Here is a 72,089-nt window from a genome sequence, read left to right as displayed (position 1 = left end):
ATAACTGAATGGATACGTTAAGGCGTATCATGTACAAATAGTGTGATAAGCACCCGGGCTATTTAATATGCCGGAATCAAGAGGGGGCAGTGTACGGGTCCTGAGAAATAAGTAAAAATACCGTCAAGAAGAACGTATGGAGGTTACCCTACACACCTATGCTGCATGTCCCCTTTGTATGCCAATCCTTCGAAGGGGCCGGTGATCAGGCTTGCGGGAAAAGGAACCTGAAACAGAAAGAAAAAGGTGTATCCGGGGTCGGTCTAGCTGAACTGTAGATCCCGGTTGAGCTTGTGCCTCTGTCGATGTCCATGGAATTTCGAGTGCGTAATTATGTACGCGTCGTACGAATGCCACTACTTCATCCGGACTGGGACGGAGGCCGAATTGCTAGTCGAGCTCTTGACGAGCCATGCTGTCCTGCTGCAGTGTAGTTCGGAACCTCTTGATGGTGTCCAGGGGCTCTGCAGCCGCACTATGGTGCTGCTTGAGAAGGCCGCTCTGTACCTCTGCTGCTAGGGCGGCGGTGTGCTCCTCTGTTCGGAGGGAGCGTTCCGTGTTGCCATTAACTGTTATGACGCCGAGTGGACCGGGCATCTTGAGTTTGAGGTAAGCGTAGTGTGGGACTGCGTTGAATCTAGCAAACGATGTTCGTCCGAGGAATGCGTGGTAGCCGCTGCGGAAGGGGACGATGTCGAAGATTAACTCCTTGCTTCGGAAATTGTCCGGAGAGCCGAACACCACTTCCAGCGTGATTGAGCCCGTATAGCAGGCCTCGACGCCCGGAATGACTCCTTTGAAGGTAGTCTTTGTTGGTTTAATTCGGGAGGGGTCAATGCCCATCTTCCGCACTGTGTCTTGATAGAGCAGGTTGAGGCTGCTACCACCGTCCATTAAGACTCGTGTTAGGTGAAACCCGTCGATGATTGGGTCGAGGACCAATGCGGCCGAACCGCCATGATGGATACTGGTTGGGTGGTCTCGTCGATCAAAGGTGATCAGGAATGACGACCATGGATTGAATTTAGGGGCGACTGGCTCTACCGCGTAGACGTCCCTGAGTGCACGCTTGCGCTCCCTTTTGGGGATGTGTGTAGCGTATATCATGTTCACCGTTTTGACTTGGGGGGGGGGGGATTTCTTCTGCCCACCAGTGTTCGGCTGCCGGGGCTCTTCGTCCTCGTCCTCACTTTGTGATCCCTTTTCTTTATTTTCGGCATTTAACTTGCCGGCCTGCTTAAAAACCCAACAGTCCCTGTTGGTGTGATTGGCTTGCTTATCCGGGGTGCCGTGTATTTGGCACGAACGGTTGAGTATGTGGTCCAGGCTGGAAGGACCTTCATTGTTTCTTTTGTAGGGCTTCTTCCGTTGGCCGGACTTGGAGCCGCTGAATCCGGCGTTGACTGTGGTGTCATCGGTGTTGTTGTCATTGCTTCGGCGTTTGTGCCTGTTGCGTCGGAGCTTGCCAGTGCTATTTTTGGCCTTGGAGGGGCCTGTCTTGCTGGCTGTGTTGTTACTACGAGCCAGCCAACTATCCTCTCCCACGCAAAAGCGGGTCATGAGCGCCGTGAGGGCTGCCATGGATTTCGGCTTTTCTTGGCCGAGGTGGTGTGCTAGGCATTCATCATGGATGCTGTGTTTGAAGGCTGCTAAGGCCTCGGCATCCGGACAGTCAATGATCTGGTTCTTTTTGGTTAGGAACCTAGTCCAGAATTTTCTGGCTGATTCTCCGGGTTGTTGAACTATGTGGCTTAAGTCATCGGCGTCACGTGGCCGGACATAAGTTCCTTGGAAGTCGTCCAGGAAAGCTTCTTCCAAGTCCTCCCAGTTGCTGATAGAATTTTCAGGCAGGCTATTAAGCCAGTGCCGAGGTGGCCCTTTGAGCTTGAGTGGGAGGTATTTAATGGCATGGAGGTCATCTCCTCGAGCCATGTGGATGTGGAGGATGAAATCCTCGATCCATACTGCGGGATCGGTTGTGTCGTCGTATGATTCGATATTGACGGGCTTGAATCCCTCAGGGAATTCATGGTCCAATACTTCATCTGTGAAGCAGAGAGGGTGTGCGGCGCCTCTATATCGGGCCGAGTCGTGGCGTAGCTCTGATGGAGTCCGTCTGCGATATTCGGCCCGGGCGTGGTTAGATTTATCACGTCCGAATAGGTAGCCTTCTTCGTGCCTCGAGGCACGCCCTCGCGATCTGTAGATCGATCTTGTGTGTCCTATTTTATCGTCCAGGATTTTCCGGAGGTCGTATGTGTGACCCCGAACTCTTCCGTCTCTATTTTTACGAGGCGGTGGGGCAGGCTGCTGTTCGGCCTGAGTTGCCGCTTTGTCCCGGCCGCGGGGTGGCCGGTCAGCCGCCCTGTCTCGACCACGCGATGGTCGTCCCACATTACGCGAGGGAGATGTGTGCTCCGGTGCCTCCTCATCGAATTGAGGTAGCAGTCTGCATTTCGGGTGGCTCTTGGCTGGGCGCTTGAGGCCGTATTCTTCCGCTGTCAGGACGTCAGTCCATCTGTCGACGAGCAGATCTTGTTCAGCTTGAAGCTGCTGCTGTTTCTTTTTCAGGCTCCTTGCAGTGGCTATGAGCTATAGCTTGAAGCGCTCCTGCTCGAGAGGATCCTCAGGCACGATGAAATCATCGTTGCCGAGGCTTGTCTCCTCCTCGGATAGGGGTGGATGATAGCTATCCTCCTCCGGGTCATCTTCTATGGCCTGTTCATCAGGGTTACTCTGCTCGTTGCCGTTTTCCTCCTGTTCGGACGTAGCTCCGATATGGTCTTCGTTGTTTTCGGCGTCGCCCGGAGTGCTATTTTCTCCGGTGCCAGTGTTGCCATCCTTTGACGACGAGGCTTAGAACGGCGTTTGGGGCGCCGGCGCTTGGACTGCGTCTCCGAGGGTTTGTTTTTATCCGGCTCTTCTTTGTCGTCGCCAAATCCTTTAGGTGTATCAACCATGTACACATCGTACGAAGAGGTGGCCGTCCAACGTCCTGTAAATGGCAGGTCTTGGCCTTGCTCCTTGTCGGCATCGTCATCCATACCGTCGATGTCTTCGGAGCCATAGTCAAGCACGTCGGTTAAGTCATCGACGGTGGCTATGAAGTGGGTGGCGGGTGGGAAGCAAAATTCCTCGTCGTCCGCCTCTAGCTCGAACCGAACATAGTTCGGCTGTGAGTCTTCCTCCAAGGACAATTTCTTCAAAGAGCTTAGTACGCCACCCAAAGGAGAATGCTGGAAAATGTCTGCGGCGCTAAATTTGAAAATCGATAACCGATCCAGCTCGGAGTCCGCAGGCGCATCTGGTCCGGAATGTATGGCCGGATACGAGTACGGAGTTCCATTGACGCAAGCATAGCGGGATGTCGAGTCCGTGTGCGGCTTCAATGCCGTAGGCTTTGTGGCCTCAGAGGGCACGATCTGCTTCGGTTCTGAAGCCGTTGCAACAACAGGATCCATCTCCTGGACGTAGTCCGATAACAGATTTAAGTCATGTTCATCGCAGCACGGGGAAGCAACTGCCGCGGTCTCGAATCCATTGAAGATCAAGTCTCCACGGGTATCCGCGACGTAGTTTAGGCTTCCAAATCTGACCTGGTGGCCAGGGGCATAGCTTTCGATCTGCTGCAGACGGCCAAGCGAGTTGGCCCGCAGTACGAAGCCGCCGAACACAAAGATTTGTCCGGGGAGAAAGGTTTCTCCCTGGACGGCGTTATTACTGACGATCGAAGGGGCCATCGAGTCCTTTCGTCGACGGCACAGTGGAACTCTCAATGAAAGCACCAATGTCGGTGTCAAAACCGGCGGATCTCGGGTAGGGGGTCCCGAACTGTGCGTCTAAAATCGATGGTAACAGGAGACGGGGGACACGATGTTTACCCAGGTTCGGGCCCTCTCTATGGAGGTAATACCCTACTTCCTGCTTGATTGATCTTGATGAATATGAGTGTTACAAGAGTTGATCTACCACGAGATCGTAATGGCTAAACCCTAGAAGTCTAGCCTATGAGTATATGGTAATGAATCTGTCCTATCCGGACTATGCTCTCCGGTTTATATAGACACCGGATAGATCTAGGGTTACATGAGGTCGGTTACATAAGAGGGAATCTTCATAATTGGTCGCATAGCTTGCCTTCCACACCAAGTAGAGTCCAATCCGGACACGAGTATAGTCCTCGGTCTTCGTGTCTTCATAGCCCATCAGTCCGGCCCATGGATAACAGGCCGGACGCCCGAGGACCCCTTAGTCCAGGACTCCCTCAACAGGGGACACAATGTTTACCCAGGTTTGGGCCCTCTCTATGGAGGTAATACCCTGCTTCCTGCTTGATTGATCTTGATGAATATGAGTATTACAAGAGTTGATCTACCACAAGATCGTAATGGCTAAACCCTAGAAGCCTAGCCTGTATGACTATGGTAATGAGTCTCCCCTTTCCGGACTAAGTCCTCCGGTTTATATAGACACCGGTAGGATCTAGGGTTACACAAGGTCGGTTACAACGGAAAGGAATCTACATATTCGATCGCCAAGCTTGCCTCCCACGCCAAGGAGAGTCCCATCCGGACACGGGTGCAGTCTTTGTTCTTCATGTCTTCACAGCCCATCAGTCCGGCCCATGGCTAACATGTCGGACGCCCGAGGACCCCTTAGTCCTGGACTCCCTCATTCACCCTCGGGGCTGAGGGTATGTACCAGTAGCTATGTGTTTGATCTCTCTATCTCTCATGTTCTTGATTTGGCACGATCTTGATGCATCGCGAGCTTTGCTATTATAGTTGGATCTTATGATGTTCCCCCCCTCTACTCTCTTGTAATGGATTGAGTTTTCCCTTTTAAGTTATCTCATCGGATTGAGTCTTTAAGGATTTGAGAACACTTGATGTATGTCTTGCGTGGGATACCCGTGGTGACAATGGGGTATTCTATTGATTCACTTGATGTATGTTTTGGTGATCAACTTGCGGGTTCCGTGACCTTGGGAATCTATGCATAGGGGTTGGCACACATTTTCGTCTTGGCTCTCCGGTACAAACTTTGGGGCACTCTTTGAAGTTCTTTGTGTTGGTTGAATAGATGAATCTGAGATTGTGTGATGCATATCGTATAATCATACCCACGGATACTTGAGGTGCCATTGGAGTATCTAGGTGACATTAGGATTTTGGTTGATTTGTGTCTTAAGGTGTTATGCTAGTACGAACTCTAGGATAGATCGAACGGAAAAAATAGCTTCGTGTTATTTTACTACGGACTCTTTAATAGATCGATCAGAAAGGATAACTTTGAGGTGGTTTCGTACCCTACAATAATCTCTTCATTTGTTTTCCGCTATTAGTGACTTTGGAGTGACTCTTTGTTGCATGATGAGGGATAGTTATATGATCCAATTATGTTATTATTGTTGCGAGAACTTGCACTAGTGAAAGTATGAACCCTAGGCCTTGTTTCCTATCATTGCAATAACGTTTTCGCTCACTTTTATTACTTGTTACCATGCTGTTTTTATATTTTCAGATTACAAAAACCTATATCTACCATCCATATTGCACTTGTATCACCATCTCTTCGCCGAACTAGTGCACCTATACAATTTACCATTGTATTGGGTGTGTTGGGGACACAAGAGACTCTTTGTTATTTGGTTGCAGGATTGTTTGAGAGAGACCATCTTCATCCTACGCCTCCCACGGATTGATAAACCTTAGGTCATCCACTTGAGGGAAATTTGGTACTATCCTACAAACCTCTGCACTTGGAGGCCCAACAACGTCTACAAGAAGAAGCTTGTGTAGTAGACATCAAGAAATTTCTAGCGCCGTTGCCGGGGAGGTTAGTGCTTGAAGGTATATCTTTATATCTTGCAATCGAATCTTTTTGTTTCTTGTTTTATCACTAGTTTAGTCTATAAAAGAAAACTACAAAAAATGGAATTGAGGGTGCCTCATATGCTGCATATTTTTAATGTCTTTCGTGAAAACAAGGATTCCGATAATTGTGCTCAAGTGTTAGAAGAAGAATGCATTAAAATGTTTGGCACTAAATATTTGAATGATGAGCATGATTGCAATGTTGTTAGTATGAATTCCTTGTATATCCATGATGCTACTGATATGCAAAGCCACAAGCTTGGGGATGCTATGTTTGATGAAGATGATATTTTTAGTCCCCCAAGTTTTGATGTGCAAATTTATTATGATAAAAGCATGCCTCCTATCTATGATGATCATTGTGATGACACGTATGCTATAAAGAACAATGACAACCATGAAACTTGTCATCTTGATTTTAATTTTCAATCACATGATAGTTATTTTGTTGAGTTTGCTCCCACCACTATTCATGAGAATAAATTTGCTTATGTGGAGAGTAATAAATTTATATGCTTGTGCATCATGAGAATAATGCTTTATGTTATGGTTATATTGTTAAATTCATTCATGATGCTACTGAAAATTATTATGTGGGAGGAATATATGCTTGTAGCAATTGCAATAATATCAAGTTTCCTCTCTATGTGCTTAAAATCTTGAAGTTATGCTTGTTTTGCTTTCCTATGCTAGTTGATTCTTGTTCCCATAAGTTGTTTGCTCACAAAATCCCTATGCATAGGAAGTGCGTTAGACTTAAATATGCTAGTCATATTCTTCATGATGCTCTCTTTATGTTTCAATTCTTATCTTTTATGTGAGCATCATTGAAATCACCATGCCTAGCTAGAAAGGCATTAAAGAAAAGCGCTTGTCGGGAGACAAACCAATATTTACCCTTACTGTTTTTATGTGTTCACATGATTATGCTACTATAGTAATCATGTTTTATAGCTTTTGTTTCAATAAAGTGCCAAGTAGAATCTTTGGGAAGACTTGGGTGAAAGTTAATGTGATCTTGCTGTAAAAAACAGAAACTTTGCGCTCACGAGATTAGCTGTCATTTTTTTTACAGAAGAGTGATTTTAAGTTGATTCTTTTTTCAGAAGATTAATAGACAAATTCCTGACGTCCACCAATTTATTTCAGAATTTTTGGAGTTACAGAAGTATTCGAGAGTTACAGATTACTACAGACTGTTCTGTTTTTGACAGATTCTGTTTTCTATGTGTTGTTTCCTTATTTTGATGAATCTATGAGTTGTATCGGAGGGTATGAACCATAGAGAAGTTGGAATACAATAGATATACACCAATATGAATTTAGAATGAGTTCACAACAGTACCAAAAGTGGTGATTTATTTTCTTACACTAACGGAGCTTACAAGTTTTCTGTTAAGTTTTGTGTTGTGAAGTTTTCAAGTTTTGGGTAAAGATTCGATGGACTATGGAATATGGAGTGGCAAGAGCCTAAGCTTGGGGATTCCCAAGGCACCCCAAGGTAATATTCAAGGACAACCAAGAGCCTAAGCTCGGGGATGCCCCGGATGGCATCCCCTCTTTCGTCTTCGTTCATCGGTAACTTTACTTGGAGCTATATTTTTATTCACCACATGATATGTGTTTTGCTTGGAGCATCATTTTATTTTATTTTGTTTTGCTTGCTGTTTGAATAATATACCAAGATCTGAAATTCTTAAATATTAGAGAGTCTTCACATAGTTGCATAATAATTCGACTACTCATTGATCTTCACTTATATCTTTCAGAGTAGTTTGTCGTTTGCTCTAGTGCTTCACTTATCCTATATACCTAAGAGATTCATCCCCACTACCATATTTATCTTGACATGCAGCCCATCCACGTCATCAGTTCGCCACATCATCATTTTTTCTTCAATTAACACACCAAAGCGCAACCTTCTATCTCTAGAAATAAAAGTGAAAAATCTCTTTCCCTGGCACCATCCGAAGAATTATTACTCTAATCTCTTCGCCTCCCCGTCTCTTCACTCCAATCTCACCCTTCCCCTTCTCTAACCTCTCCGCTCGATCTCCTTTAAAACGAAGTTCCTCCCGTTTCCCATCGAATTTGTCCTCCCTGCACATGGCCAATTAGGATCGGAACAATTTCATCCTGGTTGTTCGCCGCCGTTCAACATCCAAGTAGCAACTATGGTGCTGGATCCAGCTCCTCCCACAGGTGCCGCCCCACCATCTACGTACCAGTACATCTCCTCCTCTTCCCTCCGCATGTCTCCCCGGATTCTCCTCTACCTCTTCACCCATTTGTACTGCTCCTACAGGCTACATGCTATATTCCAGCCTGATCTGTGCACCGCTACAAGAACCGATGAGGCACACACTTTGCATCTAGATCTGCAAGACGATGGAGGAAAACATGGCATCAAGGATTCGAGGAACACACAACTCACGAGCGGATGCTCCACCATGACCCCTCTCGCCGCTCATTTTGGCCACGAGGAACTCGCTCTACATGGTGAGACGGACAATGAAGACCTTTGTCTGCTGTGGATGTATCTCATCCTCAAATCTCTGAAGTAGTGTACTTTTCCTTTTTCTTGGTCCTGTGGATGTCAACAAAGGTATTAGCGTTAGATTCTTTTTAGATGCATTCATATTTAGATGTTGGATGATAGGAGCAGTCGTACTGCCACATTGATATAAAGTCTTTTGCTAGATATTCACTAGGATGTGGAGTTTCTGTATTCTTGGATGCATGTCAGTGGTGCGATGCAGCTACCAGTACATTGCTTGATTTTCTCTCCAACTGGATCAGGGATGCTTTGTGTCATCACGGCCTCACTTAAATTTGACAATGCACAAACCGTGGGCAGCGACAACAAAGCACCTTTTGAATAATGAATCCTTTACGAAGCGGTTCGGTTTTGCCATACAATTTCTCCTTTTCAGTTCTGGTTGAATGGTCAAAATATATATGCACATATTTAATTGTCCTTCTGAAAGAACTTTAAAATGTCTTAATGGTCTAGGGCCTTTCACGAAGTGATATTTTGATCACATTCATTTTAGTTTTTGCAGAATGGGTTCATAGGGACAATAACTCTTGCCATCTTATAATAGGTTTGTAGTTTTCACAAGTTACATATCTTTTCTATCCTCATATTTCGGTTATGCAATTTACATGTTTTTTGGAGGAGGCATGTATTTACTTTCAGGAAATGGTTTTGGTTCTCGCCATTCCTGCCTCCTTGCTATCTTTATCTTTTCCTTTGATTAAATCAAGATTCAACAAATGTTTGTATTTGCCAGATGTTGGAAGGAAGAATTAATAGAGAAATCAAATCACCCAATTTATGTGGTATGTGTTTTGTGATTGGATATTATGTTTTTTCAGATGTACATGTACATGAATGATCAATGAATCTTAACCTTCAGGTATGTTATACCTCAGTGTATAAGTATATATCAAAGTTGAGAAAAGCAATTCTGCTATAATCCGCCGGCGTCAACAACACTTTTTCGATCTGTTTGTGTACAAGTTCATTCAAGAATGTCACAAATAGGTTTGTTCTTAGTATCTATGTTGAGTTTCTCCTTAGCAATTATCACCTTGAGAGATTTGTTGTGTTTGTATTTTTTTAAACCTTGCTGCACACAAGCTCTTAGTGATATTACTCTGTTAGGTCTGGAAGTAAAATTAATTGGATCACTGTGTTGTATTAGGTATAAATGATACATCTATCCATGCGTTGTATCAACTCCCATTTTATGTTATTGTAGGATTCCGCTATTTTCCTACTACACATGTTTCTGTTTGTCCAAATGTAACTCATTATTTGTACTTAGTTATTTTTAACGAGCATAGCATACATCCCGCAGCTTCCAATAATACATTTTATTCATGCATACATCCCGCAGCAACGCGCGGGGTGTTATCTAGTATCTTTTTAGAGCACGACGGTGGTTTTGTTTTGAAGAAATAGATGAACTCTCATGCTTCCCTTATATTATTTTGAGAGTCTTAAACAGCATGGTAATTTGCTTTGGTTATGAATTTAGTCCTAATATGATGGGCTTCAAGATGGGTATAATAAAAACTGTCATATAGAGTGCATTAAAAACTATGAGAAGTTTGATACTTGATATGTTTTGAGATATAAAGATGGTGATATTAGAGTCGTGCTAGTTGAGTAATTGTGAAATTGAGAAATACTGGTGTTGAGGTTTGCAAGTCTTGTAGCATGCACGTATGGTAACCGTTGTGTGACAAATTTGAAGCGTGAGGTGTTGTTTGATTGCTTTCCTTATGAGTTGCGGTCGGGGACGAGTGATGGTCTTTTCCTACCAATCTATCCCCCTAGGAGCATGCGCGTAATGCTTGGTTTTGATGACTTGTAGATTTTTGCAATAAGTATGTGAGTTCTTTATGACTAATTTTGAGTCCATGGATTATACGCACTCTCACCCTTCCATCATTGCTAGCCTCTTCGGTACTATGCGTTGCCCTTTCTCACCTCGAGAGTTGGTGCAAACTTCGTCGGTGCATCCAAACCCCGTGATATGATACACTCTATCACACATAAGCCTCCTTTTACCTTCCTCAAAACAGCCACCATACCTACCTATTATGGCAATTACATAGCCATTCCGAGATATATTTCCATGGAACTTTCCACCATTCCGTTTATTATGACACAATTCATCATTGTCATATTGCCTTGCATGATCATGTAGTTGACATCGTATTTGTGGCAAGGCCACCATGCATAATTTTTCATATATGTCACTCTTGATTCATTGCCCATCCCGGTACACCGCCGGAGGCACTCATATAGAGTCATATTTTGTTCTAGTATCGAGTTGTAATCCTTGAGTTGTAAATAAATAGAAGTGTGATGATTATCATTATTAGAGCATCGTCACGTGTGAGGAAATAATAAATCATAAAAAAGGAAAGGCCAAAAAAAGAGAAAGGCCAAAAAAAAAGAGAAAGGCCAAAAAAAGAGAAGGCCCAAAAAAGAGAGAAAAAGAGAGAAGGGACAATGCTACTATCCCTTTTCCACACTTGTGCTTCAAAGTAGCACCATGATCTTCATGATAGAGAGTCTCTTATTTTGTCAGTTTCATATACTAGTGAGAATTTTTCATTATAGAACTTGGCTTGTATATTCCAACAATGGGCTTCCTCAAATGCCCTAGGTCTTCATGAGCAAGCAAGTTGGATGCACACCCACTTAGTTTCTTTTGTTGAGCTTTCATACATTTATAGCTCTAGTGCATCCGTTGCATGGCAATCCCTACTCCTTGCATTGACATCAATTTATGGGCATCTCCATAGCCCGTTGATTAGCCGGGTCAATGTGAGACTTTCTCCTTTTTTGTCTTCTCCACACAACCTCCATCATCATATTCTATTCCACCTATAGTGCTATATCCATGGCTCGCACTCATATATTGCGCGAAAGTTGAAAAAGTTTGAGAATACTAAAGTATGAAACAATTGCTTGGCTTGTCATCGGGGTTGTGCATGATGGAAGGATTTTGTGTGACGAAAATGAAGCATGGCCAAACTATATGATTTTGTGGGGATGAGCTTTCTTTGGCTATGTTATTTTGAGAAGACATAATTGCTTGGTTAGTATGCTTGAAGTATTATTATTTTCATGTCAATATTAAACTTTTGTCTTGAATCTTTCAGATCTAACATTCATGCCACAATAAAGAAAATTAAATTAAAAAATATGTTAGGTAGCATTCCACATCAAAAAGTCTGTTTTTATCATTTACCTACTCGAGGACGAGCAGGAATTAAGCTTGGGGATGCTTGATACGTCTCCAACGTATCTATAATTTTTGATTGTTCCATGCTATTATATTATCCATCTAGGATGTTTTATATGCATTTATATGCTATTTTATATGATTTTTGGGACTAACCTATTAACCTAGAGCCTAGTGCCAGTTTCTGTTTTTCCTTGTTTTTGAGTATCGCAGAAAAGGAAAACCAAACAGAGTCCAATTGACCTGAAATTTCACGGAGATTATTTTGGACCAGAAGAAGCCCACGGAGTATCAGAGATGGGCCAGAAGAGTCCCGAGGCACCCACAAGGGTGGGGGGCGCGCCCTACCCCCCTGGGCGCGCCCCCTACCTCGTGGCCGCCTCTGAGACCCCCCTGACTTGTTCCCGACGCCAAAAATCCCTATAAACATAAACCCCCCCTGAAAAGAAACCCAGATCGGGAGTTCCGCCGCCGCAAGCCTCTGTAGCCACCAAAAACCAATCGGGACCCTGTTTCGGCACCCTCCCGGAGGGGGGATCCCTCACCGATGGCCATCTTCATCATCCTGGCGCTCTCCATGACTAGGGAGTAGTTCACCCTCGGGGCTGACGGTATGTACCAGTAGCTATTTGTTTGATCTCTCTCTCTCTCTCTCTCTCGTGTTCTTGATTTGGCACGATCTTGATGTATCGCGAGCTTTGCTATTATAGTTGGATCTTATGATGTTTCTCCCCCTCTACTCTCTTGTAATGGATTGAGTTTTCCCTTTGAAGTTATCTCATCGGATTGAGTTTTTAAGGATTTGAGAACACTTGATGTATGTCTTGCGTGGGACACCAATGGTGACAATGGGGTATTCTATTGATTCACTTGATGTATGTTTTGGTGATCAACTTGCGGGTTCCATGACCTTGGGAATTGTAGCGACCAGACCTCAAATGGCCTGTGCTGCTGTGCACCAGTGTCATCCCTGGATCAGTAATGCTGACACGCACAGTACAAATGGAGGATTTATAACAGAGTAGCAATCACACACTTATTACATCGAATATCTCCAAAGAGATAAGTATGAATAACATGGCTTAAGGCCATCTAATAACGATAACAGCGGAAGACTTGGAAGATAAGTGAGTCCATCAACTCCAGCGGCATCACTGAGTATAAGACCACGACCTAAGGCACCTTACTCGTCGTCTGAAAAGTCTGCAACATGAAACGTTGCAGCCCGAAAACGGGTCAGCACATAGAATATGCTGGCAATGTAACACATAGAGAGCAATGAACAACAATAATGCTAGACTATATGCATATATGGCTGGTGGAAAGGCTCTATGGTTACAGTTTTGCGAAAAGCCAATTTTATCCTACTGCAAAGGAATAAATTTTATTTAACTATCATGGTGGTTGAAACATTGAGAAGGTACCTCCAACTCAATCCCAATTAAGTAACATCATTAACCCAACAAAATTTATTATAAGTATCACGGTGATGAGATTCAAATGATAATCCAGATACTAGATACTCAAGTTGTCCATAACCGGGGACACGGCTAATCATGATCAGTTTGTACACTCTGCAGAGGTTTGTGCACTTTTCCCCACAAGACTCGATCACCTCCGCTTGATTCTCGCACTGCATGATGTTTGAGAAACGGATGACCGAGACACAGTCTTTCAGAAACAATCACTCTTTACTCTGGATGGACCGGTACACCTATTTTCCCCTACATCTGCTAGTCCACCTCTTCAAGAGATCCTGTAACCTACTCAGCTATGCTAGAGCCCATAATAGCTTGTGGCTGCACACGGAAGTTTCTAGCATGAATAATCTTATGATCCCTTTGAGCCTGGGTGGCGGACCTTATACATACAGACAACACTGGGTTCTCCAGGTGCCTCAATCCACCCAGATGTGAGTTTTAGTTGCCACCTTAAGTTGAACCATTATTAAACATCTCACATCTGTCATGAATATCACTCAAACCCAATCCACGTCTACGAGCATAGCATGGCAATATAATAGCAACGTAGAAGTAACTCCCAAGGGTTTGATAAAGTAAAACAGGTAATAGGTACTACCTCAACTACTTCCCAGATACCCACAAGTTATTTAGATCCTAATCATGCAATGTGTTTGGGGAAAAGATCTAATGCAATAAAACTGGGTATGAACGGAATATGATCAAAGTGTTACTTGCCTTGCTGATGATCCGCAAAACCTAGCGAGTCGAAGTAACAAGCGGCACACTCCGGGTACTCTATCGCAAACAAACAAGCATACAATCAGTACTTAGCTAATGCACAGGTAAAACTCGAATGAAAGATCCAACTAGAAAGTTCAACTTAAGAACTCCGGTTTGCAAAAAGAATCAACTCGAAAGAAGCAACGAAAGTCAAACGGCGAAAGAAAGAAACTTCGTTTGCTAATCTGGATCTAGGTCAAATTTTACTGTAGCAAAAACTTGTTTGAGTAGATTAAACGGAAAGAGAATTTCGAGACGAAACTCTGGGCGCTTGAATCACCTGATTCCGATAAACGAGCGAGAAGTTAAACAGATTCGAAAATTCGATCAGAAATCGAATCTGAGAAAATAACGAGAAAATCCGACGAAAAAGAAAAACGGACGAACGGTTAAATAACGGACGTTCGTTAACGGAGAAAAACCGACGAACGCGTTCGTTAAAACGAACAGTTCGGTGAACGCTCGCGAAATAAGAAAACCGAAAAAAAACCGATCTAGGTTTTTTTTTAAACAAAAGGTTTTTTTTTACAGAAAACCGGTCAACAACGAAGACGGCCGGCGGCAGTACCTTGACGGGCGGGCTCCGGCGAGGGGCTCCGGTGGCGGGGCTCGGGCGCGAGGGGCGGCGGCTCGGGGGGGGGGGGGGGGCGCGAGGGGCGGCGGCTCCGGGCTCCCGGCGGCGGCGGCGGGCGAGGCAACCGGCGGCGGCGGCTCGGTGAGGAGAGAAGAGAGGGGGGGCCTATTTATGGAAGGGGGGGTCTGAGGTGCCTGGGGAAGGGGGCACCCGAGGCGGCGGCGGCTCCCGTGTCCGAGACAGACTCCGGCGGCGGCGTCGTGGGGAGAGAGGAGAGGGGCGACGGGGCTCGGGCCGTCGGCTGGGCCTTTGGCCCAGTCGGCGCGGGCGCGTTTTTTTTTAAATTCCGCGGAAAATATTGCGTAGAAAAATAAATAAAAATCAGAAAAATATGAAATAAATTTTCCCCGTCTAGTTAGAAAATCTAGAATAGGGTGAACAGTTTTAAAATCAAAAATAAATATTTTGAAAACATGCAATATTTTTAATGCAATAAAAATTGCAAATAAAATCCAAATAAATTCCAAATAATGTTTTTAACATTTTTCCTCCAGTATTTCAATTGTTTTGGAGAAGTCATATTTTCTCCTCTCGTTTATTTAAAATTGAAATATTTTTCCGGAGAGAAAAATAATTAAAACCCCAATCCTCGTTTGAAAAATCAAATTTAAAAATTCGAGAAAATCCCCAACTCTCTCCGAGGGTCCTTGAGTTGCTTAGGATTTATCGAGGATTTGTCAAAATGCAACAAAACATGATATGCAAATGATGATCTATGTATAACATTCCAAATTGAAAATTTGGGATGTTACAAACCTACCCCCCTTAAGATGAATCTCGCCCTCGAGATTCGGGTTGGCTAGAAAACAGATGGGAGTGGTTTTTCCGTAGATCTTCCTCTCGCTCCCAGGTGGCTTCATCCTCCGTGTGGTGACTTCACTGGACTTTGCAAAACTTGATAACCTTGCCGCGGGTAACTCGGCTGGCATACTCGAGAATCTTAACTGGTTTCTCCTCATAAGTCAAATCACTTTCCAACTGAATCGCTTCCAATGGCACAGTATCTCTCAGCGGTATCTCAGCCATTTCTGCGTGGCACTTCTTCAACTGTGAAACATGAAATACATCATGTACTCCAGACAATCCTTCGGGCAATTCCAGCTTATAGGCAACTTCTCCCATACGTTCCAACACTCTGTATGGTCCGATAAAACGAGGCGCTAACTTTCCCTTAACTCCAAAGCGCTTTACTCCTCGAAGATACACTCTGTCTCCGACTTCGTGAACTGTCTCCTTGCGTTTAGAATCAGCATAACTCTTCTGCCTGGACTGGGCTACCTTGAGCCTATCGCGAATCAACCTTACTTTCTGTTCAGACTCCTTAATCAAATCTGGTCCAAACAACTGACGGTCTCCAACTTCGTCCCACAACAACGGTGTTCTACACCTCCTTCCGTACAAAGCTTCGAAAGGGGCCATCTTCAAACTGGTTTGATAACTGTTGTTATATGAAAACTCTGCATATGGCAAATTGTCGTCCCAACTAGATCTGTAATCTAGCGCACATGCTCTCAACATGTCCTCCAAAATCTGGTTGACTCTCTCGGTCTGTCCATCTGTCTGCGGGTGAAATGCTGTACTAAATTCCAGCATGGTTCCCAATGTTTCATGTAGCTGCTTCCAAAACTTCGAGGTAAATTGGGTTCCTCTGTCTGATACAATGGTCCTCGGAACTCCATGCAAACATACTATCCTGGTCATGTATATCTTTGCCAACTTAGCACTGCTGTAAGTGGTCTTCACTGGAATGAAATGAGCCACTTTCGTCAAACGGTCGACTACAACCCATATCGAGTCATAGCCTGAACGAGTCCTGGGTAATCCCGTGATAAAATCGATGCCTATTTTATCCCACTTCCATTCGGGTATCGGCAATGGCTGTAGCAATCCTGCTGGCTTCTGATGCTCTGCCTTCACTCTCTGACATACATCACAAACTGCTACATACTCCGCAATATCCTTCTTCATTCCGGTCCACCAGAAAATATTCTTCAAATCCAAATACATCTTGGTATTCCCTGGGTGAATCGAGTACGGTGAATCATGGGCTTCTTGGAAAATCAACTTCCTGATCTCCGAATCATTTGGCACATATACGCGGTCCTCGAACCATAAGGTATCGTGCTCATCCTCACGAAATCCCTTGGCTTTTCCTTTGTTCATCTTCTCCTTTATCTCTTCAATCTCCTTGTCTGTCTTCTGAGCTTCTCTGATCCTTTCCATCAAGGTAGACTGAATCTCCAATGCCGCTAAATAGCCTCTAGGGACTATCTCCAAACATAGCTCCCGTAGGTCCTCGGCTAACTCCTGAGGTAACTCTCCTGTCATGAGGGTGTTGACATGACTCTTGCGGCTCAACGCGTCTGCTACTACGTTAGCCTTTCCAGGGTGATAATGCAATCTCATATCATAGTCTTTGATGAGCTCCAACCATCTTCTCTGTCTGAGGTTTAACTCCTTCTGCGTGAAAATGTACTTCAAACTCTTGTGATCCGTGTACACTTCACAATGGTTTCCGATGAGAAAATGTCTCCATGTCTTCAATGCATGCACCACAACTACTAATTCCAAATCATGCATAGCATAATTCTTCTCATGGGGTTTAAGTTGTCGTGAAGCATACGAAACAACTCTTCCTTCCTGCATAAGCACTGCTCCAAGTCCTCGACGAGAAGCGTCGCAATAAACTTCATAGTCCTTGCGTTGATCTGGCAGAATCAACACTGGTGAGGTAACCAATCGTTTCTTCAACTCTTGGAAACTAGCTTCACATTCCTCAGTCCAATCGAATTTGGTGTCCTTCTTCAATAGCTCAGTCATGGGCTTAGCAATCCTTGAGAAATTCTCGATAAATCTCCGGTAGTATCCTGCAAGTCCAAGAAAACTCCGGATTTCTCCAACTGTAGTGGGCGATTCCCAACTTGTCACTGTGTCAACCTTGGCAGGGTCTACTGCTATTCCTTCTCCAGAAATAACATGTCCAAGGAATCCAACTTCCTTCAACCAAAACTCACATTTGCTGAACTTGGCATATAACTGATGTTCTCTGAGCTTCTCAAGTACCAATCGTAAATGCTCCTCATGCTCTTCTTCACCCTTGGAAAAGATTAAAATATCATCAATGAACACCACGAAAAACTTATCCAAAAACTCCATAAACACTTTGTTCATCAGGTTCATGAAATAGGCCGGTGCGTTAGTCAGTCCAAATGACATAACGGTGTACTCATACAATCCATATCTGGTGGTAAATGCCGTCTTAGGTATATCCTGCTCTCAAATCTTTAACTGATGGTATCCCGATCGTAGATCGATCTTGGAAAATACTTTAGCTCCTTGCAGGCGGTCAAAAAAATCATTGATCATCGGCAGTGGGTACTTGTTTTTGATGGTCACTTCATTCAATCCTCGGTAATCAACAACCATCCTTAGTGATCCATCTTTCTTCTCCACTAGAAGTACTGGTGATCCCCAAGGCGACGAACTTGGGCGAATATAGCCTTTATCCAGTAACTCCTTGATCTGCTTCTTAATTTCCTCCAAATCCTTTGCGGGCATCCTGTAAGGTCTCTTAGATATTGGCCCTGTGCCTGGCAAAAGTTCAATCAAGAACTCAATGTCTCTATCTGGTGGCATGCCTGGCAACTCTTCTGGAAATACATCCGGATAGTCCTTTACCACTGGTACTTCCTCCTGTACAACTCCTGATAAGGAATTCACTTGAGTCCTCTTCGGCATATGCCGGGATACATACTTGATCCTTTTTCCCTCCGGGGTGGTAAGCAAAATCGTCTTGCTGGCACAATCGATGTTTCCTCCATACAACGATAGCCAATCCATTCCCAAAATCACATCCAAACCTTGCGATTCCAAAACAATGAGGTCTGAGGGAAAACATGCCTACCAATGGCCAAACATATCTGAAAACATCCTTGGGTGGCCATATACTCTGCTCCTGGCGAGGTTACTAACATGGGGCTTTTGAGAACTTGGGTGGACATCTTAAACTTGTTTACGAATCCCCTTGATATGTATGAATGCGATGCACCAGTATCGAAAAGAACGGTTGCAGTAAATGACTTAACCAAAAACTTACCTATTACTGCATCAGGCTGAGCTTCAACCTCCTCCACGCTCACGTGGTTCACATGTCCTTTGTTGAACGGGTTCGGCTTCTTCCCAGAGCTTCCATTGCCATTTCCATTTTGGGCTTCGGGACAATCAGTAGCGTAATGTCCCGTCTTCTGGCACTTGAAACAAGTAATGTGACTTAGATCTCTCTTGGTTGGGGTAGATGGGTTGGTGCGGTTCTGTCCGTTTCCTCCTCCATTCCCATTACCAATCTTGGGGCCATTATGGTTGTGCGAACTACCTCCTCCATGGGTATGCTGAAGCTGTCCTCCCGGCTTCGGGGTAAATCGTGGCTTCTGCTAGGCTCCAGAATTGTACTTCCCTTGTCCATACTTCCTCTTGCGGTTTTCAATCTGCTGTTGCTTCCCTTCAATCATGAGAGCTCTATCTACCAGCTCCTGGTAGTTGTTGAAAGTTGCTACCATCAACTGCATACTCAGCTCATCATTCAATCCTTCCAGAAACTTCTCCTGCTTGGCTGCATCTGTAGCAACGTCATCTGGTGCATAACGTGCTAACTTACTGAAATCCTCCACATACTGGCCTACGGTGCGTCCTCCTTGGCGTAGGTTGCGAAACTCACGCTTCTTCATAGCCATAGCTCCTGCTGAAACATGAGCTGTACGGAAAGCTTGCTGAAATTGGTCCCATGTGACAGTGTCAATGGGGTGCGTGGCTGTATAATTCTCCCACCATGATGCTGCGGGTCCATCAAGCTGATGTGCGGCAAAACGCACTCTTTCCGCATCTGTGCATCCTGCAGTGGTCAACTCCCTTCCAACTTTGCGGAGCCAATCATCTGCCACAATCGGCTCGGTGCTACTGGAAAACACCGGCGGGTTTAGCCTTAAGAAACGGGCTAAGTGGTCAACAGGTGGTGGCGGCGGTGGGTTGTGGTTGTTGTTGTTGCCTTGGTTCTGAACTAACACTTGCATCAGGGCATTCTGTTGCTGAATCAACTGGGTGATCTCTGGCGGGAAAACGAATCCGGGGTCGCGTCTCGGAGGCATCTGATAGGTTTAGAAAAAGATGAGAATTAAGAATAGAATGAGGTCTAGAGAGAAAACACTACCCATATGCTCATGAGACAAATTCAATCAATATCACTCAATCAATCCAAACAAGGCAAAACAATCGATCTTACTAGCGTTACAAAGTGCTTGAGCTATACTACTAAATGGGGGAAAAACTACTACTGATATGGGGGTCTACTAAAAATTCTGATCCGTTGAAGACTCCATGATGTCTGCCCCAGCTTCATCAATCCATTCGTCTTCACTTGGTTCCGAGTCGGTGTCGTCGATGATGATGTAGTTATCCGGACAAGTGCATTCGTCGACTTCTGCTTTTGGCACTGGATTTCCCACGAATGCTCCAATCTTATTCTCCAGGTCGTCAATCTTCCCTACTAGTGCGTTGATTTCCTCCAAATAATCTTCGCGTGTAGCCTTGAGTTCTTCTTGGAGTTCCTTGATCTTCGTGAATGCCTTCTTCAGTTCTTCCTTGTCCGTGCATATCTGATTCTCCTGGCGTCGAATATGTTGGTTCTGCTCCTGGATGAAAGCTGCAATTGATCCATCCTTCTTGGTCTTGATCATCTCCCATTGCGCATCTCGACGTCCACAAATTTGATAAATCGTATCCTTAAGCTCCTGGTGATAGACTTCTCCAATGCGTCCCATGGCGATATGTGCGGCCATGCTCTTCCCTAAACTCTAAGTCGGTGCTTCGAAAACCAATCTCATGGGTTCCGTAATTGGCGCAAACGTTCTTCCTGGAATGATAACTTGAATCTTCCAGCTCTCCTCTTCAGGTAATGTGGCGTTGTAGGTTCCGGTGATGCTTGGTATTCCTATGTTCAAGTACTTGGTGACTTCCTTCAAATGTCTTCCAAACGGCATATCTTCATCTGGTTGCATGAACTTGCTCCTTGCATTCGCCATTCCTAAAAGAGTAGAAAGTGGAGAGGGGTCAGAAATGAGAAGAGAGAAGTTTTCTAGGGCTTAAGCTTAGTGGTCGTGTCCTATAGTCAGTGTGTGCTCTGATACCAACTTTGTAGCGACCAGACCTCAAATGGCCTGTGCTGCTGTGCACCAGTGTCATCCCTGGATCAGTAATGCTGACACGCACAGTACAAATGGAGGATTTATAACAGAGTAGCAATCACACACTTATTACATCGAATATCTCCAAAGAGATAAGTATGAATAACATGGCTTAAGGCCATCTAATAACGATAACAGCGGAAGACTTGGAAGATAAGTGAGTCCATCAACTCCAGCGGCATCACTGAGTATAAGACCACGACCTAAGGCACCTTACTCGTCGTCTGAAAAGTCTGCAACATGAAACGTTGCAGCCCGAAAACGGGTCAGCACATAGAATATGCTGGCAATGTAACACATAGAGAGCAATGAACAACAATAATGCTAGACTATATGCATATATGGCTGGTGGAAAGGCTCTATGGTTACAGTTTTGCGACAAGCCAATTTTATCCTACTGCAAAGGAATAAATTTTATTTAACTATCATGGTGGTTGAAACATTGAGAAGGTACCTCCAACTCAATCCCAATTAAGTAACATCATTAACCCAACAAAATTTATTATAAGTATCACGGTGATGAGATTCAAATGATAATCCAGATACTAGATACTCAAGTTGTCCATAACCGGGGACACGGCTAATCATGATCAGTTTGTACACTCTGCAGAGGTTTGTGCACTTTTCCCCACAAGACTCGATCACCTCCGCTTGATTCTCGCACTGCATGATGTTTGAGAAACGGATGACCGAGACACAGTCTTTCAGAAACAATCACTCTTTACTCTGGATGGACCGGTACACCTATTTTCCCCTACATCTGCTAGTCCACCTCTTCAAGAGATCCTGTAACCTACTCAGCTATGCTAGAGCCCATAATAGCTTGTGGCTGCACACGGAAGTTTCTAGCATGAATAATCTTATGATCCCTTTGAGCCTGGGTGGCGGACCTTATACATACAGACAACACTGGGTTCTCCAGGTGCCTCAATCCACCCAGATGTGAGTTTTAGTTGCCACCTTAAGTTGAACCATTATTAAACATCTCACATCTGTCATGAATATCACTCAAACCCAATCCACGTCTACGAGCATAGCATGGCAATATAATAGCAACGTAGAAGTAACTCCCAAGGGTTTGATAAAGTAAAACAGGTAATAGGTACTACCTCAACTACTTCCCAGATACCCACAAGTTATTTAGATCCTAATCATGCAATGTGTTTGGGGAAAAGATCTAATGCAATAAAACTGGGTATGAACGGAATATGATCAAAGTGTTACTTGCCTTGCTGATGATCCGCAAAACCTAGCGAGTCGAAGTAACAAGCGGCACACTCCGGGTACTCTATCGCAAACAAACAAGCATACAATCAGTACTTAGCTAATGCACAGGTAAAACTCGAATGAAAGATCCAACTAGAAAGTTCAACTTAAGAACTCCGGTTTGCAAAAAGAATCAACTCGAAAGAAGCAACGAAAGTCAAACGGCGAAAGAAAGAAACTTCGTTTGCTAATCTGGATCTAGGTCAAATTTTACTGTAGCAAAAACTTGTTTGAGTAGATTAAACGGAAAGAGAATTTCGAGACGAAACTCTGGGCGCTTGAATCACCTGATTCCGATAAACGAGCGAGAAGTTAAACAGATTCGAAAATTCGATCAGAAATCGAATCTGAGAAAATAACGAGAAAATCCGACGAAAAAGAAAAACGGACGAACGGTTAAATAACGGACGTTCGTTAACGGAGAAAAACCGACGAACGCGTTCGTTAAAACGAACAGTTCGGTGAACGCTCGCGAAATAAGAAAACCGAAAAAAACCGATCTAGGTTTTTTTTTAAAACAAAAGGGTTTTTTTTACAGAAAACCGGTCAACAACGAAGACGGCCGGCGGCAGTACCTCGACGGGCGGGCTCCGGCGAGGGGCTCCGGTGGCGGGGCTCGGGCGCGAGGGGCGGCGGCTCGGGGGGGGGGGGGGGGGGGGCGAGGGGCGGCGGCTCCGGGCTCCCGGCGGCGGCGGCGGGCGAGGCAACCGGCGGCGGCGGCGGCGGGCGATGCGGGCGGGCGGCGGCGGCGATGTCGGCGGCGGCGGCTCGATGAGGAGAGAAGAGAGGGGGGGCCTATTTATGGAAGGGGGGTCCGAGGTGCTTGGGGAAGGGGGCACCCGAGGCGGCGGCGGCTCCCGTGTCCGGGACGGACTCCGGCGGCGGCGTCGTGGGGAGAGAGGAGAGGGGCGACAGGGCTCGGGCCGTCGGCTGGGCCTTTGGCCCTGTCGGCGCGGGCGCGTTTTTTTTAAAAAAATTCCGCGAAAAATATTGCGTAGAAAAATAAATAAAAATCAGAAAAATATGAAATAAATTTTCCCCGTCTAGTTAGAAAATCTAGGATAGGGTGAACATTTTTAAAATAAAAAATAAATATTTTGAAAACATGCAATATTTTTAATGCAATAAAAATTGCAAATAAAATCCAAATAAATTCCAAATAATGTTTTTAACATTTTCCTCCAGTATTTCAATTGTTTTGGAGAAGTCATATTTTCTCCTCTCGTTTATTTAAAATTGAAATATTTTTCCGGAGAGAAAAATAATTAAAATCCCAATCCTCGTTTGAAAAATCAAATTTAAAAATTCGAGAAAATCCCCAACTCTCTCCGAGGGTCCTTGAGTTGCTTAGGATTTATCGAGGATTTGTCAAAATGCAACAAAACATGATATGCAAATGATGATCTATGTATAACATTCCAAATTGAAAATTTGGGATGTTACAGGAATCTATGCATAGGGGTTGGGACACGTTTTCGTCTTGGCTCCGATAGAAACTTTGGGGCACTTTTGAAGTTCTTTGTGTTGGTTGAATAGATGAATCTGAGATTGTGTGATGCATATCGTATAATCATACCCACGGATACTTGAGGTGACATTGGAGTATCTAGGTGACATTAGGGTTTTGGTTGATTTGTGTCTTAAGGTGTTATGCTAGTACGAACTCTAGGATAGATCGAACGGAAAGAATAGCTTCATGTTATTTTACTACGGACTCTTGAATAGATCGATCAGAAAGGATAACTTTGAGGTGGTTTCGTACCCTACAATAATCTCTTCGTTTGTTCTCTGCTATTAGTGACTTTGGAGTGACTCTTTGTTGCATGTTGAGGGATAGTTATATGGTCCAATTATGTTATTATTGTTGAGAGAACTTGCACTAGTGAAAGTATGAACCCTAGGCCTTGTTTCCTATCATTGCAATACCGTTTTCGCTCACTTTTATTACTTGTTACCTTGCTGTTTTTATATATTTCAGATTACAAAAACCTATATCTACCATCCATATTGCACTTGTATCACCATCTCTTCGCCGAACTAGTGCACCTATACAAATTACCATTGTAGTGGGTGTGTTGGGCACACAAGAGACTCTTTGTTATTTGGTTGCAGGGTTGTTTGAGAGAGACCATCTTCATCCAATGCCTCCCACGGATTGATAAACCTTAGGTCATCCACTTGAGGGAAATTTGCTACTATCCTACAAACCTCTGCACTTGGAGGCCCAACAACGTCTACAAGAAGAAGGTTGTGTAGTAGACATCACATATCAATAGGTTCATTTTATCTGTTTGTCTTCGAAGACCTCGTGTTTTGAAGACTTTCATAAAAATCGCCTATTCACCCCCCTCTAGTCGATAACTAGCACTTTCAATTGGTATCAGAGCGAGGTGCTCCCTTGTTCTGTGTGATTCGGTTTAACGACCTGGATTTTTAGCTATCTCGACTGCAGGGATATTCAAGGTCTCCGCTCTGTGCCCAGTCTTCGATGGCACTGATTACCCTACTGGAAGAATAAGATGCGTATGCATCTTGAATCCATTGACATCGATCTTTGGTATGTCGTCAAGATAGGCATTCCCAAGGTCGGCGAAGGTGTCACCACTGCTGATGTCAAGAGGTTCATTCAACTGGATTCGACCGCCAAGAACATCATCTGTGGTCATCTGACCAAAGGACAGTATGGCTGTGTGAGTGCACTGGAAACTGCGAAGCTGGCCTGGGACTAGCTGTCCAAGGTCAACGAAGGCGTCTCAACTTAGAGAGAATCAAGGATTGATGTTCTTCGCAACCTCTTCAACTGCTTCAAGAGAAACGACAATGAGAATGTCCAGCTCTCATTGATCGCCTCACTGGTATCACAAATGAGCTTCGCGCTCTTGGCACCACTTAGATCACCAAGCACGAAATCGTGAAGAAGCTTTTGATATCACTTGACAACTCATTTGACACCCTAGCCCTGATGATACAAGAGCGCCCTGACTTCAAAGATCTCGATCCGTCTGACATACTTGAGAGACTCAACACACACGAGTTTCAGCTATCTGAGAAGAGAGACATCTATGGCCCAACTATGGCCGAACCCGTGCTTTGAAGGCAAAGGTTGTTTCCTCATCTGAAGAAGAATCTAACTGCAGTTCTGAGGATCCTGAAGACATTGAAAGGAACTTGCTATGCTCGTGAAGAAGTTCCAGAAGTTCTCCAAAAAGAATCGCTTCGGAAAGTCTTCAAGACCCAACTCAAAAAATGATGAGGCTTCCACTCATGACCACAAGAAGAGAACATGCCACAAATGCAAGAAGCCAGGCCACTACATCTCTGAGTGCCCTCAATGGGACAAGGAATCTAAGAAGAAGAAGAAGAGCAAGGAATATGATTCCGATGACAAGAAGAAGAAGAAATCCTCAAAGTCTTCTTCAAAGTCTTCATCAAAGTCTTCGTCTCACAAGAAGAGCTCATCTGGCAAGGCTCATGCATTCGTCAGCAAGGAGATGGATTCAGAGGAGGAGTCTGCTTCTGAGGAGGCGGAGGTGGAGTCTGAGGAGGAGTCTGATTCATTCGTGGAAAGCCTAGCTCTAGCTTCGGCTTTCGTCACCAAGTCCATCTTCAACACTGAAGACAATGGTCACATAGCCGACGCTGAAGTCGATGATGAGGACGACTCTGCTCCAACCTACTGCTTCATTGCACGTGGTTCCAAGGGAAAGGTCTCCAGCCAAAATCAAAGGCTTCTGATGCTTATGCTGGGGACCTAAAACATCTTGTGGGATGCAAGATAAAATGCCAAAATGGTCTCACTATGTATTTCGTCCCAGGGTTTCTTGACAATCATCCTATCTGCCCTAACAAGGATCTAAACTTTGATAGTATGCTTCTTCGTCAAATGTTTATGCTTCACACTTCTCTTTGTGAAGCCTATCCCCCAAACTGCACTGTAGGGTATGGCTCCGGAGGCTACTGAGTGGATTATGGACATTGGATGCACTAACCACATGACTAGTGATCGAAGTCTTCTTATGTATTCAACCCTACGTCCGTCCGACAAAATTCACATCACATTTGCTGACACTGGTAAAAGCAAGGTATTGGGCCTAGGTAGAGTTGCAATCTCAAAGGATCAACACATGGATAAAGTGATGCTTGTTGAATCCCTTGGTTTCAACTTAATGTCTGTCTCAATGCTTTGTGATTTGAACATGATTGTGATATTTGGAAAATATCGTTGCCTTGTGCTTATGGAATCCGACAAATCTCTAGTCTTCGAAGGGTATCGAAAAGATGATCTATATATGGTAGATTTCTCCGCAGGACCATAGTTTGCCATATGTCTTCTAGCAAAAACTTCAGAGTGCTGGCTCTGGCATCGGAGGCTAGGGCATGCGGGCATGAGGAACTTGCACACTGTCACGAAGAAGAAGCATGTCATTGGCATCGAGGGCGTCAAGTTCAAGAAGGATCATCTATGTGGTGCCTGTGAAGCCAGAAAGATGACTAGGGCCAAGCATCCCTCGAAGACAATCATGACGACAACACGTCCCTTCGAGCTGCTTCACATGAACTTATTTGGCCCTACTCACTACTCTACCCTTACTACCACTGCATGCCTCTATTGCTTTGTCATTGTTGATGATTACTCAAGATATACATGGGTGCACATAATTATCTACAAGACTGAAGTGCAGGATGTCTTCAGACGATTCGCCAATCGTGCCATGACCAACTATGGCATCAAGATCAAGCACATCAGAAGCGACAATGACAGAGAATTCAAGAACACCGGCCTCGACACTTATCTTGATACATTGGGCATCACACATGAGTTCTCTGCTCCATACACACCTCGGCAGAATGGCATCGTGGAGCGCATGAACAGAATCCTCATTGAGATGGCACGAACGATGCTTGATGAGTACAAGACTCCAAGGAATTCTGGCCTTGAAGCCATTGATACTGCTTGCCACATCATCAATCGTGTTTATCACAAGTTCCTAAAGAAGACATCATATGAGCTCCTGACTGGTAAGAAGCCAAATGTCAGCTATTTCAGAGTCTTTGGTGCTAGGTGCTAGATCAATGATCCACATCACACTTCAAAATTTGCACCGAAAGCACATGAAGGTTTTATGCTTGGCTACGGAAAGGATTTGGACTCCTACAGAGTCTTCAACCTCTTTCACTACAAAGTGGTTGAAACTGTGGATGTGCGGTTCGATGAGACTAACGGCTCACAAAGAGAGCACCTGCCAAATGTGCTAGATGAAGCTACACCAAGTGAGTATATCAAACTTATGGGTATTGGAGAAATCATACCTATAGAGGAACATGATGAAGAGGAAATCATCCTTTCTGCACCTGATCAACATGAAGACACTACTCAGCCTGAAGCCAATGCTGAAGATGAAGATGATCAGCAAGGGCAAAATCTTCATCCAGTTCATGCTCGTGTTGCAAATGAAGTCTAGATTGAGAAGATAATTGATAGCATCAATGCACCTGGTCCACTCACTCGTTCAAGAGCAACACAACTAGCAAATTTCTGTGGGCAATTTGCATTTGTCTCTATATCTGAGCCCAAGAAAGTTGATGAAGCCTTCATGGAACCTGAATGGATTCAAGCTATGCAAGAAGAGCTTCAACAGTTTGAGCTGAATAATGTATGGGAGCTAGTAAAGCGTCCTGATCCTCGCAAGCACAATATCATCGGCACCAAATGGATAGATCACAACAAACAAGATGAGCATGGTCAAGTTTTCAGAAACAAGGCTCATCTCGTTGCTCAAGGTTACACACAAGTGGAAGGGATTGACTTCGATGATACCTTTGCTCCTGTGGCTAGGCTTGAAGCCATTCGCATACTGCTAGAATATGCCAACCACAACAACATTCTTCTGTACCAAATGGATGTAAAGAGTGCCTTCGTCAACGGAAAAATTGAAGAAGAAGAAGTGTATGTTGCACAACCACCTGGTTTTGAAGACCCAAAGCGTCCTGACATGGTATACAAGCTCAACAAGGCACTGTATGGCCTCAAACAAGCACCTCGCGCTTGGTATAACACACTCAAAGACTTCCTGAAGAGCAAAGGCTTCAAACCAGATTCTCTAGATCCCACTCTCTTCACGAAGACATATGATGGTGAACTTTTTGTATGCCAAATCTAAGTGGATGACATTATCTTCGGCTGCACTGACAAGAGATACAATGATGAATTTGGGCATATGATGCAAGAGCAATATCAGATGTCCATGATGGGTCAGCTAAAGTTCTTCCTTGGTCTTCAAATCCGTCAGCAGAGAAATGGCATCTTCATATCACAAGAGAAATACCTCAAAGATTGCCTGAAGAAGTTTGGAATGGAAGACTGCAAAGGGTACATGACGCCAATGCCAACCAAAGGCCAATTGGGCCCCGACGACAATGGTAAAGAGTTCGATCAGAAGGTATCACTACAAAAAAATACACTTCCGTGATGATACGTGTTTGTCACAGTAGGTCACGTTTTCTGTCATGCATGTACATCCATGACAATTTTATGACAGAATCAAGATCGTCATACCTGTGCTGTCGTAGAAGTGTTCCATGACATTACCAAAATTATCATCACAGAAGTGTCCACTTCCATGACGATAAATCGCGCATCACAAAAGTGCTTTCGTCAAGGGTGACCGACACGTGGCATCCACCATAACGGAATGTCGTTAAGCTATCGGGTCCGGTTTTGGATCCGATAACCCGTTAATAGCCCCGACCAATGGGGATTTTCCACGTGTAAAATCATCATTGGCTGGAGGGAACACGTGTCAGCTCACCGTTGGGACAGATGTCATCCACTCATTGGACCCAAAGCGCCTATGATACGTCGACACGTGGCACGGCCCAACAGAGGCCCATTCCTGTGAAAAGGCCGGCCCATTTGACTTGGTCAAAAGGTGGCGGGCCGGCCCACGGCAAGCGTGTTAACGGCCTGTTCGCATATAGCCCATTTACAGCCCGCTAACCCAGGGCCCGTTTATGGCCTATTCGAATTAGGCCCAGTAGCGTCATCTGGGCCGTCCAATATAATTCCAGCCCGTTTTACCTTCTGGCCCATGTATGGCCCATGACATCTTTCGGCCCATATGAGGCCCTTAGTAACCCTCGGCCCATTAACGGCCCATGGTAAAACTGGCCCGTAATGAACAGTGTATCGCTTTATACCCATTAACGGCCCATTATTCCATTGGGCCGTTTCCAGCCCATGTTATCTTTCGGCCTTCTCAGGGCCCATTTATTCTTGGGCTCATTTCCAGCATTCGTTTACTTTCGGCCCGTTACTCTCATTTTCTGCTTGTGGGCCAAATTTAGCCCGTGGTTACAATCGGCCCGTTTGTGGCCCGTTAATACGTTGGGTCATTTTCATAGCATCATCAAATACGGCCAATTAACGACGGCCCGTTATGGTCGGCCCATGAACGGACAATTTTAACTCTAGCCCATTGACGGCCATAATGTGGTCTGTTATTGGCCCATGTTTGGCCAACCGATCGTACGACCCGTAGAAGGCCCATTGATGATACGACCCGTAGAAGGCCCATTGTGTCTACGGCCCGTATAAGGCCCATTATTTCTACGCCCCATAGAAGGCCCATTGTTTCTACGGCCCTTAGAAGGCCCATTGTTTCTACGGCCCGTAGGAGGCCCATGTTAACTACAGTAAATATGTAGCCCATGGTTAATGTGGCCTAGTTTTAAAAAAATAGGTTATTGCGGCCACTAGCAAACCGCGGAAAAAGAACTGCACTGACTACAAGAAAACAAATAAACAAGACAATAAGGAAATAAATAGGCAAGCAACTTACGCTAGGCTATCACGGCTATTACACATATTACATCCACTGGGTATCAAAGTTCGCCACCAGTGCAAATATAGGGAACAAAGCAGCATATAAACGCAGCAGCAAAACAAGTCCAGAACTGAAACCACTTCAGAAGAGCTCAAGAAACAATATCCTAGGTACCCATAATGCTGGCAAGATGCTTAGCAAGCTTATTAACTTTCTCTTGTTTGGCGCTTAAATCCTCCAGCACTTGCTGTTGCACCAGAAAGTATGCATCTGAATTATGCAGGGACTTCCTTAGTCCTTCGGCTTCCTGTCGCATAACATCTGATCAATGTCTTTCAACTTGAAGTTGAGACTCAAGAAGCCGAACTGATTCAGGCAGTGAGTTCGAAGAGCTGGTGCCAGCAGTAGTAGCGAGTAACTCGAACACTACATCAAGACAGGACTTTGGGGTTGTCTCAAGGTCTCCAATATAGTTTTTATCAGCTTTCTTGGAGACCAACAGGGATGTCTCACTATCTTGAACCTTATCTGCATTACTTCCTGTACCATTGCATAACGGGGTACTCTTCTCCAATATTTTATCCGCATTCTAAAAGAGAAACAAACAAACACATCACAGGTTTACAATGTAGTATATGAAACTCATTTTGGTAAACCAGTTCAGTAGTAAGGTGGACAGGATAATAGCATGAAACAAACATATATCTATGTAGTATGGTCACTGTATGGTCTATATAATTCTAGTTTATGTTGCCAAATCAAGATAGATACAGTTCGAATCATATCTATTTAAGACAAATCAGCTTAGACAGAATATAAGTGTGGGAAACTACACAGCAATAACAACACTTGTAAGGTACATGGCATGAGAATATAACTATTTATTCAATTGAAACTGAAATCAACATAGAGCAAGTTACAACAGCAAACACGTTAAAGAAACAGGTTTAAAACATACCTGTTGCGCCATTGGAGTTTCAATTGCATCCTTCAAATTTGAAATTAGTTGGTATGAGTAAATACAGTGATGCAAGAGCAAAGTAGTATGAACCATAGCTATGGAACCTGACCTGAGAACAATTCTTCTTCTGATTTAAGCGTTGACTTGGGGTTCGGAGTGGTGGTCCTCGTGCTTTGGGCACTACAGTTGCCTTACTAACTGCTCGTGTTTGGGTGCTCTGTGGTGGAGATGGTGCTGTGTCAACGGGAACTGGGTTACTATCTGCTGGGGTTGGGGTTAGAAGGGGTGTAGCTGGTTCTCTGTCCAACTGGGTAGGGGTACAATCTGCGTGAGTCTGGGTTATGTGTGGTGGGGCTGGTTCTTGGGCAAGTACAACCGTGGTTCTATCTCCATCGACAGGTAGCACGATCTTTTCTGAAGACCGTGTTTTTACTCCCACGGATACTGCCATCACCCCCTCCAATTGAAATGGCTAATAAACAAGAAAAGTAATTGAATGTACAGACATTGTAAGATAGACAGGTGCAATGGATAGTAGGGAAGAAAACAAGGCATGAAATAATTCACATTTATGTTGTCTAACCAAACAGAATAGCAGGACATAATTTCACATATATGATCACTACAGGAATCAGCTATTTTGCCGTCTGCCATGGCGGATGGCAAAGGAATGAACGGCGGACGGCAAAGGCCTTTGCCGTCAGCCGCGGACGGCAAAAGGCTCCGGCAAAGTAGGCTACGGTAAACAGCTACTTTGCCGTCTGCTTCCTGGCGGCTGACGGCAAAGGCTCTTTCCGTCTGCCGCGGACGGCAAAGAGGGCGGACGGCAATAATTGTGCTCTCAGTCCGTTAAGTGGCTAACGGCAGGCCTTTGCCGTCCGCCGCGGACGGCAAACTTTCTAGTGCCTTTGCCATCTGCCAGCGGACGGCAAACTTTCTAGTGCCTTTCGGTTCTTTCATGTTTTGTAACGGCCTATCACATAGCGCCTCCAGATCAACTCTAGCCTTAGTATTATCCTTTGACTTCCCATCTATGCCGAACAATGTACCAAAAAGTGCCTCGGCGATATTCTTCTCAGTGTGCATCACGTCGATGTTGTGTGGGCAAAGGAGGTCTTTGAAGTAAGGCAGATCCCATAAGCATGTTTTGTGAGTCCAGGCGTGCTTAGAATTATACCCCTTGAAGTACCCTGGACGCTCTGGATCTGGCTCGAGAGCGTTTAACTGATCCAGGGTCTGTTGGCCTGTCAATGCAGGTGGTGCAGAGTTTTTGACAACTCTACCTCTGATGAAGTTCTTCTTGTCTTTCCTGAACTTATGGCGAGGATTCAGGAACTGTCTATGCATGTCGAAGCAAGAAAACTTGCGACCGGCCTGAAGCCAACGAAACTAAAGAGCTCCCTTGCATGTGGGGCACGGGAACCTTCCATGCACACACCAGCCAACGAATAGCGCATACGCCGGCAAGTCATGCGTCGAGTACATGTACCAGACACGCATTATGAAGTTTCGTTTGCTATAGGCGTCGTATGTCTTGAACCCATTATCCCAGGCTTCTTGCAATTCGTCCTTAAGCGGTTGCATGTACACATTCATATTTTTCCCCGGATAGTTGGGCCCTGGAATTATCAACGTCAGGAAAATGTTCTTTCTTTGCATAATCTGTCCGGGGGGGGGGGGGGGGGGGAGATTGAGTGGAAAGACAAATACGGGCCAACAACTGTATTGGGCTGTCGTCATACCAAACACACTGAACCCATCCGTGCTGATGCCGACTCGAGGATGCCTCGGATCTGCCGCTTTGTCACCATGTAATTCATCAAGAAAATTCCACGCAACACCATCCGATGTGTGTACAATCATCAGATTCCCATCTGCATCTAGTTCGGTTCTTTTGCCCGTTTTGTGCCATGTCATCTGTCTGGTCGTCTCTTCGACCATGAAAAGACGTTGAAGTCTTGGTACGATTGGCATATACCAAAGAACACTAACGGGGATTTTGGTCTGTGTCTTCTCACCCATACCGTTGTCTACCACAACATACCTGGAAGACTTGCAAATGGGACAATAGTTCAAGTCCGCATAGTCAAGCCTAAACAAGACACATCCTTTCTCACAGGCATGTATCTTATCATAGGGCATCTTCAGTGCACGGAGGATTTTGTCCGACTGGTACAGGTTTGCAGGCATTACATGGCCTTTGGGTAGAAAGCGTCCAAATACTGTCATCATTGCATCGTAGCATTCTCTGCCCAAGTTGAACTGAGCCTTCAGAGCCATTACTTGTGAGATGGCATCCAACTGACAAAGCTCAGTGTGCTCATGGAGCGGACGTTTTGAAGACTCCAACATTTCATTGAAGGCCTTTGCAGATTCCTCCAGCTCCTTGTCGGTGCGACGACGATCCACCTCAGCTCGGTCACGTTGGGCAGACTCACCATGAAATGTCCACACCATATAATCGGGCGTAAAACCACTCTTCTGCAGGTGTTTGCCCATTTCAGCCTCTGTCCTCTTTTCCCAATTGCCGCACCGTAAACAGGGGCACCAGGTTTTCCTCTGGCCATTTGCAAATGCGGCTCGCACAAACCCCTTGGTTTTTGTGAACCATTTAGTGCTCCATTTGTTCTGACCAGTGTGACCGGTGTACATCCACGCACGATCACTCATCTTGACTTTCAGAGCTACTAGACACACAACAAATATATATATATATAATTCACCATGTATATATTCATCAGTTGATCTACTTTGTCAATTTTATTACGTCCATGCAACCTACACTCTAATAGGTAATGATAGGTCCTAATCCCACCCGAGTATGTTTAGATTGGGTTCATTTTCCCATGCTATGCTCCGGATCCTACGCAAAATTTCGGCAGCACCTCCCCGCTGTTCTCCTGATACACGTCTCTGCAATAAACAGAGAGGATGTGTACCCAAAGAACAACAGGGGAGGCACTGACGAAATTTATGCGTCGGATCCGGAGCAAAGCATATGGGAAAACGAACCCAATCTAAACATACTCGGGCTGTCCATGGATAGCGTTGGACAATTCGAAAGAATCAAGGTTATAAATATGCAAATGCATGCATATTTATAACTATGACGCTTTCGAACGGGAGACACATATTGGTTACGCATACTGATGATTCAAGACACATATATAGCTAGCTATCAAGTTTCATCGGAATATATCAAATAATTAATGGGGGAGGAGGACATGTCATTTGTGCTCACCCACGAACGAAGGGGCAGAGCTCGTCAAACGCATGGCGAGGTCGTCGAACACCAAACCTCGCAGCGATGAAACAACTGCACATTTAAAACTACCCGATCAACACAATTATATATGATGTTTTTCATAACAAAATCGAAAAATATATGACCTAACTAATAATTCACAAATATATGACCCCGTCGGCTTCTGGAAGGCCAAAGAACACCTTTTCGGGAGGTGTCGGGGGTCGGGGTGTCGTGTCGGTGTCGGGGTGCCGTGTCGGGGTCTCGGGGTCGGGGTGTCGGGTCGGGGGGTGCCGGGTCGGGGTCGGGGTGCCGTGTCGGTGTCGGGGTCGGGGTGTCGGGTCAGGCTCGGTGTCGGGGTGTCGTGTCGGTGTCGGGGTCGGGGTCTCGGGGTCGGGGTGTCGGGTCGGGGTCGGGCTGCCGTCTCGGTGTCGGGGTCGGGGTGTCGGGTCAGGCTCGGGGTCGGGGTGTCGGGGTCGGGGTTGGGGTGTCGGGGTCGGGGTCTAGGGGTCGGGGTGTCGTGTCGGGGTCGGGGTGCCGTGTCGGGTCGGGGTTTTTCCCTCTTTTTTCCTTTTCTTCTTCTTCCTATTCTTCCTTTTCGTCCTTTTCTTCCTTTTTTCCTTCTTCTTCTTCTTCTTCCTTCTTCTTCCTCCTTTCCTTTTTCCTCTTCTTCTTCTCCTACTCTCCTCTTTTTTCTTCTTCTTCTTCTTCTTCTTTTTTCTTCTCCTCCTCCTCTTCTTCTTCCTTTCCTTTTCCTCTTCTTCTTCTCCTCCTCTCCTCTTTTTCTCTTCTTCTTCTTCTTTCCTCAAACTAAACTAAACCTAAAACTAAACCTAAATCTAAAACAAAAACTAAAACTAAATCTAAACTAAACTAAAACTAAACTAAATCTAAACCTAAAACTAAATCTAAACTAAAACTAAAAAGAAAAAAAACAGAAAAAAGGAGGGGGGCTCACCTGGGGCAGGGCCGGTGGAGGCCGTCGCCGGTGGAGGAGGGGGCGGGGCGGTGGAGGAGGTGGCCGGTGGAGGAGGTGGCCGGGGCGCGGGGGGCGGCGGGGGGCCGGGGCGGGGGGGGGGCGACGGGGCGGTGGGGCGGCGGGGGGCTGGGGCGGTGGGGCGACGAGGCGGCGGGGGCGACGGGGCGGCGGGGGCGACGGGTGGTGGGGCGACGGCGCCGGGCGGCAGTGGCGACGGGGCGGGGGGCCGGTGGGGCGGCGGGGTGGTGGGGCGACCGGGCGGCGGCGAGTTGTGGGGGCGGCAGCGCGCGGCGGGCGGCGGTGGGGTGGGAAGTGGTGGCGGGGCGCGTCGGCGAGGAGAGAACAGAGTAACGGGGAGGGGGGGTACGGGCCGTTAGGTAGTGTCTTCTTTGCCGTCCGCCTCTCTTTGCCGTCCGCCCTTTTGCCTCTTTGCCGTCCGCTGGCAGACGGCAAAGAGGTGGGCCGTTAAGTTTTTTCCAAACGGGCGGGGGGTGGGGGCCACCTCTCTCTTTGCCGTCTGCCAGCGGACGGCAAAGAATCTTTGCCATCTGCCATTTCTTTGCCGTATGCTTTTGGGTAGCTGATGGCAAAGAGCTTCTTTGCCGTCAGCTAGCAGACGGCAAAGAGCTGGCAGATGGCAAATTAGCTGATTCCAGTAGTGGATGGCTAATTAAATAGGATAGCATGACACAATTTCACATGTATGATGGCTAACTAAACAGGGTAGAATGACATACTTCAAAATATGATGACTATGTAAACAGGATGACATGATATAACTATATGATGTATCTATTAAAGTGGTTGGCATGCCATAAATCACAAACATGCCGTCGATGGAAACATGATGGCATGATATAATTCACGGATAGAATGACATAATTCAAAATATGATGACTATGTGAACATGATGAGATGATATAACTATATTATGGCTTTAGAAAATGGGTTGGCATGCCATAATTCAGATACATGTTGTCTATGTAAACATCATGGCATGATATAATTCAAATATATGATTTATATACTAAGGAAGTGAGCAGAGGGCAATCGCGTAAATGATGTGTCAACTAAGGAGATGGCATTCAATATCGTGTATATGATGTAAAAACTAAGCATTGCAATACAACATATGCATGATATGAGTAATATAACCCTTTCAAGTTTGAGCATACACCTCAAGGGGATAATAGGACTAGTCATCTGCCTCTGAATCCTCCTCTGAAGAGCTATCTGTAACCAGTAAGATATCTACTTCACCAGGTAGCATTGTCTGCTCTGAAGACCTTGTTTTCACTCCAGATTTCTCCATCACCAATTCAAATGGCTGATGCACAGGAAGAGCAGTTGAATATACAAACATCTACAAAAGCAATGAGAAATACAAAAAAAGGACGGCATGATATAATTCACATATATGACGCTTGGCTAAACAGAATGGCATTGCATAATTCACATATATAATGCCTTGCAACAAGATAGCTGTAGCGACCCGACCTCAGATGGTCAAGTCTCTGTGCTTCAGTGTCATCCCTAGATCGGTAATGCTGACACACACAGTACTCGAAGGATTTATAGCAGAGTAGCAATCACACACTTATTACATCGAATGTCTCAAAAAAAGAACTTATTACAATAAATATGGCTTAAGGCCATCTAATACGATAACAGCGGAAGGCTTGGAAGATAAAGTGAGTTCATCATCTCCAACGGCATAGCTGAGTACATGACAACGACCTATCGCACCTTAACTCGTCGTCTGAAAAGTCTGCAACATGATACGTTGTAGCCCGAAACCGGGTCAGCACATGGAATATGCTGGCAATGTAACACAATAGAGCAATGAACAGATAAAAGCTATCACTACATGCATATGTGGCTGGTGGATGCTCTATGGTTATATGTTTTTGTGAAAAGCCAATTTTTCCCTACAACAAAGGAATAAATTTTATTTAACTATCATGGTAGTTGAAACATCATTGAGAAGGTACCTCCAACTCAATCCCAATTAAAAGTAATTATCAACCCAACATATTAAAGTAGAGTGATGAGATACATTTGATAATCCAAGTACTAGATACTCAAGATTGTCCATAACCGGGGACACGGCTAACCATGATTAGATTGTACACTCTACAGAGGTTTGCGCACTTTTCCCCACAAGACTCGATCTCTCCGTTGGATTTCTCGCACTACATGGTGTTTGAGAAACGGATGACCGAGACACAGTCTTTTAGAAGCATTAACTCTAACCCCGCGTAGACAGTACCAACCTACATCCCTCTACATCTGCTAGCCTACCACTGGAAGAGGTCATGCAACATACTCAACTATGCTAGAGCCCATAATAGCTTGTGGCTGCAAACGGAAGTTTCTAGCATGAAATATCTCATGATCCCTTTGAGCCTGGGTGGCAGACCGCACTCGGATACCCCGGGATCTCCTAGGACAACATTGGATTCCCCAAGTGCCCAAACAAGCAATCCACCCAGATGTGTATTGAAGTAGCCGCCTTAAGTTGAACCATTAATTAACAATCTCACATCTGTCATGGATTCACTCACCAAACCACGTCTACGAGCGTAGCATGGCAATAAGCATAACGTAAAAGTAACTCCCAAGGGTTTGATAATAAAACAGGTAATAGGTTCTACCTCATCAACTACTTCCCAATACCTACAAGTTAATCACATCCTAATCATGCAGTGTTTGAGGATTGGAACTAATGCATAAAAACTGGGTATGAAAGGAGTATGATCAATGTGTTACTTGCCTTGCTGACAATCCACAAAACCTAGTGACTCGTAGTAGCACGCTTCGCACTCCGGGAATTCTATCGCAAACAAACAATAACATACATAAGCAATCAAGCAAAGATGCATGGGTAAAACTCAAATAACAAGATCTAACCAGAAAGTCCAAATTAAGAACTCCGGTATGCAAAAAGAATCAAATCAAACGGAGCAACGAAACACAAACTGCGAAAGAAACAAGATCCGTTTACTAATCTGTACTAAAGTCAAAATTTTCAGTACCAAAATCTTGTTCAAGTTGGTTAAGCGGAAAGAGGGCTTCGAGATGAAGATCTAGGCGCTTGAATCGCCTGATTTCGATAAACGAGCGAAAAGATACGCTAAAATGAAAATCGGATTAGAAATCGCGATTGGAAATAATCGCGAAAAGTCCGAGAAAAAGAAAACTGACGAACAGGCTAACGAATGAACGTTCGCTGTCTGTGACTAATGAGTGAACGGCGTTCGTTTAAACGAACGAACGGACGAATGTCCGCAAAATAAATAAACCGTCGGAAAAACCGATGTATCGAAAATAAACCGAAGAAAAAATAAAAAACCGGGGTTATCCGTAGAAAACCGACCGGTCAACGGCGGTCAACGGCGAGATCCGGTGAGATCCGGCACGGCGGCGGCGGCGGGCGGCGGCAAGCGGCGGCGGCGGCTAGTGCTGACGGGGCGGGTCGGCTGGGGTGGGCTGCGGGGTGGGGCGGCTGGGGCAGCTTATAAAGGGCCGGCCCGAGGTCTCCTGGCCGGGTAAGGCCCGAAGTCGGTTCCTTTTTTTTTAAATAATTCCGGCATGCAGAAAAAGAAAGAAAAAGAGTAGTAAACTGACTCCAAAAATTCCAAATAAAATTTCCCCATCCTCTAAAAATAAGCTGGACAAGGTGAACATTTATTTGGGCCTATAATGCAATTTTGAAAAACGCATATTTTTCCTATGCAAATAAAATAGCAATAAAATCCGAATAAAATCAATATTTGATTTTAATATTTTTCCTTGAATATTTCATTTATTTTGGAGAAGTCATATTATCTCCTCTCATATATTTTAATATGAAATATTTTCGGAGAGAAAAATAATTAAAACAAATGATCCTCGTTTCGATATTTGATAAAATTCAAATATGAAAACGGTGAAATGCCCAACTCTCTCCGTGGGTCCTTGAGTTGCTTAGAATATCGAGGATCGCAATTCGAAATGCAATAAAACAGGATATGCATGAATGATCTATGTATAACATTCCAAATTGGAAATTTGGGATGTTACAAACCTACCCCCCTTAAGATGAATCTCGCCCTCGAGATTCGGGTTGGCTAGGAAATAGGTGTGGATGGTCTTTGCAAAGATCATCCTCTCGTTCCCAAGTGGCTTCATCCCCGGTATGGTGGCTGCACTGAACTTTACAAAACTTGATAACCTTGCTGTGAGTAACTCGGCTGGCAAACTCAAGAATCTTGACAGGTTTCTCCTCATTGTCAAATCACTGTCCAACTGAATCGTTTCCAGGGGCACTGTATCTCTTAGAGGTATACCGGCCATCTCTACATGGCACTTCTTCAACTAGGAAACATGAAAAACATCATGCACTCCTGACAGTCCTTCAGGTAACTCCAACTTGTAGGCAACTTCTCCCATGCGTTCCAAGACACGGTAAGGTCCTACAAACCTCGGGGCTAACTTTCCCTTAACCCCAAAACGCTTAAATCCTTGAAGAGGTGATACTCGCAGATACGCTCTGTCTCCGATTTCATAGACTACCTCCTTGCATTTTGAATCTGCATAACTCTTCTGTCGGGACTGGGCTACCTTCAGTCTATCTCGAATTAGCTTAACCTTCTCTTCAGATTCCTTAATCAAATCCGGTCCAAACAACTGGCAGTCTCCAACTTCATCCCACATCAACGGTGTTCGGCATCTCCTTCCATACAGGGCTTCGAACGGTGCCATCTTCAAATTGGCCTGGTAGCTATTGTTGTATGAGAACTCCGCGTAGGGTAAATTGTTATCCCAACTATATCCATAATCCAACGCACAAGCTCTCAACATGTCCTCCAGAATCTGATTGACTCTCTCGGTCTGTCCATCTGTCTGCGGGTGAAAAGTTGTACTGAACTCTAGCCTGGTTCCCAAAGTCTGGTGTAACTGATGCCAAAACTTTGAAGTAAACTGTGTTCCTCTATCCGATACGATGGTCCTCAGAACTCCGTGCAGACATACGATCCTGGTCATGTATACCTTGGCCAATTTCGCACTCGTATAAGTGGTTTTCACTGGGATAAAGTGGGCTACTTTGGTCAAGCGATCCACTACTACCTAGATAGAATCATATCCGGATCGGGTCCTAGGCAATCTGGTGATAAAATCCATGCCAAGTTTATCCCACTTCCATTCGGGTATCGGCATAGGTTGCAGTAATCCTGCTGGCTTCTGATGTTCTGCCTTTACTCTCTGACATACATCACATACGGCTACATACTCGGCAATATCCTTCTTCATTCCGGTCCACCAGAAACGCTCCTTCAAATCCAAATACATCTTGGTGTTCCCGGGGTGTATCGAGTATGGCGAGTTGTGAGCCTCCTGAAGTATCAACTTACTGATCTCCGCATTATTGGGCACATAAACGCGGTCCGCAAACCATAGAGTGTCGTGCTCATCCTCACGAAAACCTTTGGCCTTTCCTTTGCTCATTCTCTCTTTTATCTCGGCAATCTCTTTATCATCCTTCTACGCTTCTCGAATCTTTCCCAACAATGTAGACTGAACTTCCATTGCTGCAAGAAAACCTCTAGGGACTACCTCCAAACGTAGTTCCCTGAGATCCTCGGCCAACTCCTTTGGCATCCCTCCGCTTACGAGGGTGTTTACATAACTCTTTCGGCTCAAAGCGTCTGCTACGACATTGGCCTTTCCTGGATGATAATGCAGCTTCATGTCATAATCCTTTATGAGCTCCAACCATCTCCTCTGCCTGAGGTTCAGCTCCTTCTGTGTGAAAATGTACTTCAAACTCTTATGAACCGTGTACACATCACAACGGTTTCTAATAAGGTAACGTCTCCAAGTCTTGAGCGCATGCACTACGGCTGCTAACTCTAAATCATGGGTAGCATAATTCAACTCATGCGGTTGAAGCTGTCGGGATGCATACGAAATAGCTCTTCCATCCTGCATAAGTACACCTCCAAGTCCTGAGCGTGAAGCATCGCAATATAGTTGGAAGTCCTTGCATATATCCGGCAGAATCAGCACTGGGGCTGTAGTCAAACGTTTCTTCAACTCCTAAAAACTTGCCTCACATTCTTCCGTCCATTTGAATTCGGTATCTTTCTTCAATAACTCCGTCATGGGTTTCGCAATCTTGGAAAAATTCTCAATGAATCTCCGATAGTATCCCGCGAGTCCAAGGAAACTGCGGATCTCGCTAACTGAGGTGGGTGCCAACCACTCAGTGACTGACTAAACCTTGGTGGGGTCTACTGCTATACCTTCTCCTGATATAACATGTCCAAGGAATCCAACTTCCTTGAACCAGAACTCACATTTGCTGAACTTGGCATACAACTGATGTTCCTTGAGTTTCTCGAGAACTAAACGTAAATGCTCCTTGTGCTCCTCTTCATTCTTCGAGTATACCATTATATCATCAATGACACCACAACGAACTTATCCAAAAATTCCATGAACACCTTATTCATCATACTCATGAAATAGGCAGGGGCGTTAGCCAGTCCAAATGACATGACCGTATACTCATATAACCCGTACCTTGTGGTGAATGCTGTTTTTTGGTATATCCTTCTCTCAAATCTTCAGCTGGTGATATCTTGATCACAGATCGATCTTGGAAAACACTTTAGCTCCTTGCAGCTGGTCAAACAAATCATTGTTCATCGGCAATGGGTATTTGTTCTTGATCGTCACCTCATTTAGTGCGCGATAATCAACAACCATCCTTAAGGATCCATCCTTCTTCTCAACCAAGAGCACTGGTGCTCCCCATGGTGACGAACTTCTTCGAATGTAACCTTTCTCCAATAACTCCTTTATCTGCTTCTTGATCTCTTCTAGATCATTTGCGGGCATCCGGTAGGGTCTCTTTGATATTGGCCCGGTGCCTGGTAATTGATCTATTAAAAATTCAATATCTCGATCTTGGTGGCATGCCTGGCAACTCCTCCGGAAATACATCCGGGTAATCCTTCACTACCGGCACTTCCTCCTGAACAACTCCCATGAGAGAATTTACTTGGGTCCTCCTTGACGCATGCCTGGATACATACTTGATCCTTTTTCCCTCCGGGGTAGTGAGCAGAATTGACTTACTAGCACAACCAATGCTTCCTCCATACTTCGACATCCAATCCATGCCTAATATCACATCCAATCCTTGTGACTCCAAAATTATTAGGTCTGACGGGAAAACATGGCTACCAATGGTTAAGGGTATCCGGTCGCACCATCGGCTAGCCATATACTCTGCTCCAGGTGAAATTACTAACAGGGGTGTCCTGAGGGCTAGGGTTGGCAACTTAAACTTGTCCACAAATCCCCTTGATATGTATGAATGTGATGCACCAGTATCGAAAAGAACAAGAGCGGTAAAAGACTTAACCAAAAACTTACAGATAACTGCATCAGGCTGCTCCTCAACCTCCTCCACGTCCACGTGGTTCACTTGTCCCCTATTGAAAGTGTTGGGCTTCTTCCCAGCGCTTCCATTGCCATTGTTGTTCCTTAATTCCGGACAATCGTTGGCATAGTGCCCAGTCTTCCCGCACTTGAAACAAGTAATGTGACTTTGATCATTCTTGGCGGGTGTGGATGGGTTAGAACGGTTCTGATTGCTGCCTGCTCCATTCCCGTTTCCATTCTTGGGGACATTATGGTTGTGAGGACTTCCTCCAGTGTGGTTGTGGCCTCCATGATTATGGACAAGTCCTCCCGAATTCAGGGCAAAACGAGGCTTCTGTTGGGATCCAGAATTGTACTTTCCTTGTCCATACTTCCTCTTGCGGCTCTCAATCTGTTGCTGCTTCCCTTCAATCATAAGAGCCTTGTCTACCAACTCCTGGTAATTGTTGAATGTTGCCACCATCAACTGCATGCTCGTCTCATCATTCAGCCCTTCCATAAACTTCTCCTGCTTCGCAGCATCTATGGCCACATCATCAGGGGCATAACAAGATAGCTTACTAAACTCATCCTCGTACTGAGCTACAGTACGGTTTCCCTGGCGTAAGTTGCGGAACTCACGCTTCTTCATGCTCATAGCTCCAGTTGAGACATGGGTTGTGCGGAATGCTTTCTGAAACTGGTCCCATGTAATGTTGGCTATGGGAAAAGTGCCTGTGTAATTCTCCCACCATGAGGCTGCTGGTCCATCCAACTGATGTGCGGCAAAACGCACCTTCTCTGCATCTGTGCAACCTGCGGTGGTCAACTCCCTTCCAATCCTGCGTAGCCAGTCATCCACAACTATCGGCTCGGCGCTACTGGAAAACACCAGCGGCTGTAACCTCAGAAAGCGGGCTAAGTTGTCAACCGGAGGCGGGTTGTTGTTGTTGTTGCCTTGGTTCTGGACTAATATCTGCATCAAGGCATTCTGCTGCTGGATCAACTGGGTGATCTCCAGTGGGAAGACAAATCCGGTGTCACGTCTCGGAGGCATCTGATGGGTTTAGAGGGGAGAGATTAGAATAGAAATTAGATCTAGTGAGAAAACAATACCCATATGCACATGAGACAAACACAAACATATCACACCAAATCAATCAAGCAAGGGCATACGAACGGTCTAGAACTATCGTCAAAAGTGCTCGGACTACTACTATATACATGGGGAAATACTACTAATCATATGGTGGTCTACTAGAAATTTTGATCGGTGGAAGACTCCATGATGTCTGCTCCAGCTTCGTCTTCAAAGTCATCATCACTGTCGTCGGGGTCGGAGTCGGTGTCGTTGATGATGATGTAGTTCTCTGGGCAAGTGGAATTGTCGTCATCTCCTCCTGGCGCGGGATCTCCCATGAATACTCCGATCTTCCTCGTCAGGTCGTCATTCTTCTCCACTAGTACGACGATTTCCTCCTCATAATCTTCGTGAGTAGCCTTGAGTTCTTCCTCCAGCTCCGTGATCCTTGTCATCGCCTTCTTCAAATCTGTCATGCATGCACACATGTGGTTCTCCTGGCGTAGAATGTGCTGGTTTAACTCCTGGATGAAAGCTGCAATCGATCTATCCTTCTTGGTGCTGATCATCTCCCATTGCTCATCTCGGCGTCCGCATATCTGGTAGATAGTATCTTTGAGATCCTTGTGGTAAACTTCGCCGATGCGTCCCATGGCGATGTGGGCTGCCATGCTCTTGCCTAGACTCCAGGTTGGGGCATCAAAGGAAAACTCTATGGGCTCAGTGACTGCAGTGAAAGTCCTTCCTGGAATTTGAACTTGAATCATCCAGCGCTCCTCTTCTGGTAAGGTGGCGTTGAAGGTCCCGGTGAAGCTTGGTATTCCTATGTTCAGGTATCTAGTAACTTCCTTCAAGTGTCGTCCAAAAGGTGTATCTTCATTCGGTTGAGCAAACTTGTTCATTGAATCCGCCATCTTAAAGAGTAGAAAGTGGAGAGGAGTCAGAAATGAGCAGATAAAATGACCTATGGCTTTTCTTAGTGGTCGTGTCCTACATTCAGCGTGTGCTCTGATACCATCTTGTAGTGACCCGACCTCAGATGGTCAAGTCTCCGTGCTTCAGTGTCATCCCTGGATCAGTAATGCTGACACACACAGTACTCGAAGGATTTATAGCAAAGCAGCAATCACACACTTATTACATCGAATGTCTAAAAAAAGAACTTATTACAATAAATATGGCTTAAGGCCATCTAATACGATAACAACGGAAGGCTTGGAAGATAAAGTGAGCCCATGATCTCCAACGGCATAGCTGAGTGCATGACAACGACCTATCGCACCTTAACTCGTCATCTGAAAAGTCTGCAACATGATACGTTGCAGCCCGAAACCGGGTCAGCACATGGAATATGCTGGCAATGTAACACATTAGAGCAATGAACAGATAAAAGCTATCACTACATGCATATGTGGCTGGTGGATGCTCTATGGTTATATGTTTTTGCGAAAAGCCAAATTTTTCCTACAACAAAGGAATCGATTTTATTTAACTATCATGGTAGTTGGAACATCATTGAGAAGGTACCTCCAACTCAATCCCAATTAAAAGTAATTATCAACCTAACATATTAAAATAGAGTGATGAGATACATTTGATAATCCAAGTACTAGATACTAAAGATTGTCCATAACCGGGGACACGGCTAACCATGATTAGATTGTACACTCTCCAGAGGTTTGCACACTTTTCCCCACAAGACTCGATCTCCTCCGTTGGATTTCTCGCACTACATGGTGTTTGAGAAACGGATGACCGAGACACAGTCTTTCAGAAGCATTAACCCTAACCCCGGGTAGACAGTACCAACCTCCATCCCTCTACATATGCTAGCCTACCACTGGAAGAGGTCATGCAACATACTCAACTATGCTAGAGCTCATAATAGCTTGTGGCTGCACACGGAAGTTTCTAGCATGAAATATCTCACGATCCTTTTGAGCCTAGGTGGCGGACCGTAGGATGATCACACGGATACCCCGGGATCTCCTAGGACAACACTGGATTCCCCAGGTGCCCAAACAAGCAATCCACCCAGATGTGTATTGAAGTAGCCGCCTTAAGTTGAACCATTGATTAACAATCTCACATCTGTCATGGATTCACTCACCAAACCACGTCTACGAGCATAGCATGGCAATAAGCATAACGTAAAAGTAACTCCCAAGGGTTTGATAATAAAACAGGTAAGAGGTTCTACCTCATCAACTACTTCCCAATACCTACAAGTTAATCACATCCTAATCATGCAGTGTTTGAGGATTGGAACTAATGCATAAAAACTGGGTATGAAAGGAGTATGATCAATGTGTTACTTGCCTTGCTGACGATCCGCAAAACCTAGTGACTCGTAGTAGCACGCTTCGCACTCCGGGAATTCTATCACAAACAAACAATAAAATACATAAGAAATCAAGCAAAGATGCACAGGTAAAACTCATATAACAAGATCTAACCAGAAAGTTCAACTTAAGAGCTCCGGTTTTCAAAAAGAATCAAATAAAACGGAGCAACGAAACACAAACTGCGAAAGAAACAAGATCCGTTTACTAATCTGGACTAAAGTAAAAAATTTCAGTACCAAAATCTTGTTCAAGTTGGTTAAGAGGAAAGAGGGTTTCGAGACGAAGAACTAGGCGCTTGAATCAACTAATTTCGATAAACGAGCGAAAAGCTAAAACGAAAATCGGATCAGAAATCGCAACCGGAAATAATCGCGAAAAATCCGAGAAAAAGAAAACTGACGAACAGCTAACGAACGAACGTTCGCTGTCTATGACTAACGAGTGAACGGCGTTCGTTTAAACGAACGAACGGACGAACGTCCGCAAAATAAATAAACCGTCGGAAAAACCGGTCTATCGGAAATAAACCAAAGAAAAAAAAATCAGGGTTATCCGTAGAAAACCGACCGGTCAACGGCGAGATCCGGCGCGGCGGCGGCGGTGGCTAGGGCTGACAGGGCGGGGCGGCTATGGTGGGCTGCGGGGTGGGGTGGCTGGGGCGGCTTATAAAGGGCCGACCCGAGGTCTCCTGGCCCGGTACGGCCCGAACTCAGTTCCTTTTTTTTTAAATAATTCTGGCGTGCAGAAAAAGAAAGAAAAAGAGTACTAAACGGACTCCAAAAATTCCGAAATAAATTTTCCCCGTCCTTTAAAAATAAGCCGGACAAGGTGAACATTTATTTGCGCCTATAATGCAATTTTGAAAAAACGCATATTTTTCCTATGCAAATAAAATAGCAATAAAATCCGAGTAAAATCGAATATTTGATTTTAATATTTTTCCTCGAATATTTCATTTATTTTGGAGAAGTCATATTATCTCCTCTCATATATTTTAATATAAAATATTTTCGGAGAGAAAAATAATTAAAACAAATGATCGTCGTTTCGATATTTGATAAATTCAAATATGAAAAGGGTGAAATCCCCAACTCTCTCCGTGGATCCTTGAGTTGCTTAGAATTTCGAGGATGGCAATTCGAAATGCAATAAAACATGATATGCATGAATGATCTATGTATAACATTCCAAATTAGAAATTTGGGATGTTACAATAGCATTGCATAATTCACATATATAATGTCTTGCAACAAGATGGCATTGCATAATTCATATATATGGTAATTAGACACTAAACAAGTGGCATTCACACAAAGCATGTCGAAACTAAGCAAATGACATAGCAATGCAAGATACCATACGCATGATATGAGCAACATAACCCTGCCAAGTTAGAGCATGCACCTCGGGGGGGATAGGACTGGTCATCTGTCTCTGAATCCTCCTCTGAGGAGCTATCTGTAACCAGCAAGACATGCGCTTCGTCAGATAGCATTGTCTTCTCTGAAGACCTTGTTTCCACTCCAGATTTTTCCATGACCGTGCTGAATGGCTGATGCACAGGAAGAGTAATTGAATGTACTAAAATTGTTGACAAATTTAACACGTAATAAAAAAATGATGTCATGATATAATTCACATATAAGATGACTGGCTAACCAGGGTGGCATTGCAAAATTCACATATATGATGCCTGGCTAAACAAGATGGCATTGCATGATTCCCATATACGATAAAGAAACTAAACAGATGGCATTGACACAAAGCATGTCTAAACTAAGCAGATGGCATCTTTGATGTATACAGTAAGCAATGCAAGGCACCATATGCATGATATTACCAACATCAGCATGCCAAGTTAGAGCGAAGACCTCATGGGGTAAATAGGAGTGGTCTTCTGCTTCTGAATCCCCCTCAGAGCAGTTATCTTCCTCTGGATTACGATCCGAAAATGGGTGGAGGGGGGGCTGCCTTTGCGCCCACCATGGAGCGACATCTGCATGAAATTTTATTGCCACGCAAGGCCCGTCTCTTTTGCTCTACATGTTCAGTTCCATTGTGTACAATAACTGACATGCATAGGAATAAAACATAGTGAGCTTATGTAAGGAGTGCATGCACAAATCCAGAGTGATGGTAGCAAACTGTGGATAGACCCAAAACAAATGATAGCAGACAGATAATAGCTTTAGTTAAAAAATACAGATAATGGCTCCTTTAATGTTTGTTTGCACCCAACATGAAACTCATAGTAGACACCCGAGATTAACCAGATAGTAGACAGATAGTACTGATTGCTACCCCAATATGTACCCCACAACCATTTAAAAACTGAAGTTTCAGCATAAGTTTGGACCTGAGTTGGAGTCTAATAGGTGAACACGACGATAAAGTAGCATGTCATCATATTAAGCAATGCATAACGTAAGCAGACACGGAAGAGTGCGATCTCTCTTGCGGACCCATGTAGTCCTCAAGGTCATCTGCTTAGTTGATGATGGTAATGCAGTTTTCGTGGCTGCCGGCGGCGGGGAAGAAGATTTGAGGCGGCGAAAGACAGTCTGGAGAGCGGATCCCTGCTGTGGTGAACCCTTCCATCGTTGGAGCAGCTGAGCTGGGGTGGAACACAACACCGCAGGAGCAGGACAAACCACATAAGGTTTTCTTTGACACATATCTGTAACATAAGTAATTGTGTAAGGGCTTGTTTGTATTTGAAGATTCTAACAATGCAGGGATAAGAAATAGACAGGAATATGATAGGAATGCACGTGCAAAACAGAGAATTTAAAAACATAGGATTTCTGCCAATCTGGGTGTTTGGTTCACAAGAATTGGAAGATCACAGGATGCAAAGAAGCATGGTGAGATTAAGTCAAACCACAAGAAGTGTACAACCTCTTTGGCGAAGCCATATCGATCTCAGCGTGATTGGGTTGGCCGGTGAGGATGCTCCGGCTGATTTGGCTGTCGGAGGAGGGGAAGAAGATCTTAGGCATTTGGAGATGGAGCCTGAGTTACTGCTCCGCTGTGATGGAGGGTTTCGTCGGTGGAGCAGCTCCGGTGAGTTGTACGACGCCGAGGCTGAAGCAGGACAAGAGAGACAATGTTTACCTGAGTGGAATTATAATAGCATCTCCAATAGATGACATAAAATACATAACCACAAAGTTCTAGATGTATACATTAGCCGCTCATCTCTGAACTTAACTATCGAAACTAAATTTAACTGTCAAAACTGAACTTAACTGTCAAAACTGAATTTTGCCGTCGAAACTGAATTTTACTGTCGAAACTGAATGCACTAGAGGTGAGGCTACACGTCAGTCGACTGACCTTTTCATCTCTGGTCAGTCGATTTTGCAGCCGTTGGATACGAAATCAAGGGCCTGCAGTTCATCTTCAACCTCCACCCCCCTGAGCCGCCAACCACCACCGGCCAAACAGCTGCCCCCGCCGCCCGCGGCTGGCGGTGCGCCGCCCCGCCCACCCCGAAAACACTCCCCACTGCCGGTACACCGCTGCCCCGGCCATCCCTCTAGGCCCCCCCGTGCCGAACTTTTTCTCCGGCGATCCCCACGCCACCGCCCCACCACCGCCGGCGACCACCGCCCCACCCTGAACCCTAAGATTGATAGTGGGGTACCTCTCCGGCGAGCCCCCTCCCCGTTGCGGCTGGTTCTTCCTTAACTCCGGTGAGCCCCCCACCCCCTGGAAATCGACCGACCCAAAAGTCAATTCAGTCGACTGAAGTGTAGCTAAATCGGAGCAGCATCGCAAGCAAGAGCAAGAGCGAGAGCAAGAGCAGACCAGGCGGGGGACCGAGAGCAAGAGCAGAGCAGCAGCGCGAGCGAGAGCTAAAGCAGCAGCAGCTCCTATTGATGTGGACGTCGCTGCCGAGGGAGCGACGTCATGGAGGAAGTGGCCGGTAACGCCGTCGTGGATGGAGTCGCGCCGTGTCGGCTCGGGACCGAGCGCCGGCAGCATCGTGAGATCAAATCAAGAAGAAAGTGCGGCGATTAGTGTACAACCTCTTTGGTGGCGCCGATTAGGCCGCAGCTTCATCCGAGGAAACGGTGATGATGATGCTCTTCCGGTGGTGCAGGTGAAGATGGCGGTGTGGGAATGGAGGTGGCGCGAAAGACGAGGGGAACGTCGGGGCAGCTCCTTGGAGGTGGAGGATGGGGTGGCTGAACCGGCGGGACGACCAGATCGACGACGGATCCTCATCCGGTACGGTGGATGAGGGACGTCGAGGTGTTGCTGTGGACGACATCGTCGGGGAAGAGGCTCCGGCTGGGTGGCGGATGGAGGAGGGTGTGGGGCTTCGCGGGTTTTCCCGGCCTCGGTGTACGAATGGGTGGGCGGATGGGATGGGAGTGGGGAACTATGACTTAGGGACGCGCTTGTCCGAAATGTGGGGTAAGTTACGAAAGTACCCCCACCGATTTGAGGCGGTTCTTTCAGTTCAGGGGTATCATGGGCATTTCGCGTGTCGGGATTTCACAGGAGGTGGGATTTTTCGCGCGTGTTGTAATTTTGGAATACCAAGGCGCAGGTTGAGATGGAGGGAGTTGTCGGAGCACAACAAGACAAAGATTTATCTTAAATATTTTGGGGTAACAAGGTGCGGGTTGAAGAGGCGGGAGTTTCGCAGCACGATAGACAGAGACGCTAGCTTGAAATTTCGGCATAACAAGGCGCGGCTTGAAATTTTGGGAGAACAAGCTTAAGATGTACCCAAAAGGAAAAAAGACAATTTAGACTAGTATGATATACTACGTACAATGTGTTTAACACGCACAACACACACAGACACCATTTAGACTGGTAAGGTAGACGTGCATTGCACACATGAGATTTGGCAACCAAATTATGAATAAATACCACATTATAGCATGTAAGCTTTGAGTCATATATGCATGATGTAGATGTTCGTTTAATTCTTATAGTTCATTTCATTCAAAATCATCTAGTTTTTATAAGAAAGCTAATCTATTTTAAGATTCATGGAATTGTGCGTTGTAAGTCATAAAGTAAAAACAAATCATGTAGAAAAACATTTGGGAAATTCTGATACGGAAGATTCTAGAACAAAGAAGAAGTGCTTGTGTTTTGAGGTTTGTGCATTATGCTTAAGTTCAACCATAGAGTCTTCTAGATTGTACATGTGGCAAAATCTGGTGGAATCTAGATGATATCCAACGGCCAGTAGTGCTCAAATTTGCCAGCTTTGCACCATCGTATTGGCCTCATCCAACGACCATCTTTCAAAGTTAAAGTTATCCGCACACTATATAAAAAATATAAAATATAATATATATATAGGGGTATAGATATAGATATGTGATGCGAAAGCCACCCATCATCTCCAATTAGAATAGTGTGTCCATGCACGGACGCAATGTGGCCAAACGATGTCTGCCATCGGTATCTCAAATTCAAACCAGTCTGACCTTGTTCAATGTGTATACATTACAACATGCTCGTTTCCAAACCACACCGCGCAGATCTCCGTTATATTCATGCATGCATGGGTTTCAAACATCATGATCTCTTATTCAAATATTTGAATTCAACTTTATATTGATTATGACCTCACCTAGTCTTTTACACCCACACATTGGTCTTCTCTTTATAATTGTACCACTAACTTTCTCTCGTGCATGCATGCACACACACTACCAGTCGGCATTATCCATCGCACACATGCAATATTTTTCTTCAGGTCGGTCTCCCATGAAGGCACACACACACACACATCCCCCTCTCCATCATATCGGGCATTCTTTATCTCTCACGTGCATGCGCAACGATCGATGTTCCTCTATGTGTGTATGTATATAGCTAGGTCTTTCATAGTTTTCCACATAAACCGATCAATCTATATATCTAGTGAGGCCTCACCCTCTTTCCCACGTCCACATCGATCAATCTATACCTCTCTATATAGGATTACATATATAGCTAATACACCCACATTAATTATATATCCAATGCCCCCGTCTCATCATCCATGCCTTCCGCTTCATCTCTCAGATGCGCGCACAATGGTGAAGACAGGGGGGCAGCAAGGGCCCTGCCCCCCCTAACATCACTATATATCGAGGCTAATATGAATGTGATCATTAGACAATTGCTGGTAAAAATGGTTTAAGTTGATGAATTGGCCCTCCTCGTAAAGGATTAGCAATGCTTGGCCCCCTAGCTCATGGGACATTTTTCATGGCTCCGCCACTGCGCGCAACAGTGCACGTTCTCGCCCCCTCTCTCTAAATATCGATCTCACAGTTGTGCACTCCTTCATAGTCTCCCTCCACTTGGCCCCTTGCACCATCTTCTAGCCCCCCACCGGATTTTGCCACATGTACAATCTAGCAGACTCCATGGTTGAACTTAAGCATAATGCACAAATCTCAAAATAACAGTGGTTCTCCTTTGTTCTAGAATCTTCTGTATCATAACTGCCCAAACTTTTTTCTAGTTGAATTGCCATTATTTGTTTTTACTTTATGCTTTACAACGCACAATTCCATGAATCATAAAATAGATTAAGGGCTTCTTTGATTCATAGGATTCTCGAAGGAATTTTGGAGGATTCTAATCCTTAGGAATTTTTCCTATCTTGGTTGTTTGATTTGTAGGATTGTAAACCATAGGAATATTTCCATACGATTCATTTGCACTAGATTTCATAGGAAACATCCCATCCACTCAATCCTCTTTGAAAGAATTCTACGTTTTTTCTATGCACAATCAAACACTCGTACCATCCTGTAGGATTCAAGACGACATTCCACTCTAATCCCATGTTCTTCCTATTCCCGCGTTTGGAAATCCTACGAATCAAAGAGGCCCTAGGTTTTTTTTATAAAAACTAATTGATTTTGAATGAGATGAACAATAATAATTAAAAGAAGGTCTACATCAGGCATATATGACTCAGAGCTTACATCCTACAGTGTGGTATTTATTCATAATATGGTTGCAAAATCTGACGCGTGCAATGCACGTGTACCTTACTAGTACTTCGAGTATGTGCAAAACACAATGGTACGCTACACAGTGTCTCTCTTACAGTTCATGAAGCCACGTGGCACATGTGGAGGCGTTGTTGCGACATCCTTGTGTGGATTGATCACAGTGACGTGCTGCTGGTTCCAGAAGAATGTAATCGTCCTCCCTGAGCCGCACTGGTGGTACATGCACGAAGCGAAGATGTGCACGCATGCCATGCACGCACTCATTCCCTCGCACGCACACGCGGGTACACGAGCGGACGCAGTTTTGTACCAAGATCCACCCCATGTGATAATTTGACGCGTGTAAAGTCCTTCACTTCATTGATGGTCAATTAATACTGCGCATGCAAATTGAGTGGACGTGAGGGCGGAAGAAAGACATTACTACTCCACTGCGCGCATGCGAGTAGTTAAATCATGGGTTGCTAGTAGTACTTCCATTGGTCTCCTTCGTATTTTGCGCCAATTTTTGATAGTAACATAATATTTACGCATCTGAGCAGTGTAGTCTACTTGAAATTTATGTTCCACTAAACTCATCGGGAGCCGTTTCGGGCCTCGAAACCAAAAACCATCAATTAATCTTTAACTTGTTCCCATCACATTCGAAAGTACTAGTGCTACAATTAAGTGCAAGCCTGCTCACACCTACCAGTACGTACCAAACCTGAACATGCTCCCACTATGCAAGTTTTAGTACTAGTGCTAGTACTTAGGTTATAAAAGGGGAACTACCTATCCGAAAATTACTCTACCTTCCTCCTCATAAGTCCTTCTTCGTCCGTCCTTGCCATGGCCGGTGTGCAGAGCTCTAGGTTGAGAACTACTCGTAACAAGGGAGCGGCAACCAAGGCTGCGGAAAAAAAAAGAGGGCTCGCAGCCACGCAGAGACCTCGAAAGATCTCTCACGGGCAGGCGATGGCTCCCAGGAGTGCCCTAGACGCGGAGGCGAACATGCTGAGCTGGCGGCGCTGGAGTCGTTATCCCTCGACGACATGCCCGATCAGCTCAATAAGCACCTCAATAAGCAAAAGGAGTTCATCCACGGCTTGGTGGAGCTGCTGAAACAGAGCCTCGATGACATGCCTGCTGAGCTCAATGAGCAGGGGGAGTTGACCGCCGACTTGGTGATGCTGCTGAAGAAGAGCATTGCCTCGGATAAGAAGGCGACCGGAGAAATCCTGCAACTTCAGGAGGACAAGGCGAAGCTCTGCCACGAGCTCGACCTGCTGAAGGAGGAGAACGCCGGCTGGAAGAAGCTGCATGAGAATAGTAGTTCCTCGATGAAGATGTTGCAGACCCTCGTCATGGAACAGAAGGAGGAGTTGGCGAAGCTCCGCATCGAGCTCCCGGCTGCTGTCAAGGTACGTAATGCGGCCGTGGAACAGATGATGAAGGCTCGCGTCGAGAAATCCCGCGTCATGGACACAATGATGAAGATGGCGGAGGAGACGCGCAAGGAGATGGAGGTCGTGGAGGCGATGAAGAAGCAGTTACGACTCCGCGGCCAGCAACCCTTCATGTAGTGAGAGCAGCGCCCCAGACTTGTGTGTGCGTCTTCCTTCATTTTTGGGGTGATAATCCTCCTTCTTCTTTTGCTCCTGTGTTTCTTATTTTGCTTCGGGTGTTTCACCGCACGTGTCACCTTCTCTGCGAGGCATGAATAGAACAATGCTAAAAATGAGATGACTAGCAAATTAGATCATTCTTTATCGCCAATAGAACAATACCTCTTGCTAGTAATATATAATAAGAGTAGAGAGTAGAGGATATGGCACTGGGCTGCCGTGTTTCGTGCTCCTCCGTCGTACTCCAGTGGAAAACTTGAGTATACCGCACGGTTCTTTGCTCCTCCTCAGGTCGTTGGCACATTTATACGAGTAGTCAAATCACAAGGCTCCGCCTTCCAGCAGTAATCAGCCGTCAAATCACAAAGGCCCTCGCCTCTCGTGAAAAGTACCAAGCTAGACTGCCCCGCCCTCTAGCCTCTTAAAAAATGTATACATTTGTACAGTAGTAGTATCGATGGATTGCGCCATGGAGCAAAACTAACAAGATGTAATTAAAGAAAAAAGGTGGTACATATAGAGAGCGCTCATCGCCAAATTATGCATATACTATATGACACTACCCACTATGAAGGTACTAGTAACATAGACTAGTAACTACTCTATGCTACTCTCCACTATGACCAGCCAAAGTCAAGGCGCGGATACCAACGAGGGCCTGGTTGTGTCTACACTTGGACAACTCACCCGACTGCATGCGCACCAGGAAGACGAAGCTTGTGTCGTGTTGGTGTCGTGTGCGGCCCGCACATTTGTCACAGCCCTAGAGTTCGCTTGTAACTAGTGGCATTGCATCCATGCATCATGCTTAAATTTCATGAAACTTGAAATGGGGATTGTTGAAACCCTAGCACCAAATGAATTCAACTAGGTTCAATAAAAACATTTTCAATGAACCCAAAGTGCCTCAAGAAAAGTTCATGATTTTTGGTTAAGGTAGAAACCTCTGCCAAAAATGATGAATATATTTCTAGGACATTTTTGGATTTTTGAATTAACTCATATTGTATTTGACTTGGGATTATAAATTCCTATAAATACTTTTATAACTCCAATCATTCTGAAAAATATTGTGGGGCTTTGGGCTAGTCCATATTGCATCCACAAATAATTTCAGAAGCAACAAAAATGGTTAAGTATTATTACTAAATCAAAACAGAGCAAAATAGATAGAAAACAGGAAGAAAAATAGGAAAAGAGAGAAACTTACCTGGCGCTCACCTGTAGCTTACCGGCCCAGCCCACCTGGCACTGCCAGTCATCTCCCTCCTCACGCCAGGAGGACAGGAGCGCGTGGCCGCGGCGCGCTGGCACGCGCCTGGCCACCTCCTGCTTGCCGCCGAACGCCTAGAGCTGGCTACGGACGCCACACACTCTCCCGCGCGTCCCTCGACTGCTTGCTCGTCCCCATCCCCTCTCTGACTCTCTCTCCCATGACCGAGCGTACGCACCCGAGACCGCCGACGAGAACCACCACGGCCACAGCTACCCCCTCGCCCCTCTGTTGTGCCCATGAGCTCCGCGCCGTCTTCCTCGTCATCTCCACCGAGCCAAGCCAGCCGGGACGCTCCATAGCGTCGTCATCGCCACCGTCTTCAACCTCGGGAGCCGGTCACCGCCAACGTCGACTCGCCATCGCCAAGCCGTCCCCGAGCAAGCCGAGCCCCTCTTCGTGATCACTGTGAGCTTCGCCGTTGTTTCCCCCTAACCCCGCGGCCCAGCGCTCACTGTAGCTGCATTTTTCATTGATGCCCGAAGCACGCTGCCGCACGAGCCCGTCGCCGATGAGGCTCCGGTGGCCATTTGGTCCCGTGCGTGCCTCCGTTGGGTTCGTTAGCTCTCGTAGATCACGTAGGTACAAAACGATGGTCCTCCCGCGCGCCGTGTCGTTGATTCCGTCGACGCCAGAGCTCCGGCCGCCGCCCAACTCGCCGCTGCCGCCGCTACAGACCACCTCGCGCCCTCTCACTGCCACCGCTGGATGCGCACGAGCACCAGCTCGCCATAGAACCCAACCGTGTCGCAAGCCGTGCCCTGTAGGCGAAACCCGAGGTGCCCCGCCGCGTTTGGCCTCACCGGCGTCGAGTCGCCGGCAGGTTTGACCCCCCTGGGTCATTAACATGTGGGCCCAAGGCCCTGCTAATTTAGTTTAGATGCTAATTAAATTTTAGCTAACCCACTGACTCGCTGACTGTGGGCCCCAGCCCTTCTAATTACTTTAGTTAGGATTTAACTAAACCCTGGTTAGCACTCAGTCAATGACAGGTGGGCCACACCTGTCAGGTTTGACCTGGACGGTCCTGTTGACCAGCTGATGCCAGCATGACTTAATGCTGACGCAGTAAAGTTTTCTGGAATTAAAATAAATCATAAATGATTTATAAATTTCAGAAAATACCCCAAACTTCTAAAAATCATAGAAATTCAACCGTAGCTCAGAATGAAATGATTTATATATGAAAAATTATCAGAAAAATCCGAAGAATCTGTTTATGGCATCCTCATGCATGTTTGAACAACTCACAGCCACTGTATATGACAATTTGAATAAATGGCATTTGAAATGTCTTATATGGAGTTTGAATTTGAACCTTTGGTTCAAACCAACTTCATTTAATCTGGTTGCTAGTTGCATTAGCTCAATCAATAGCATATTGCCATGTCATGATCATGCATCATGTTGTTGCATTGCATTGATTGTGTTCCCTCTTGTTTGCCGGTGTTGTTCCCCCTCGGTAGACGTTGTTCCGACGTTGTGATCGTTGACACTAATGAAGACTCAATGCTATCTTCAGAAGTGCCAGGCAAGCAAAACCCCCTTGTTCATTCTGATATAATCCCACTCTCTCGCTCCTGCTCTCTTTTACTACATTAGGACAACAACGATTCAGCTGTTACATGCTGCGGTAGTTGAACCCCTTTCCTCTGCATGACCTGTCATTGCCACAGTAAATAGATGAAACCCACTAGCATGAGTAGGAGTTGTTTGAGCCCTGATGTGCCTACTCATTCGTGCTTGTTTGTCATGCCTGCTACTGCTTAGAGTTGAGTTAGGTCCGATTCATCGGGGATGAATTGGAATGTGGTGAACATGTCCTACTGTTGAGAGCTAAGTGTGTGAACACGATTTGGTAAAGGTAGCGGTGAGAGTCCATGTAGGAGTACATGGTGGGTTGTCTCATTGCAGCCGTCCTTAGGAACTTAGTTCTGTGTTTGTGATCCATGAACAGTTACTACCACGCATTCGAATGCTTAAGTGCCCCTCTCGACTTATTAATCAACCTGATCTCTGTCCAGGAGTTGCAACTAGTTTCTGGTGTTTGTAGGTAGTGTTAGTAGTCTACCAAGTGGCACCTGGTGCAGGTGGGCTTGGGACAGACTAGGCACAGTGGCACGGTGTACCAAGTGGCACCCAGATGGTGGGCTTGGCAACCCTGCTCACATCGTTTGGGGCCGTGAGCGACACCCCGGTCGGATCTCCTTGCGGATGGAACCCGAATAGGCGATAAACCTGGACTAGAGACTTGTGTGGTTAGTCAGGTCGTGGCCGACTCCCTCGCCACGCTTCCGCCTGAAGGTTGCCGAGATACACGATGTGTACATGGTGGTAAGTGGCGAGAGCGTGTGTGAAGAAGTACACCCCTGCAGGGTTAACATCATCTACTCGAATAGCCGTGTCCGCGGAAAAGGACTTCTGGGTTACCTGTATAGTTCATAGACAAGTGAAAGTGGATACTCTAAAATGCGCAAGATAAGCGTGAGTGCTATGGATGGTGTTCTCGTAGGGAGACGGGAGCGGATCCATAGTGGTGTATTGGTATGGTGAATTTGTGGACTCGTGTGCGCCACCTCAAAAGAGTTACTTGCAGTCGTAGTTCAGGATAGCCACTGACTCAAAAGCTCGCTTGCTGCAGTTAAACTCCACCACCCCATTGTTGATACCGATGCATATGTAGATAGTTCTGATGTAAGTCTTGCTGGGTACATTTGTACTCATGTTTGCCTATTTTATGTTTTGCAGAGAGACGTCAGTCTCGCTAGTAGTTCCGTGTGGACTTCGATGTTTAGCTTGATACCTCAGCTACGATCTTGTGCCCTCGGCAGAATCTGGTAGATAGTCAGGCTTCTCATCCTTTTTCATTTGTAGATGTCTGTAGTCAGACATGTTAAGCTTCCACATGTGCTTTGACTTGTGTGCTCTGAATGTTGGGTCATGAGTCCCATGTTTGTAATATCTCGCTCCTTGGAGCCTAATGAATAAATACTTTGAGTCGTAGAGTTCTGTTGTGATGCCATGTTGTATTTACACATATCGAGCATATTGTGTGTATGATTGAAATGCTTGGTATGTGTGGGATCCGACAACCTAGTTGTTTATCCTTGGTAGCCTCTCTTATGGGGAAATGTAGTCTTGTGCTTCCATGAGCCATAGTAGTCCGCTACAGCTCATTTCACCGAAGTCCTGCTAGCCCAGCACTACTGCTCTGGAACACTTGACTGGCCGGCATGTGATTCACTTCGTTCCTGTGTCTGTCCCTTCGGGGAAATGTCACGCGGTGACATCCGGGGTCCTGCCTAGCCTGCTACAGCCCGGGTTCCCGGAGTCCTGTCAGCCTAGTGCTACAGCCCGAATTCGCACGCTGCTGACCGACATGCTCGATGTTGATTCATGTATGCCTGTCCCCGTAAGTTAGTGCCACTTTGGGTTCACGACTAGTCATGTCGGCCCGGGTTCTCTATTATATGGATGATAGCGACACTATCATATACATGAGCCAAAAGGCGCAAACGGTCCCGGGCCATGGTAAGGCGACACCCGTGGGAATACCGTGCGTGAGGCCACAAAGTGATATGAGGTGTTACCGGCTAGATCGATGTGACTTGGAATCGGGGTCCTGACAGCGTTGGTATCAGAGCCTGACTGCCTGTAGGATTACCAAGCCAAACTGGTCGAAGTCGAGTCTAGAAATGCTTTAGTTATATAAGGGAATTGATTGTGGAAGGGAACGTAAGGCCCTTTTTACTCCTTTACCTTATGCCCTTCTGATCTGAGTCATCCTGTTCCTTTCTACGGGGATTAAGAACTAGGCTTTCTCATCTATCTACCAGGATGATGAGTTACAATGATAGAGACTTATAGGATTGATGGATTTAAGCCCCGGTTCAGTTTCTACTACTTCTGTGTGTTGACAGTGGATCTCAGAACTTTGATATTATGATGTTGAGAGGTTATGCCACCATTTTGCTGGATGTCTCAAATCTTTTTGAGCATTTACAACAGTCATGCTGTCCGAGTCATCCCAGGTTTCTAAATAGTCTGATGCATTTGCAAACCCCTTCTTTCCGTTCTCGATGTTTCTCTGGGCCAGTTTAACCACACTATTCGGTGAGTTGAGGTACTCTATTGCCTCGACATATATGTTGGAGCTATTACCATGATCCTAGGTGTCAGGATCACCGAGTAATCTACCCTGTTTTGTGTTCCCCGTGTGATGATTCCGGCCATCATTCTCGAAAGCAACCCGTGATGTTATTAGTTGGTAGGTATTCTATTCCTGGGTTCTTGAACCCGAGATTCACCCTAATTACTTCATGTTGATAGTGTTTTCTTGTTCCTTTAGGATATTAGTAACCTTTGCGATAGTCCTCGAGGTCCGTGGTATTCTCCTTCTTCCAAATACCATGAACTGCTTATGGCAGAAGTTCTCTTGAACCGAAAGATCACAATAAGAGTGCTCTTAATGGGTTCTCCATTCAAGAATTGTGAATCTGCCAGTCCTACCTTTCTGCATGGGTTATCCGGAAGAAACCTGTTGAACTTTGTTCGACATGCTAAACCATGCATCCACAACTCAGAAAATCATATTTTCTTTTGGGTTGTCCCTCTTTAGTTATTTCCTGGCCCTCGTCTATCAATTGATAGTCAAGAGTATGTGTGCATTCGTTCATTGATGCCTATTGCTCTTGTGGCCGTCAAGTCGTTCTATTCCAGAATGACTAGGAGAAACAAACTCCAGTACCTTATCCATTCCTAGGATTGGGTCAAAGTAGTTGTACCCCGCAGATCAAAATGCTAATCCAGCTTTTGTTCTGCTCTACCTTGGTGTGTTGCCCTCTTTATGTCAGGAATCTCATGAGGATTGCACCAACCCTCATGAATTCTTGTTGCTGTGATACTTCTGGCCATCATTATTCATTCCTAGGTCTCCGTGTTAATGTAACCGGAATACTGACAAGTGAATCGTGGTGTGTGAAATCTATACTCCTAGCAACCCCGTTGCTTGGTAGTTAATGGACAATACTCTCATTCTTAGCGTGCTAGTTATTGAATTATCATTCTAAGACTGATCGTGCTACCTAGTCCATTTTTCCTGGTGCACCCTTTGATCAAGAGTTAGGATTGTATCAATCCCTTTCTTGTTTGGTCACATCGTCTTGCCCTGAAAAGCAAGATTGTTCTCGGGCTTAGTAACATATCGGTGGTTCGTGATTTTCCGAATATCTTCTTGGGAGTGCTACCAGGTTGTCACCTGACCGCTATGTTAAGTTCATGATCAAGTTGGTTTCTTGTAAACCACCCCTTCTCCAAGAATCCGTGTTGGATATCCCTGAGCTGGTTGGTTAAGCTAAACAACAACTTGGAGAGTTGGAAGATAAAAGCTTATCTAACTTAGTTCATTCCAAAGGGTTATCCTTGTGTGCGTATGTTGAAGGAAGATGATATCTTCATCGATTGATCCTCGTGATCAATTGTTGGCGCTATTGTCCTATCCAATCTTTGATTTGACCGTGGGCTATCGTCCAATCAAATCAGAACCAACGATGTTCATAGTGTTGTCTTACTCGTGGTTGATTCCTCGAGCATACACCATTACATCTTTTGGTCTGACCAATACTATCACATTGTTCACATAATGGTGGAAGTCCAATGATATGGAAATTCCGATGAGTTGTTGTTGAGCCCATCTGCAGCATTTTGTCTCCTCCATGATTCATGTTGAACATCGAGCTAGTGTTGGAAACTTGTGTAAGCATTTTCTTCATGCCCCGCTCATGAAGTATCTGTCTGGATGAAAGTAGTGTCTTGCTCTAATTCACTTGCATTTGGTGTATGTTGCCGCCATGAATTCGAGAAAGCTTGTTTTTGCTTCCTCTGGAATCATCCCAAGTTAGTCACACATATGTGCGAAGTACATTTTGGTTGGATAGGTTGGCCGCCTCCACTCCATATATGTTTCCTAGCACACCAAGCCACTGATCGATTTGCTCAAGGATAATAAGTTCTAAGTGCTAGTCCTGAAGGTACCAGACGGATTTGTACAAGATTCTGTTATCCTCGATGATGGTTCCCAACCAGAACTCGGTAGTGTTTTATTATAAGACTACTATGTGGTCAAGCTTGTCTTGGACAATGTGTTCACATGTGTGTAGCAGAACCAGCTCATGTTTTGGAGCTTGCTATCGTAGTTCATTTCCCGAGATTCTCGCAACATCATCTCGTCGGTTTGTGTTGCAAAATTTCTTTTCCAGACATGTTGTCTGAAATGTTCCGTTACCAACCAGATCTGAATCTCAGGCAGATATGATGGTTGGGGCTATTCCAAGATCTATGATGTAGGTCCCGACAAGGTTGATGTTCTGGCCGACACACCTAGCTGGAAGATCTATCATTGTAGTATCTTGATTGAGCTATTTGACCATCTTCTCCATGAGGATTTCGTGTGACTTATTCTAGAAGTTGTTCCTTATGGATCCTTTGTGCTCCCGAAGTCAGACCTTTACTTGATGGCCATGTTGATGCTTTTAAGCATGATCGTGGTACCTAGAACATCAAGGAGAACATTAGAAGCGGAATGCTAAATGTCTCTCGGTCGATCATCCAGATCTCGTTTCCTTGGCCTCGCTAAGGTGAAATCTGAGAAAGCGTTGTCTTCCTTTGCATCTGCATTGTCCATCACTATTCATCATGGTAGTAAGGTGTGTTGCCAGGATCCTCGGCACGGATGTTGGTAAGACCTTGATGGATATGGAAATGCTCAAGTTCTTGAAAGCACGTTCAGTCACTAGGTTATATCCTTGGTATCAATTGGAATGTGCCTTCCATTTGCCGAGCTGTTCTATAACCATAGTTTCCTTTCCAAACTGAGTGTGCCATTCTTTTGAATTCTTTCAAATGATCATTTGTAAATTGCCTTAGGCTAGTATGAAGAGTTTCAATGATCTATGGATCAAAAGTAATTCTTTTTGCCACTTAAGGGAACAATCCAACGAGTCACCTTCTGTAAGGTGCCCCGCTGTGGTATTAAGGGCAATATATCTCCTCGCTACTCTGAAACTAGTGCACCATCTTATTCAAGCGTGGAATTGTTGCTTACCAATTTGAACCTTCGTCATTTGTTCTTCTCAACCTCCTCCCTATGTATGTTTTGTGTCTCAGCTCAAGAGATGTTGTTGTGTCTCATTCCATGAATTGATCGTGAGTTGCTCGATCTTCGAGAAGATCGAATCCTATAGAGTTTATTTCTGTCGTCGTCTTGGATGAAATCTCGAAAGCAAAGATGTCAAGATCAAGATGATGATCGAGTCAACGTTCTTATGAAGTGCAAGTTGGATCATGAAGATCAAGTTAGCTTTGTATCCCCTCTGTCTCCTTACCTCCAGTCTTGAATCTCGGGACGAGATTCTTGTTTAGTGGGGGTGAGTTGTCACAACCCTAGAGTTTGCTTGTAACTAGTGGCATTGCATCCATGCATCATGTTTAAATTTCATGAAACTTGAAATGGGGATTGTTGAAACCCTAGCACCAAATGAATTCAACTAGGTTCAATAAAAACATTTTCAATGAACCCAAAGTGCCTCAAGAAAAGTTCATGATTTTTGGTTAAGGTAGAAACCTCTGCCAAAAATGATGAATATATTTCTAGGACATTTTTGGAGTTTTGAATAAACTCATATTTTATTTGACTTGGGGTTATAAATTCCTATAAATACTTTTATAACTCCAATCATTCTGAAAAATATTGTGGGGCTTTGGGCTAGTCCATATTGCTCCACAAATAATTTCAGAAGCAACAAAAATGGTTTAGTATTATTACTAAATCAAAACAGAGCAAAATAAATAGAAAACAGGAAGAAAAATAGGAAAAGAGAGAAACTTACCTGGCGCTCACCTGTAGCTTACCGGCCCAGCCCACCTGGCACTGCCAGTCATCTCCCTCCTCACGCCAGGAGGACAGGAGCGCGTGGCCGCGGCGCGCTGGCACGCACCTGGCCACCTCCTGCTTGCCGCCGAATGCCTAGCGCTGGCTACGGACGCCACGCACTCTCCCGCGCGTCCCTCGACCGCTTGCTCGTCCCCATCCCCTCTCAGACTCTCTCTCCCGTGACCGACCGTACGCACCCGAGACCGCCGACGAGAACCACCACGGCCACAGCTACCCCCTCGCCCCTCTGTTGTGCCCACGAGCTCCGCGTCGTCTTCCACATCATCTCCACCGAGCCAAGCCAGCCGGGACACTCCGTAGCGTCGTCATCGCCACCGTCTTCAACCTCGGGAGCCGGTCACCGCCGACGTCGACTCGCCATCGCCAAGCCGTTCCCGAGCAAGCCGAGCCCCTCTTCGTGATCACTATGAGCTTCGCCGTCGTTTCCCCCTAACCCCGCAGCCTAGCGCTCGCTGTAGCTGCATTTTTCATTGATGCCCGAAGCACGCCGCCGCACGAGCCCGTCGCCGACGAGGCTCCGGTGGCCATTTGGTCCCGTGCGTGCCTCCGTTGGGTTCGTGAGCTCTCGTAGATCACGTAGGTACAAAACGCTGGTCCTCCCGCGCGCCGTGTCGTCGATTCCGTCGACGCCAGAGCTCCGGCCGCCGCCCAACTCGCTGCTGCCGCCGCTACAGACCACCTCGCGCTCTCTCACTGCCACCGCTGGATGCGCACGAGCCCCAACTCGCCATAGAACCCAACCGTGTCGCAAGCCGTGCCCTGTAGGCGAAACCCGAGGTGCCCCGCTGCTTCTGGCCTCGCCGGGTCGAGTCGCCGGCAGGTTTGACCGAGTTGACCAGGGTTTGACCCCCCTGGGTCATTAACATGTGGGCCCGAGGCCCTACTAATTTAGTTTAGATGCTAATTAAATTTTAGCTAACCCACTCACTCGCTGACTGTGTGCCCTAGCCCTTCTAATTACTTTAGTTAGGATTTAACTAAACCCTGGTTAGCACTGAGTCAATGACAGGTGGGCCACACCTGTCAGGTTTGACCTGGACGGTCCTGTTGACCAGCTAACGCCAACATGACTTAATGCTGACGCAGTAAAGTTTTCTGGAATTAAAATAAATTAGAAATGATTTATAAATTTCAGAAAATACCCCAAACTTCTAAAAATCATAGAAATTCAACCATAGCTCAGAATGAAATGATTTATATATGAAAAATTATCAGAAAAATCCAAAGAATCTGTTTATGGCATCCTCATGCATGTTTGAACAACTTAAAGCCACTGTATATGACAATTTGAATAAATGGCATTTGAAATGTCTTATATGGAATTTGAATTTGAACCTTTGGTTCAAACGAACTTCATCTAATCTGGTTGCTAGTTGCATTAGCTCAATCAATAGCATATTGCCATGTCATGATCATGCATCATGTTGTTGCATCGCATTGATTGTGTTCCCTCTTGTTTGCCGGTGTTGTTCCCCCTCGGCAGATGTTGTTCCGACGTTGTGATCGTTGACACTAATGAAGACTCAATGCTATCTTCAGAAGTGCCAGGCAAGCAAAAACCCCTTGTTCATTCCGATATAATCCCACTCTCTCGCTCCTGCTCTCTTTTACTGCATTAGGACAACATCGATTCAACTATTACATGCTGCGGTAGTTGAACCCCTTTCCTCTGCATGGCCTGTCATTGCCACAGTAAATAGATGAAACCCACTAGCATGAGTAGGAGTTGTTTGAGCCCTGATGTGCCTACTCATTCGTGCTTGATTGTCATGCCTGCTACTGCTTATAGTTGAGGTAGGTCCGATTCATCGGGGATGAATTGGAATGTGGTGAACATGTCCTACTATTGAGAGCTAAGTGTGTGAACACGATTTGGTAAAGGTAGCGGTGAGAGGCCATGTAGGAGTACATGGTGGGTTGTCTCATTGCAGCCATCCTCAGGAACTGAGTTCTCTGTTTGTGATCCATGAACAGTTACTACCACGCATTGGAATGCTTAAGTGCCCCTCTCGACTTATTAATCAACCTGTTCTCTGTCCAGGAGTTGCAACTAGTTTCTGGTGTTTGTAGGTAGTGTTAGTAGTCTACCAAGTGGCACCCGGTATAGGTGGGCTTGGGACAGACTAGGCACAGTGGCATGGTGTACCAAGTGGCACCTGGATGGTGGGCTTGGGAACCCTGCTCACATCGTTTGGGGCCGTGAGCGACACCCCGGCCGGATCTCCTTGCGGATGGAACCCGAATAGGCGATAAACCTGGACTAGAGACTTGTGTGGTTAGTCAGGTCGTGGCCAACTCCCTCGCCAGGCTTCCGCTTGAAGGTTGTCGAGATACACGATGTGTACATGGTGGTAAGTGGTGAGAGCGTGTGTGAAGAAGTACACCCCTGCAGGGTTAAGATCATCTATTCGAATAGCCGTGTCCGCGGAAAAGGACTTCTGGGTTGCCTGTACAGTTCATAGACAAGTGAAAGTGGATACTCTAAAATGTGCAAGATAAGCGTGAGTGCTATGGATGGTGTTCTCGTAGGGAGACGAGAGCGGATCCATAGCGGTGTATTGGTATGGTGAATTTGTGGACTCATGTGCGCCACCTCAAAAGAGTTACTTGCAGTTGTAGTTCAGGATAGCCACCGAGTCAAAGCTCGCTTGCTGCAGTTAAACTCCACCACCCCTTTGTTGATACCGATGCATATGTAGATAGTTCTGATGTAAGTCTTGCTAGGTACATTTGTTCTCACGTTTGCCTATTTTATGTTTTGCAGAGAGACGTCAGTCTCGCTAGTAGTACCGTGTGGACTTCGACGTTTAGCTTGATACCTCAGCTACGATCTTGTGCCCTCGGCAGGATCTGGTAGATAGTCAGGCTTCTCAGCCTTTTTCATTTGTAGATGTCTATACTCAGACAAGTTAATCTTCCGCATGTGCTTTGACTTGTGTGCTCTGAATGTTGGGTCATGAGACCCATGTTTGTAATATCTCGCTCCTTGGAGCCTAATGAATAAATACTTTGAGTCGTAGAGTTTTGTTGTGATGCCATGTTGTATTTACACATATCGAGCATATTGTGTGTATGATTGAAATGCTTGGTATGTGTGGGATCTGACAACCTAGTTGTTTATCCTTGGTAGCCTCTCTTATGGGGAAATGTAGTCTTGTGCTTCCATGAGCCATAGTATTCCGCTACAGCCCGGTTCACCAGAGTCCTGCTAGCCCAGCACTACTGCTCCGGAACACTTGACTGGCCGGCATGTGATTTACTTCGTTCCTGTGTTTGTCCCTTTGGTGAAATGTCACGCGGTGACATCGGGAGTCCTGCCTAGCCTGCTACAGCCCGGGTTCCCAGAGTCCTGTTAGCCCAGTGCTACAGCCCGGATTCGCACGCTGCTGACCGACCTGCTCGATGTTGATTCATGTATGCCTGTCGTCGTAAGTTAGTGCCACTTTGGGTTCACGACTAGTCATGTCGGCCCGGGTTCTCTATCATATGGATGCTAGCGACACTATTATATACGTGAGCCAAAAGGCGCAAACGGTCCCGGGCCATGGTAAGGCGACACCCGTGGGAATACCGTGCATGAGGCCGCAAAGTGATATGAGGTGTTACCGGCTAGATCGATGTGACTTGGAATCGGGGTCCTGACAACATTAACCAAAACCTCGCGCCTCCATCTTAGCCTCCGCGTTTTAAACTTCTCAATCTCAAGGCCAAGGAGCAACGTGAAACCTATGATAGAGCCAATCAGATGGTTGAGAACACTACAGTTCATAGCTATAGATGTGTGTGTGTGAGAGGACGAGTGCGTGCGTGCACCTCTTCTCAGAGTACAACTGTATGTGGGTGGAATCGACCTAGGGAGCACTGATGGTGCGTGCGAGAAGTCCCAAGAGATAGGTGTAATGCGTCTGAAAAAAAGACTAGTCTATAGCTCGCCACAAGGCTATTCCTGTCGAACGCCAGGCGTAAGATATATATACGATGGTTCCAGTTTTTCCATGTACACAGCAGTAGAAAAAGAACTAGTACCATGGCATATGGTACACCACGGCCGAGAAAACATGCCGACGTTACGCCATCCAGGAATAGTGCCGCACTTTGAAACTAGAACCATCAATAAATTTTGAGCGCGTCTCGTCACATTCCAAATTACTACTACTACCACGCTATATTTAATTGCAAACCTGTTCACACCGATCACAACCTAAACGGATTCCCACTTAGGAGCGTATTAGTAGTACTCAGTTATAAATACTACTATGCTAAGATGACTGCACATTCCTCCTCAACTCCTCATCCACAAAAAACAATCAAGTCAATCAAGCCATAGCCAGCGTGAGTTCTGGGTCGAGAGATTTCTACTAGGGAGAGGTGAGCATGGAAGAGGAAGCACGAGAGATGTCCCGCCTCACCGCCAAAGCAGCCGACATGCCCAGCCGCGCAGCAGTAGCAGCACAGAGGTCTCGCCGCGCCGCCGAAGCAGCACTGAGGTCCCGTCGCACCATCGATGTAGCAGACTGGTCCGACCACGCCGAGAAGCAGCAGAGATGTCCCGCCGCGTCGCCGAAGCAGCAGGGAGGTCCCGCCGCACCGCGGCGGCATGGAAAAATTTCTCGCGGGCAGGCGAGGACTCTTACAGGCGCATGCATGCGATAGTCCATAGCCAGATGGATCAGATCTCCGGCGGGCCGAGGATGCAGGACGAGGCTACCGGCGTCATCCGGCAACTAGGGGAGGGCAATGCGAAGCTCCGGGGCGAACGCGACCTGCTGAGGGCGAAGATCGCCGGAAGGGCGAAGCAGCAGGAGGAGACTGCTACCTTGTTGCGGAGGACGGGCGTTGTCGGTGTCAAAACCAGCGGATCTCGGGTAGGGGGTCCCGAACTGTGCGTCTAGAATCAATGGTAACAGGAGACGGGGGACACGATGTTTACCCAGGTTCGGGCCCTCTCTATGGAGGTAATACCCTACTTCCTTCTTGATTGATCTTGATGAATATGAGTGTTACAAGAGTTGATCTACCACGAGATCGTAATGGCTAAACCCTAGAAGTCTAGCCTATGAGTATATGGTAATGAATCTGTCCTATCTGGACTATGCTCTCCCGTTTATATAGACACCAGAGAGATCTAGGGTTACATGAGGTCGGTTACATAAGAGGGAATCTTCATAGTCGGTAGCTTAGCTTGAATCCCACGCTAAGGAGAGCCCAATCCGGACACGGGTATAGTCTTCGGTCTTCGTGTCTTCACAGCCCATCAGTCCGGCCCATGGATAACAGGCCGGACGCCTAAGGACCCCTTAGTCCAGGACTCCCTCAGTAGCCCCCGAACCAGGCTTCAATGATGATATGTTCGGCGCTCGGATTGTCTTCGGCATTGCAAGGCGGGTTCCCTTCTTTAAGTAATGTATCCGGTCGTTGACTCAATATCGTTCCCCTCGGCTTCTGCGCGGTAATAACTTCGTCTTCCACGTGTCGAGCGAATGTGGAAAGTCGGGGCATTTTTGCAAACAACACCTCATCCACACAAGGCGGAACGCCTATTTAATGAAATTGGATCTTAGATCCAGGCGATATCGCGCCGAGAAAATCCCCAGAAACTGCCAGGAGAAGCCATTCCCACATGGCTAGCATTCCCAATTCCTCCTCCCGCTCCAGCCCAAAGAGAAGCGAGTGGGAGAAGTGTTCTGTGAATAATAGTCAGCTAGCAAAGCTGCAAACGCTGGGATTTCTTCCTCCCGCGGATCTGGTCCCTGTCCGAGCAGAGTTGGTCTCCTTCAATGATGTGACTCAGGCGGAGGACTCCCCCAATCCGTCCGGGGGGGAGCGAGTGTGCCTGGTCCCCTATTTGGGTCGGATTTCTAGTCCACCCATTCCTCCGAGGGCTTCTGGAGTATTATGGCCTTCAGCTGCATAACTTCACTCCCGCCTCTATCCTGCACATCGCAGGTTATGTTGCTTTATGCGAGCTATTTCTGGGTGTCGAAGCCCATTTCAAACTATGGAGAAAATTGTTCTGTCTTGTCCCTCGCAACCATGAGGGGTCAATATTCGAAGTGGGCAGAGCCAAAGTGTGGCGCATCGCCGATACCGGATACCCGTTTGGCACACCAAGGAAGGCATCTGAAGAATGGCTTTCCGAGTGGTTCTACATCGAGGACATTGCGCTTCCCGATCCAGTTCGAAAGGGTCTCCCTGAATTTTGCAAGCGTTCCGCTAAAGAAACGCCACGGTTGGCGCCCCCTGAGCCTTGAGGAGGATGACAGTGCGGAGGTTCGTCAACTCTTGGGCGAGATAAAGATGCTCACCCGGTCTAGATTAACAATGGTTGAGGTAATGGTGACCTCCATGCGAGGGGTTCAGCCACTTCAATACAGAGGGCTCCCAGTGTGGCACTACAACGGGGAGGACGATGCCTCCCGCTGCGGTCGAAAAGGTCCGGGCACCCCCGCCGCTCTGGCCAAAATACTGGCCGAGCTGTTCAAAGGGAAGGAGAGGAATTCCTTCAGATCAATCGCAGAGATGGATATTCTATGTATAATCCTCCTAGTTGGGTAAGCCCCAATCCTTCTGCTCTACTCATTTCGCTTCCCGGATTACCTTTGACAAATTTCTAATCTGCTTATAACAGCATTGGCGAAGAATCACCGAGGGGTTTTACAGCCCCGCCCCACAGCCTGAGGACCACAACCGGGAGCTGGATCCCGGGTTCGAAGAAGATCCGGATATATTCGTAGTACTCGCGGAAGGGGTGTTTTACCAGGCGAGCTACGATGGCACGGAAGTAGCCATTATCGCCGACTACCCTGGTCTTCTTCCTGCTTCCCACGTAAGTCGTTGAGAAAACCTCTCTCGAAAAAGCTCCCTTGCACTGCCTCACCCGGCACTGTCTCATACTCCACAGGGGAGACATTTGGCGCGTCATACTACTCCAGGGGCGCCTCCAGCGCCGAGCAAGGCTTCTAAAAGGAAGGTCGGTGAAGTCACGACCGGTCCCTCATCAAAGAGGTAATGATTTAAGGGTATACTTCTGCAGTTACATCCAACTGTAACTTGTACGCTTGTTTGACACCAGGAAAAAGGTTCACCGGACTAAACCCGAGAGTCCGGACAGCCGTACTCCTCGCGCCCGGGATTTAGACCCCGTTGGAAAGGCGGGAGCCAACATAGGAACAGGGCCGGACTGTCCTTCAGCCGAGGGTTCGGAGAATATGTCCGTTACCAACTCGGAAGTGGAGAGCGCCATGAATTATCGGTGCTGTAGGGCTATTTTACGAGACCCTGGGTTTTCGGAAGAGGTATTTAATGCCTTCAGCTCGGCCGATGTGTACATCCGAACTGCTCGAAACGGGCTTAGTAGAGCCACGAAGCAGTATTTAACAGATGTGCGGGTAAGTTTTCTTTTTCCGAAATAGGATAGCCATGTGCCAGTAGCCCCCGGGACTGAAAGCAGTTGGTACAACTGATTTGAGGACCGTTATATCGCCAGGTTCTTACCGAGAAGAACGACCTGCTAGCCCAAGAGCTGGAACAGTGTCGGGCACAGTTAAATGCTGCTACCACCAAACTGGAAAATTTGAAGAAGTCGTCCACTGGTAACGTTCCCCTTTATTGAGGAATAGTGAATGTATACCAACTGTGCTAATATAGAACTTGGGCCTCATGGTCTAAAATACGTGCCGCGCACTGCTATCAAATCTCAAGCATTGGTGGATTTCATCAACGATTGGACAGAGCTGTAGGTGCCTGAAGAGAAACCGGATAATACATACTGGACTATTCACTTCGACGGGTCCAGGCAATTGGAGGGCTCGGGGGCTGGAGTTGTATTAGCTTCCCCTCGAAGTGACAAGTTTTGCTATGTGCTACGGTTGATGTTTCCCTGTACTAACAATGCAGCTGAGTACGAGGCCTTGCTCCATGGTCTTCGGATGGCTAAGGAGATGAGCTTAAGCCGGGTAAGGTGCTTTGGCGATTCAGATTTAGTGGCCCAACAAGTGTCAGGCAAGTGGGATTCCAAGGACCCCCTCATGGCAGCTTATCGCCGCGAAGTTGATGCCATTGCTGGACATTTTCAGGCTTACCAAGTAGAGCACATCGATCGCAGGAAGAACGAGGCGGCTGATGCATTAAGCCGTCTGGGCTCTCAGCGAAAGCCGGTGCCGCCAAATACTTTCTTGGACATTCTGCATAATCCTTCTGTTAAGTTGCCTACAGAAGAAGACTTGGCTGTTCCTGACCCGGAAGCCCAGTTGGTGGCGGCTCTCCACATTATCCCAGATTGGACAGTACCATACTTGGCTTACATGACCCGGGGGGAATTGCCTGAAGATGAAACTTTGGCCAGACAAATAACCCGGCGGTCTAAGTCAATGATAATTATCAATGGTGAGCTGCATCGTCGCAGTGTCACTG

The sequence above is a fragment of the Aegilops tauschii genome, chromosome 1, assembly GCF_002575655.3.
Source record: "Aegilops tauschii subsp. strangulata cultivar AL8/78 chromosome 1, Aet v6.0, whole genome shotgun sequence".
Lineage (NCBI taxonomy): Eukaryota > Viridiplantae > Streptophyta > Magnoliopsida > Poales > Poaceae > Aegilops > Aegilops tauschii.
The sequence above is the reverse complement of the archived record's forward strand: the minus strand, read 5'-3'. Positions refer to the sequence as shown.